The sequence below is a fragment of the Primulina tabacum genome, chromosome 17 (genome assembly GCF_025594145.1).
Source record: "Primulina tabacum isolate GXHZ01 chromosome 17, ASM2559414v2, whole genome shotgun sequence".
NCBI lineage: Eukaryota > Viridiplantae > Streptophyta > Magnoliopsida > Lamiales > Gesneriaceae > Primulina > Primulina tabacum.
The window spans coordinates 26,564,317-26,635,739 of record NC_134566.1 but is presented as its reverse complement, the minus strand read 5'-3'; the positions used below and the strand labels follow the sequence as shown (position 1 = coordinate 26,635,739).

The 71,423-nt window shown below is 35.4% G+C and overlaps 6 protein-coding genes and 1 long non-coding RNA gene across 15 annotated transcripts in view; 3 read left to right on the top strand and 4 right to left on the bottom strand.

Moving 5' to 3' along the window:
• LOC142531198 (signal peptide peptidase-like 4) overlaps window positions 1-3,948 on the bottom strand; it is a 5,923-nt gene extending 1,975 nt beyond the window's left edge. Inside the window, exons 1-9 of one of the 2 annotated variants that reach the window (XM_075637272.1) lie at window positions 3,633-3,948; window positions 2,595-2,753; window positions 2,418-2,529; window positions 1,994-2,113; window positions 1,736-1,887; window positions 1,444-1,626; window positions 572-606; window positions 307-463; window positions 50-103 (exon numbers count right to left, since the gene is read on the bottom strand). In XM_075637272.1, coding sequence (XP_075493387.1) covers window positions 50-103; window positions 307-463; window positions 572-606; window positions 1,444-1,626; window positions 1,736-1,887; window positions 1,994-2,113; window positions 2,418-2,529; window positions 2,595-2,753; window positions 3,633-3,767 — 1,107 coding nt within the window. In that variant the 5' untranslated portion in view covers window positions 3,768-3,948. Of the gene's footprint in view, window positions 1-49; window positions 104-306; window positions 470-571; window positions 607-1,443; window positions 1,627-1,735; window positions 1,888-1,993; window positions 2,114-2,417; window positions 2,530-2,594; window positions 2,754-3,632 lie in introns of both variants that reach the window. The other variant, XM_075637271.1, reaches the window with a different exon arrangement.
• Window positions 3,949-13,551: 9,603 nt separating this feature from the next.
• On the top strand, window positions 13,552-17,866 carry LOC142531690 (uncharacterized). Of its 3 annotated transcripts, none has more exons than XM_075637919.1 (8): window positions 13,552-13,967; window positions 14,750-14,814; window positions 14,940-15,007; window positions 15,575-15,681; window positions 15,908-15,957; window positions 16,099-16,181; window positions 16,254-16,405; window positions 17,847-17,866. In XM_075637919.1, exons 1-7 carry the CDS (start codon window positions 13,910-13,912, stop codon window positions 16,366-16,368), a joined length of 546 nt encoding a protein of 181 aa, XP_075494034.1. In that variant the 5' UTR covers window positions 13,552-13,909; the 3' UTR covers window positions 16,369-16,405; window positions 17,847-17,866. The 3 variants fall into 3 exon arrangements, with proteins under 3 accessions (XP_075494034.1, XP_075494033.1, XP_075494032.1); XM_075637918.1 differs by lacking the exon at window positions 17,847-17,866 and adding an exon at window positions 16,870-17,124; XM_075637917.1 differs by lacking the exon at window positions 17,847-17,866 and having other exon boundaries at window positions 16,254-16,509.
• A 15,425-nt stretch (window positions 17,867-33,291) lies between these two features.
• LOC142530907 (uncharacterized) lies at window positions 33,292-38,514 on the top strand. 5 transcript variants are annotated; one of them, XM_075636823.1, is made up of 8 exons: window positions 33,292-33,536; window positions 34,096-34,201; window positions 34,782-34,998; window positions 35,098-35,159; window positions 35,234-36,839; window positions 36,924-37,126; window positions 37,232-37,415; window positions 37,495-38,514. In XM_075636823.1, exons 3-8 carry the CDS (start codon window positions 34,848-34,850, stop codon window positions 38,094-38,096), a joined length of 2,808 nt encoding a protein of 935 aa, XP_075492938.1. In that variant the 5' UTR covers window positions 33,292-33,536; window positions 34,096-34,201; window positions 34,782-34,847; the 3' UTR covers window positions 38,097-38,514. The 5 variants fall into 5 exon arrangements, with proteins under 5 accessions (XP_075492938.1, XP_075492936.1, XP_075492937.1 ...); XM_075636822.1 differs by having other exon boundaries at window positions 33,293-33,536; window positions 34,775-34,998; XM_075636821.1 differs by having other exon boundaries at window positions 33,292-34,201.
• Window positions 38,515-38,688: 174 nt separating this feature from the next.
• LOC142530908 (rop guanine nucleotide exchange factor 3-like) lies at window positions 38,689-41,544 on the bottom strand. Its single transcript, XM_075636825.1, has 7 exons — window positions 40,917-41,544; window positions 40,601-40,717; window positions 40,339-40,493; window positions 40,104-40,178; window positions 39,569-39,877; window positions 39,136-39,480; window positions 38,689-39,051 (listed from the first exon to the last, which is right to left on the bottom strand). The coding sequence occupies exons 1-7, from the start codon at window positions 41,221-41,223 to the stop codon at window positions 38,932-38,934; spliced, it is 1,428 nt and encodes a 475-aa protein (XP_075492940.1). The 5' UTR covers window positions 41,224-41,544; the 3' UTR covers window positions 38,689-38,931.
• A 5,100-nt stretch (window positions 41,545-46,644) lies between these two features.
• Window positions 46,645-51,080, top strand: LOC142531985 (serine/threonine-protein kinase 12-like). The gene is made up of 13 exons (XM_075638280.1): window positions 46,645-46,905; window positions 46,999-47,072; window positions 47,453-47,686; window positions 47,930-48,004; window positions 48,351-48,431; window positions 48,626-48,720; window positions 48,946-49,066; window positions 49,139-49,218; window positions 49,596-49,658; window positions 49,767-49,876; window positions 49,962-50,047; window positions 50,244-50,362; window positions 50,826-51,080. Exons 2-13 carry the CDS (start codon window positions 47,037-47,039, stop codon window positions 50,959-50,961), a joined length of 1,236 nt encoding a protein of 411 aa, XP_075494395.1. The 5' UTR covers window positions 46,645-46,905; window positions 46,999-47,036; the 3' UTR covers window positions 50,962-51,080.
• A 65-nt stretch (window positions 51,081-51,145) lies between these two features.
• LOC142531986 (uncharacterized) lies at window positions 51,146-52,847 on the bottom strand. 2 transcript variants are annotated; one of them, XR_012816438.1, is made up of 2 exons: window positions 52,571-52,847; window positions 51,146-51,582 (listed from the first exon to the last, which is right to left on the bottom strand). It is a non-coding gene; the product is annotated as an uncharacterized LOC142531986 (long non-coding RNA). The 2 variants fall into 2 exon arrangements; XR_012816437.1 differs by having other exon boundaries at window positions 51,246-51,562.
• Window positions 52,848-69,342: 16,495 nt separating this feature from the next.
• On the bottom strand, window positions 69,343-70,373 carry LOC142530620 (uncharacterized). Its single transcript, XM_075636443.1, has 2 exons — window positions 69,825-70,373; window positions 69,343-69,651 (listed from the first exon to the last, which is right to left on the bottom strand). Exons 1-2 carry the CDS (start codon window positions 70,371-70,373, stop codon window positions 69,343-69,345), a joined length of 858 nt encoding a protein of 285 aa, XP_075492558.1.
• Window positions 70,374-71,423: the final 1,050 nt, after the last annotated feature.

Here is a 71,423-nt window from a genome sequence, read left to right as displayed (position 1 = left end):
AGTGTGAACTACTTCATTGATCTAAAAGAATTTGAATCTTGGTTATTACCTTGAGATTTGGAACTCGTATTACTTGGAGAACAGTTATAATCAACGCAATTCCCTGTTCCAGAGAAAACAAGTAATTAGGCCTCATTCCATTCCGAAGAAGAAGTTACATCAATAAGGAAGATGGGCAGACTATGGAATTTAGAGTTATCGGCGTCTATGAAAACAAACTGAAACACATGTTGTTCTTATAAATCCATGGGAAAATGCAATGAAAATGGAAAGCAAACTAAAAAGAAACAGAAACTGCACTCATACAAGTATATCTTGACCAATCCAAGCAAAGGAGACACGTCGGAAAACTGCCCATAAAACAGCAAATGCTATGCACGAAGGAGAAACAGCAAGTGTAAGATAAGCTATGGCTCCCAGAAAAGGTACTTTTATATACGATCCGGCAGCACGTTCAAACCATCTGAAACTATACTGAATTGTTTTAAGTCCAGTGTTTCAAAATCCAAAGCATCAACTCAAATCCCATGAAGCACAATACGCATAATTTGAGGAAAAACACAGTACATACCTTGATAACAGAGCCACTAGACAAGTTTGCAAACCCTGTAAGCCCAGCAAGACAACGAACCAGCATTCAGTAAAAGAGAAAATATTTATGTATGCAAATGAATGTACCCTTCATTTAACTGACACTAGTGAACATATTCAATACATAAAACATGATGAATATACTTCTTAGAAACAAATCCATCATAATCAAAACTCATACATTTTTTTTTTATAGGAAACATTATTTTATTAATTATATGATAATAAGGATTACATCAGTGGACTAGAAGTTCACTGTCCTAAATCAACATATTAAAGCGTGAATATTTCAATGATACACATAATCCCATTGTCTTATCAAATCAAAAACTGAAACATTATCGAATTCTTTATGGTTTCCAATCCACATGGCCACGTTAATCTTTATCTTCTCCCAGCAATTATCAATAGTTGTCTCTTTTCCTTCGAATATTCTCTTGTTTCTTTCCAACCAAATCGTCCAGCACAGGCAATGAACCACGACTTTCCAAAATATTCGTCCTCTTGTTCCGGTTGGTTGTCCCAAATCCATGCCGAATAATTCTTTTAATCAAAACTCATACATAGCATATGTAGTTAAAAGGATTCCTCACTATTATCATACTGCATTACAAGTTTTGGTGAAAACATCCTATACTAAAATTCCCAAAATCTTTGTATTAACTTGTGAATCCTGTAAAGAACTCGAATGTCTGATTATGTCCTACAATCTACAGAACTTTACCATTTTTTACCAAGTTTTGTTGAAAATATGCCCATAACTTTAAATCACAATCCTCAATAAATGCAAATACCTATCTGTTGACACATGAATCCTGAAAAGAACTAGTGTGTTGCAAAAGATTATAATACCTCCATGCCACCGATGCAAAACACAACCACCAGAATCTCAATAAACACATGGGACATCAACTTGTAGAGCATAATTAAGAACATAGAAGCAATCACAACAAACAAAATTGCTGATGCAATGTTGATTTCCATGACACCGGTGGAACTATATGTCTCCTTGCTGAGGTATTCATCAGACCCATCCTGCCAGATCAGCATAAAATGTAAATTGTGTGACAATGTATATATATATATATATATATATATATATTACCACAAAGTAGAGTGCTAACTTCAAATCAGAATGCGCTACCTTCAAGAGCTTCTCCTGCTCAATAGCTGCTTCTTTTGCAGTCCATGTAGACCAATAAGATGCACATAATATTGTACCAACAGCCATTAGCCAGAGGAACACCTCAGCAACATCAACCGCTGGTCGTTTTGGAGAGTACAACTGAATGGAAACTGAGACAAATGCAAATCTATAAAGGAAATATTATGAAATACCTCATATGTATACACAAACCCGAAAACGATAAAAGTTAAACTGTTCGAAGGAAAGCCTAATTACCATTTGAGTTATCCCTCGTACTCTGTATCAAGGTTGCATCAACATCCAATGAGAGCATAACAACCGGAATGTGAACATTTACATCGGTTTCGTTTGCCTTACAAACCATCTTGAAGAGTTCTGGAGAATTTGTTAGTTAGATCATAATGGAGCATAATAACATTGATGTAGGGTGGTATTCAGCACGAAACATACATCGTTTTTTTACTGGGACATTAGGTTCAAAAATAAGAAGAGTAGTCACCACTTCTAAAAAGTTACCTACAAGAAGCTGTTGCTGCCTAATCACAAGAAGACAAAAAAACTACATCTATACATGAGTCAAATTGGAAGTTTAATATTAAATATGCTCTATTACAGGAACACAGCTATTAGTTTCCAATTTAGAAAACCGCAATTCATGAGGCTGATAAAGAAAATAAACCTGTCCGGTTGTTTATTATAAGTAAAGCTGAAGCTCCAGCAGCTTCTGCCATGTCTGCTTTGGTGACAAAACTGCAATTTCCCCGATGCGCCAACATTACCTCACCTGTAATCTACACAATAGCAAAGGGCTGTAATATGAGGAAGATTCCTAAACACTCAATTTAAAAGAACGAACCTTGTTCTTAGGTTTACTACAACAATCAGGAGGGTCTGCAAGAGCAACTCTAGTAAGGTTTGCACGCTTCTCTTTCGATTCCAAGGTGGGGCCAAATCGAGCTCCTACACCCACAAACTCTGCCACTTCTTTACCATTAATCCACACTGGTACTTTAACCTATTTAAGTGACAAGCATAAATGGAAGTTAGAAAAGGTTAATAACTTAACTCGATTACATTGTTTGTAAGAATCTACCAATGAATGGAGCAAAAGTTATGAAATATGGAGGCGTCTCCAGTCAAAACTTCAGCATCGTAACAAGAGAATGCTACATCATATTTAACATAGTACATAAAAACATCAATTAAACATGTGGCATGATAGAAATTTAGTAATGCTGCTCCACTTATGACCCACTTTACAGCACAATTTATGTCTTTTTGGAAATTGCATCCTCATATTTGTTACATAAGGTGTAAAAGACACAAAATGGAACCATGAATTAATCAGGGACTTTAGCGGAGAAGAAGTAAACGCCCAGTAAAATGTCAAAGTGCCGGATAAGTGCCAACATCCCACCGCATTTACTTTTAGCTTCTTTCCCTCTATAATTGCAGTTTCCTTTCCTAACTATGTCCAAGATCCAGGTGCAAACAAAAAAGTGAGACATCTATGTATCGATGTGAAATCTATCAAATTCAACAGACAACTCTCACATGGCACCAGATGAATAAGCAGACAAAAATATAAGACAGAAGCAAAAAAGCAACAAAAGGCTAGCATAATATTCCAAGTATCAGCTTTACTAAATACAAAGACACTAACATATGACCCAAAACTCTAAAGGCTAATTATTCAATAGATACAAATGTAACAGATTATAAATGGGTGAACAAAAGACTTTCAAGTCTACACCCCCGTTCTATCGGTGCCGAGACCTGGACTCGGTCAAAAACCAAGAAAGCGCACAAAAAAAACCAGCTAATATGCCAGGAAATGCAAAAAAGATCGATCTTTAACATCAAGAATCGATGAAAAAACAAGAAGAATTTTTACCAGTACAAAGTTGTTATTGCAACCAGGCCTCGCCGGAGCGAAATCATCTTGATGAATTATGTCGCCTGCAAACACTAGACAACCACTCAACAACGCAAAAATTGCACAGTAGAAAGCTCTGTTCTTCATCTCCATCAACCCAGTAAACAAAGTTCAAAAGTCAGAAAGAAGAAAATTTTCCGTATTTGAAAAGGAATGGTTCAAAGGGTCAGCTGGCATTTATTCAAATTTTAATTGCACTTGGAATATTTTTTCCCAGAGATGTGAAACCGGAGACAAAGTGATTAGAGATATACACGAGTGATTCATGGGAAATGTAAGAAGGGGCTGTTTGGCTGCCGAAATTGCTTTCATTACCTGTGGGATTTTTCCACGCTGTGCGGACTTTTGTCTACATCGTCGAAATGGTACTTGGAACTTTCCCACTCGATGATCCTTCGGCCACTCGCAACGGCGGCGCGTGTAAGCACGCGATCTCGAGGCCTCTGCATTAAGTACGCCGCACGTTTTGTATTTGGCTTGATGTGAGATATCAAGTACTTTGTATACTTGGCTCACTTTCATATATATTTTTAAATTTTATTGATATATATATATATATATTTATAGTTTAAGATTTTTCTTATTTTTAAAAAACATTTCTGTTAAATTAGTTTGGCAGTAAAAGATTATAAAGATCGTTTTAAATATAAAAAATAAGCATTATCTATATAAATTAACAAAAACAAACTTTTTTTTTTATAATTTGGAACTTGTCTCGAAGCACTACGTAGTTTCATTAAAACAAAAACTTTCGTGAGAGAGTTCTATAGATCAATTTTGTAAGGTTTATGTCTGACACGATTCAATTCATGAAAAACTATTAGTTATGCTAAAAATATTAATTTTCACTTTAAGTATGGCTCCGTTTAATTCATCTCACGTAAAAAAATCTTAAAAATATCTCACAAAAGACTTACTATAATACCAATTACCACCATGGTGTATTTTGATCATATATATTCTTCATATGATTTTGTTTATGGTTAGATATTGAAATAATATCAGAGTTTATATTTCTTAAACTATTATTTCAGCATTATAATTCAAAGGGAATATAAATGTTATTTCTTCTCAAGATTATATATAATTCACACCACTTTACACTATGGGTTTATTCACTTTTAATTTTGTTGGCTCATGCATTAAATTTTTTAGATTATTGTGAACATTTATGAACAATACTTTCTTATTACACATTCCGATTTATATATTATAAAAAAGATTGTAATGTTGACAATAAATACAACGTTGGATAAGGATATAATTATTTTAATAGTAATAAAAAATATTATCACTTTGGTGCATTAAAATATGGTCACTCAAATTTCGTAAAAAAACAAAATTGAATTCATTTGGCAATTATTTGCCAATATGAAAATATTTTTTTATATTTATATTATATTCTAATTGGACATACCATATTTATTCTTTTTTAAAAAAATTCCTTCGGGAATATGTATGAGATTAAAATATTATATTAATTCTCGTTAATTGTTTATAATATTTAGCATTATCCTTACATAATAATTGGTCATTTATCTATCTCGTTTGATCGTTCTCTATCCCTTAATAATTATAAATTTGGGTGGTTAATTGTTGCTAAAAAGTCATGCAAAATCTCCTTCATAAATAAATATCATGCAAGAGTTGTGTTTCTAAATCATAAATATTGATTACAGCCATGTGGCTTATGACACAATAGATTGAAGATTAAGTCTGGTGTGAGACGATTTTATAGATCTATATTCGTAAGACGGATCTAACTTGTTCATATATAAATAAAAAATTTAATATTTTTTATATAAAAAATAATATTTTTAACTGAGTTAGATATATGTTTAGTAAATAATTCATCTCACAATAACTCATGAAATAATCTTATAATAATTTTTGTGAAGATTGAAAGTACGGTGTAAATTTATAGTTATTTTTTTAAAATCAATAATCTGTCCTTCAGCTTTTATTTCTTAGATTAATGTTTAACTTTGTGATTTTGAGTATTATTGCCAAACAAAGCCTAGCAGATGAAGTTAGACAAACAAGGAAGAGCGTGAGAGTACCCATCCGTGTGAGGCCGTACGGTGGGTTGCAGAGGTAGGATCCCCTGCTTCCGTTGCACATGAGCCCCTGTAAGTGACCGGAGTGGAGACAGTCAGCTCACCTCTTTAGTCTTTGCTAACTAATATATAATTTTGAGGAACGCACTGAAAGATCGTGAAAATTAAACGCATGAAAGATCGTTTCACAGAGTAAAATTCATGAGATAAATCTCTTATGCAACTCGATTTATTAAAAAATATTATTTTTTTATATCAAAAGTATTACCTTTCACTTCATATATGAAACGGTTAACCGTCTCACGAATATAGATACGTGAAATTATTTCACAAGAAACGTATTCTTGGAGTAAACACTAAATATAATAAAGTTGCAACGAGTTAGATATTAGGGTCGTCCATTGATTATGATGAAAATTTCTCAATTATGAGACAATATTAAGAAATTAACCATTAATTTATTTACGATTTTTTTATTAGTTCGGTTCATTCCAAAGTGTTGGTAGTCATATCTAAAAACTATCATTAATTTGCCAGATTATTATAATCTAGTTTTATTGTCAAATTAGTTGAGATTAAATATCAAATGCTAGAATATAATGAGTACTATTTTACTTGATAATTCAAACTAAGTTCATTTTTACTTGAAAGCTCGTGTTTATAAAAATCAAGCGTAAAACCCTTACAAATGGGCCAATGTGTATGACTTAAAAAACAACTGGTTTTGAAAAAACTATTAATTTTACAGAGAGATTTTATATTTTTTTTCGAAAATACAATTTGTTCAATGAAAAATATCTGATAATGTTTTTTTATTTTAAAATTTTATAGTGTTTGTGTTGGGTGCAATAATTGTCTCTGCTTGGTAGAGCGATCAAATCGTGGTGTTTGAGCTGCTGTGCGGTTTAAAAGATTTGAGTTGCATCATTACTACTAGCTATAACTTTTGGTAAAATGGCAAGCGCTTGGGTCATACAATTGGTATTAGAGCCAAGGTCACAGGTTCGATTCTCATTTATTGCAAAGAGTGCAATTACTGGGAGGGAGATTGTTGGGTGCAATAAATGTCCCTGCTTAGTAGAGCGATCGAATCGTGGTGCTTGAGTTGCTGTGCGGTTTAAAAGATTTGAGTTGCACCATTACTACTAGCTATAGCTTTTGGTAAAGCGACTAAGCGCTCGGTCCTACAGTTTGATTTATTTTGTCGTGCTCATACTCACACAAGTATGACTATACGATAAAATCCACAAGCACTTAGAACATATGTGTCATCTGTTGAAAATATGAAAAATATTTTTGTTGAAAATTATAATGTTGAATATTGAAAATTAGGTAAAATTAGGTGTTGAATATTGAAAATTAGTGTGTGATGATGTATGTAATGATGAAATTGTTTTTGGATTGTTTTCCAAAGAAATCCTATAAATAGGTCTCCATTTGTAAATATTTGATACAATTGAGTAAAGAGAAAAATATTATAAAGTGTGTTGTTTGGTAAATTTTGAGAGTTTGAGATTTTTACTTTTTACCATAAATTTTTACTTTTCACAACACGTTATCAGCACGAAGCTCTAAAAGTCCTCCATACTTTTCCAAACTCCAAACAGAAGAAAAAAGTAACCAAAGTAATAATATTTATTTTACTGTTATTTATTTATTGTGTATGTATTTAATATATAATATAATGTTATTATTAGAAATAATAAAAATAAATTTTTCAAAAACTTGTTATAAATCTTGGGAGGACTGTTGAGACGATATCCCACACTCCCGGTAAGGGATACGACAAGTATAAAAGCTTATAAGATTTTTAAACAAGATAACTTATGACACATCATTATAATAATGTGATATGATATACATAATTACTTAAACATGACTAATATTATATACACCATATTATTACCATAAAATTATACAAATACATACATTTATTTTTTTGTACACCAACGGTCATAAACGGTAACAAAACGGCTAGTTTTTGCCCTATAAATATGATCTCACAAACTCTTTCAATCACTCCAACTTTCTCCTATTCTCTAAAAATTATTCTTCATCAAATTTTCGAAGAAAAAAGAAGATGGTTTTCTCAAGGTTATTTTTAATTATTTTGGTTATCATACTCACGAGTCTTTTATTTATCGGAGAATATCATTCCTCGTGTGTTTTCTTTATTTTTACAAATGCTTGTAATTGTTGTTTATCCATTACTTTGTATTGCAATATTCATTAACTAATAAAATGCATCGTAATTTTTTTAGTATCACCATGTCAAATTTGACAAAGCTCGAATATGTTGCGCTCGACATCACGGGAAAAAAAATTATATGCCATGGACTCTCGATGTAGAAATGCATCTTGAGTCATTGGGTCTAAGCGAGACCATTAAAGAAAATGGTATATCTTCATCACAAGAAAAAACAAAAGCTATAATATTTTTGCGTCGACATCTCGATGAAGGTTTAAAATGTGAATCTCTCATCGAAAAAGATCTCATGGCTCTGTGGAAAGGATTGAAAGAAAGATTTGAACATATAAGGGAAGTTATACTTCCGACCGTCCGTGATGAATGGAATATGTTAAGATTCCAAGATTTTAAGAAAGTCAGTGATTATAATTCAGCGATGTATCGAATAATCTCGTAGCTAAAATTTTGTGGACATGAGGTTATAGAATCGGAAATGCTTGAAAAAACATTTTCCACGTTTCACGCATCAAATATAACTTTACAGCAACAATATAGAGTGCGTGGATTTGCGAGATATTCTGAACTCATCGCCTGTCTTCTTGTGGCGGAAAAGAACAATGAGCTATTAATGAGAATCATCAGTCCCGACCCACTGGATCAACAGCATTTCCAGAAGTAAATGCTGTGAGTAAAAATGAATTTAAACCTGGAAACCAAAATCAAATTCAAAGACAAGTTTTTGGTCGAGGTCGTGGTCGTGGACGTGGACGTGGAATTGGTCGTGGTCGTGGTCGAGGCCGTGGTTTTGAAACCAATAGAGAGAGTTATTTTTATAACTCATCTCAAAAGGACGTCACGAACTATCCACAGAAAAGGCATCATGAGAACATGAGTGTTAATGAAAATCACTCGAAAAGATTTGAAAGTTCTTGTTTCAGATGCGGCACTCCAGGACATTGGTCTCGTATTTGTCGAGCCCCTGAGCACCTTTGCAAGCTCTATAAAGAATCGATAAAGGGGAAAGAAAAAGATACCAACTTCACTGAACGCAGTGACCGTTTGAGTGATTCAACTCATTTTGATGCTGCTGATTTTATGAATGATTTCTCTGGAAATGATCAATATGTTGGTGGGATAGAAATGAACAATATTGATACTACTGATTTTCTCAATGATTTCTCTGAGAATGAACAATATAATGGTAGAATATAAATATACAATGATTTATTTTTCATGTATTCATATAATAATGTTTTATTGTACAATTATGATATGTGTTATATTTACATATGTATTGTCAGTAATCTTATTTCATTGCATATTTTTTTTGAAGTTCAAATATGAAAAATGCTATGAGCAAAGCTGAAGTTTGCATACCCGATAGTGGTACAACGCACACTATCCTCCAAGATAAAAAATATTTCTTGGAACTAAAACCAACAAAAACAACGGTGAATACAATATCAGGTCCTGTAGACTTGATTGAAGGATGTGGTAAAGCACAATTTTTGTTACCTAATGGTACAAAATTTTTGATCAATGATGCTTTATATTAACCACAATCGAAAAGAAATTTGTTGAGTTTTAATGATATATATTCTCATGGGTATGATACTCAAACAATGAATGAAGGGAATGAGAAGTATATGTGTCTTCACATATAAATCAGGAAAGAAATATGTGATTGAAAAACTATCAATGCTCCCTACTGAATTGCATTATACACATATATGTCCCATTGAATCAAACATGGTAGTAGATAATTCTTCAATATTAACCACTTGGCATGATCGATTAGGACATCCTGGTTCAACAATGATGCGAAGAATTATAGAAAATACACATGGTCATCCACTGAAAGACCAGAAGATCTTTCAGAATAATAAGTTTCAATGTAAAGCATGTTCTCTTGGAAAACTTATTATAAGACCATCACCAGCCAAAATCCAAACTGAATCACCAATGTTTCTTGAACGTATTCAGGGTGATATTTGTGGACCAATCCATCCACCATGTGGACCATTCAGATACTTTATGGTATTGATTGATGCCTCCAGTAGATGGTCACATGTATATTTATTGTCAACTCGAAATGTTGCATTTGCAAGATTACTTGCTCAAATAATAAAATTGAGGAATCAATTTCTCGATTATACAATCAAGAAAATTAGACTTGATAATGCTGGTGAATTTACTTCCCAAACTTTCAATGAATATTGTATGTCTATGGGAATCATTGTTGAGCATCCTGTTGCTCATGTACACAGAATGGATTGGCTGAATCATTGATTAAACGTCTGCAAATGATTGCTAGACCAATGATTATGAAAACAAAGCTCCCTATTTCTATATGGGGACATGCAATTTTACATGGTGCTTCATTAATTCGCATCAGACCAAGTGCATATCATAAATACTCCCCATTGCAGCTTGCATTTGGTAAAGAACTAGACATTTCTCATCTGAGAATTTTTGGATGTATGGTGTATGTGCCTATTGCACCACCGCAACGAAAAAAAATGGGACCTCAAAGAAAGGTTGGAATTTATATCGGTTATGATAGTCCATCAATCATTCGATATCTTGAACCTCAGACAGGCGACGTGTTCACAGCACGTTTTGCTGATTGTCATTTTAATGAGGAAATCTTCCCAATGTTAGGGGGAGAACAAAAACATACCGAAAAAAAAAATTACATGGTATGTATCATCATTGTTATATCTGGATCCAAGAACAAAACAATGTGAAAAAGATGTACAGCAAATTGTGCAATTGCAAAGAATAGCAAATCAAATACCAGATGCATTTGTAAACACAAAAGGGGTAACTAAATCATATATACATGCTGCAAATGCCCCTGCTCGAATTGAAATTCCGAAGAAACAAATTGAAAATACTCATGATGTCATTAAACGCCTGAAGCGTGGAAGGCCAGTCGGTTCCAAGGATAAAAATCCTCGAAAAAGAAAATTCATAGAGAAACACGATGATCACAAAATAAAGAATGATGTTCCTAAAGAAACACATGATGATCACAAAATAGAGAATGCTGTTCCTGAAGAAACACATGATGATGAAAATGTTCTGTCAGAACCACAAACTGACGAGAATCATGAAATCTCTATCAATTATATTAATACTGGAAAAATATGGAACCGAAAATATATAGAAGAAATTGATGATATATTTTCTTATAATGTGGCAATTGACATCATAAATAATAATGAAGATCACAAACCAAAATCTTTTGGTGAATGTAAAAATCGGCAGGATTGGATAAAATGGAAATAAGCCATCCAGGTTGAATTGGATTCGTTAAATAAACGTAATGTTTTTGGACCTATAGTCCTTACACCTGAAGGTGTAAAACCTGTTGGATACAGATGGGTTTTTATTCGAAAACGAAATGAGAAAAATGAAATAGTAAGATATAAAGCTCGACTTGTTGCGCAAGGTTTTTCTCAAAGACCTGGAATTGATTATGAAGAAACGTATTCTCCCGTGATGGATGCAATTACGTTTCGGTATTTGATTAGCTTGGCGGTATCTGAAAATTTAGAAATGTGTCTTATGGATGTTGTTACAGCTTACTTATATGGATCACTTGATAGTAATATATATATGAAAATCCCTGAAGGATTTAAGATGCCTGAAGCACAAAGTTCAAAACCCAGAGAATGTTATTCTGTGAAATTACAAAGATCATTATATGGGTTAAAGCAATCCGGCCGAATGTGGTATAATCGGCTAAGTGATCACTTGATGAAAAAGGGATATGTAAATAATTCAATATGCCCTTGTGTTTTCATTAAGAAAACAACATCCGGATGCGTAATTATTGCTGTATATGTTGATGATTTAAACATCATTGGAACAAATAAGGAAATTCAAGAAGTTGTGTCATACTTGAAGGAAGAATTTGAAATGAAGGATCTTGGAAAAACCAAGTATTGTCTGGGTTTACAAATTGAACAAAAAGAATGTGGAATGTTTGTTCACCAGACAAATTATACATAAAAGATCCTTAAACGTTTTAATATGGATAAATCAAATCCTTTAGTACTCCAATGGTTGTTAGATCATTAAACATAGAAAAGGATCCATTCTGTCCATGTGAAGATGATGAAGATATTCTTGGTCCAGAAGTACCATATCTAAGTGCTATCGGTGCCCTTATGTATCTTACAAATTGTACAAGGCCTGATATATCTTTTGCCGTAAATTTGTTGGCAAGATTTAGCACATATTCAACAAAGAGACACTGGAACGGAATTAAACATATATTCCGTTATCTACGAGGAACGACAGACTTGGGACTTTTGTATTCAAAAGATGCTAATCCAAGTATAATTGGTTATGTCGATGCTGGATACTTATCTGATCCACACAAGGCACGTTCCCAAACCGATATGTATTTACTCGTGGAGGCACTGCAATTTCTTGGCGTTCACAGAAACAAACGCTTGTAACAACTTCATCAAATCATACCGAGATTATTGCACTACATAAAGCAAGCCGTGAATGTGTGTGGTTAAAATCAATGAGCAAACATATCCAAATCTCATGTGGATTATCATTCGACGAGAAGCCTGTGATACTATATGAAGATAATGCTGCATGTGTAGCTCAAATGAAAGAATGATACATGAAAAGCGATAGAACTAAACATATTCTTCATAAGTTCTTCGCATTCACCAAAGAGCTAGAGAAGAATAAATGTATTGATGTTCGTCACATTCAATCAAGTGAAAACTCATCAGATCTCTTCACAAAGGCACTTCCTACGTCAATATTCAGAAAGCACATATATAATATTGGGATGCGTAATCTACGAAATTTGTGAAGAATTGTTCGTGTCAACATGAGGGGGAGTTTACGTGACTGCACTCTTTTTCCCTTACTATGGTTTTTATCCCAATGGGTTTTTCCTAGTAAGGTTTTTAACGAGGCAGTACAAAATCACGTAATGAAGACATCATCGTATCATGATCATCATCACAAGGGGGAGTGTTGAAAATATGAAAAATATTTGTGTTGAAAATTATAATGTTGAATGTTGAAAATTAGGTAAAATTAGGTGTTTAATATTGAAAATTAGTGTGTGATGATGTATGTAATGATGAAATTGTTTTTGGATTGTTTTCCAAAGAAATCCTATAAATAGGTCTCCATTTGTAAAGATTTGATACAATTGAGTAAAGAGAAAAATATTATAAAGTGTGTTGTTTGGTAAATTTTGAGAGTTTGAGATTTTTACTTTTTACCATAAATTTTTACTTTTCACAACATCATCGTCTTACAGAAATTGTAATCTCAAATTGTTTTAAAAACCCCTTACAAAATATTATCAGTTATTTAAAAAGTTCATTATATTAATATTGGATATGAATATACACATTTTATTTTCCAAAAATTAGAGAATATATACATATCCATCATTATATCCAAATAATAATTTATTCTTCTATTTTTTTTAATAAATAATAAAAACATCTAAAAATGTCTAATGAAGTACTAACTTTTGTTGTGTGGACATGGGCTCAACTAACAAACTAAATACAAGCTGGCCCCTTTCCATTTAAAGGCCCAACAACCAAACTAAAAATAGGATGGCCCAATTTGTTTGGGTATCAATGTGACGTCGTCGCCTTTCCACGCGAACTCATCCACTCGATTGTTTGTGGATTTCCCCAAAAATCATCTCTGCTATTTTGGTTTCAATTCCTGAGTTGATCTGTTGTTTCTGGTGCAGAGTTAGGAAATTGCGATTACTACAGATCATATTTGGGCTTCTCCCTTTTTCTTTTTTTTTTTTCATGAATAGATTGGATGAGAATCGGTGTTTAACTTGGATAGTATTGGAACTGTTTTGAAAATGTTTGCTTTGAAGAATTTGAACGGCTTAAGCTAAAACATAATCGTCGCGGGTCGTTGTGTATATTATTGATCAGTCTTTCTTTGACATTGGATAGTTCACTGGTTGGAGGATTATGTTCATTTCTAAGTTTCATCAGCTGGGCGCTCATGCTGCCAAAAGGATAGTGGAAGGTTTGTTCTTGCCATTTTGAGTTGTTGCTTCATTGACAAATGAAAATTTATATTAGGGATTGCATTTGTGAAGAACAGAGACGAAAAAGTGAGTGTTGGCAGGATGTAATGAATAAGGGTGTTAGGAAATAAGTAACGAGTTTTGAACTTTGGATTAGCTTTTTACGTAGGAGGCATTCAAGGTTATTAATCTCACCTTATTTCATTATGTAATTCATGTAATATTGCCAACCCCTCGACAATGCCCTCAGCGTCTCAATCCGGATGGCTGTTGCTTACCTATAAGAATATGGTGCATACATTTTAAGTTCCATGTCAAGTGACATATTGCCTCAGTAGTAGCCTTTTCATGGGTCGCCTTATCCTAAGTCGATTCTCAACTAGAACAAATGAGTCTAATGGATTTCTATCGGGCACAACTAGCTTGCTCGAGGTCTAGAAATTGAAAAAAAAAATGGAAGGTCAAGAAAAGAGCGAGGAATGGACAGGTTTGGGGGATATCATCGGATGCTTCATATCCAAAACCATAACCTTACCCTATAATTTATATGATTATAGTTATCATAGGCTACAGCACCAAGGGCCTAGTTGTGTTCATGTCAAGTGATGCAATTAACATGACATAAATTTATTATGCATGACTTAGGTGATTGGGATAAGTAAGGGTATATTAGATACATATCAATGAATTAGAGATATCCACATAGTGGAACCTAATTATTGATTGAACTTTGTTCTATTACTTTTTTCTTCCTAACTAATTGCCTTTTGTTTCGTTGTAGCTCCAAATTTTACATGGAGGATACCATACTTACCCACTGTTCATAATCACTATGTAGAAACACTGGTTAGTATAGTAACACCTTCGATATAAGTTTGTGCCTTGTGGCATCACTTATTTGTTTATAGCACTCAAATATCAAAAGGTTTGGAATGATGTTGTTGATTCTCTCTCTCTCTCCATGAATCCAGAGACGTGAATCATTTTGCACGGAAGCAGCTAAACTTGATTCAGAGGAAGGAAATATAGCAAAACAAAAGTATGTTGTTTCAATACCATGATCCATGCTCTTTAGTTCCTCTTTATTTTTTCTTTTCTTCAAATTCAGAGGCCTGGGCCTGATTGTTTGAGAGAGGTAGAAGTTCAATCTGTATTGGATAAAAATATAGTTCTGAGAATAAGAGTAAGTACAGTTCTTTAAGGCTACACAGAACTAGATACTATGTTATTACCCAAATATACATTGGTTTCACAGTTTCTCAGGGCAGCAAAATGCATTCAAATAGTTTATTCAACTCCTGACAAGTGTAACTTAAGTGTTCCTTTGCACGGTTTTCACTGGTTGAGCTGATCATCTATGTCAAACCAACTGATTATTCATGCCAAACCAACGCTCTAAGTTTCCAAAGATGATGCATGAAATCAGCCACTATCTTTTTCACTTCCGTGAATAGGTATGCAATAAATGTTTAGTGTGAGTGCAAAATTAAGCACAGAGTAGTTGCCCATCTGTGTATAAGGCCTAAAGCATATGAGGTTAAAGGCAGTCTTTTATGTGGAGCTGTGCTATTCACTGATTTACCATGCTTTTGTGTGGACTCTGCAGAATAAATGTAACGTTTGTGGATAAGGATGGAGAAGAGACAAATATTAAGGTCCCAGTAGGAATGTCAATGTTAGAAGCTGCACATGAGAATGATATAGAACTTGAAGGTGAACTTATCAGGGCTATGCTTTCATTTTGCAGCGCATGTTAAATATCTTCAAGGTTTTCAACAAGTTATCATTTTTAGTTCAGTTTATTGTTTAATTGAATCTGTCTAGTGCTAATACCATCTGATTTTAATTTATTTTTATGTACTATTAAAATTCTTTTGGAGATTTCAACAATTATATTCATGCATGATGTTATTCTTATTGAACCATCTAAATATTTCAGGGGCATGTGAAGGTTCGCTTGCTTGCTCCACTTGTCATGTTATAGTGATGGTGAGTTATTTCGTTCTGTTATTTCAAAATTTTCACAATGTTTGTTCCCAATATTCAAAATTTTGGATGCTGATATTACTGGGAAATGAATCTAAGATAGTTTCACCATTCATCTACATTCATAACAATAGCTTTTGACAGGATGTGGACCAGTACAACAAGTTATCAGATCCTACTGACGAGGAAAATGACATGTTAGATCTCGCTTTCGGCCTCACTGAAATGTAGGTTCCTTGGCTCGCGTGATCTTTATGTTGCATGTTCCCAGCAATTTAATTATGGATGATCTGCTACAGGTCTCGTCTGGGTTGTCAAATAATTGCGAAACCAGAACTTGATGGGATTCGTCTGGCGATTCCTGCTGCCACGAGAAACTTTGCTGTTGATGGGTATAAGCCGAAACCTCACTGAGTTTATTGCGGAAAGGAGGAGAAAAGTTTTTCCAAATGTAAGCTGAAGATCCTCTTTAACACTTTTGTAGCTTCTATTAGTTCTGTATGGTAATTAGTTCTCACTTTTTTTTATAAATCAACATGGCTTCGTTCTTGATCATCACAAGACCAGGGTAGTACCTCCACTTTTTACTGTTATTTTTCTAGAGAACAGCCAAGAAAGCGGAGATTTATTACTGAACCTGAAAAGACATAGATTAGACAAGAACCTAAAAAAATTCAAGATGAACCAAGAACATATAACTACTCGAAATTTGATTTTCCGCCAATCAAATTTTACCTTTTTTGATGCTCCACAAGTGAAATTTACGCCATTGTGCCCCTATAAATTTGTCTACCTTGATCAAACAAGACATTTTGTATACGTAGACAACCATTTATTTAGATCTTTTGCGTAAAAGATAAAAGTCATTATTGTGTTTTGTGCTGATTTCTCTATCATATGGAACATTTTCTTTAGAAACGATGACAGCAAATGCTTATGAACGAAATCGAAGGTCATCCTTTGAAAACAATCATTATTCAATTCACATGGGATTATTTCACTTTTGTGGAAATGCCTGGGATCTGTATGTATAAAGGCAAGCAAGTTAATAAACCGTCACTTCTAAATCTCTCCAATATTATCTATGATTGTTGATGATTTATAGTCCATCTGATACCAAATTTTCAAGTTTGGAACGATATTCGAAGAATGCTTATCTTGATGTTAATATTTCACATCACTTATCTCAATGACTTATAAATTAGGGATGTGATCGAGTCGAGCCGAGCCGAGCCGAGCCGAACTCTTGAATGTTTGAGCTTGGTTCGTTTATAATCGAGCCGAGCTCGAGCTTTATTTAATGAATATATGTATGGCTCACGAGCTTATTCAAGACTTTATCGAGCCTAAACAAGCTTAATCAATATGAATTATAATTTAAATTTTCATTAAATTAATTAAAAAGTAAATTATATATTTAAAGACAAATATATTATTCTTATTAAAATTTGTAAATTTATTATAATAAATAAATTTAATAGATTTTTCTATATATTTCATAAATAATATGCAAAATCAATAAATCAAATATCAAAACTATTATTTTTTCATCTAAAAGATTACTCATTAACTTACCAACGAACATGTTCACGAGCTAACGAGCCGAATACTGTAAAGTTTGAGTTTGGTTTGTTTATCTTAACGAGCCTCATTAAACGAGCTCAAACGAGCTTTTATCGAATCGAGCTTTGAATATATCACAAACGGTTTGGTTCGTTTATATAATTATAATACATTTGTCTATTATTCCACTTTTGTGGAAATGCTCATCTCTGATTTTGATTTAATAATGTAAACTATATCAGTAAAAAAATGTTGTATGTTAGGGAAGAGATTAGTTTTGATATTTTGATGAAACTTATTAAAAAAAAACATCAAATTTTCCCAGTCAGGCCTCAGCAATGGTTGCAACATAATAAAATTACTTCTTCCCAATCAAGTTTCTTTTTCCCGACGACCACAATCAATAAAATCTGAAAGGTGGGCATAGCAATGAATCGACTTTATGCGATATTTTCTGCTACACAGTATATTTGCTTTAGCCTTAAATAAAAGTTGTTAGTAATAATTCAAGTTCGAGTCTTCTCTTCGTCTCGAAAATAAAAGTAGATCTTTTGTGAGATGGTCACACAAATTTTTATCTGTGAACGAGTTAAATCTACCGATATTCACAATAAAAAATAATAATCTTAACATAAAAAGTAATATCTTTCATGGATTACCCAAAAAAGATATTTGTCTCACAAAATACGACCAATGAGATCATCTTACACAATTTTTGCCCGAAAATAAATAAATAAATGATCATAGATATGGGTGAAGGGAAACAAAATTGATGAGTGCTTTCTTGTCGTCCCATAGAATTTTCTATTCATCTATATATCTCTTAAACAGTATACAAATAGCGTTGTAATGAAAAACTTATAGAAATGATTATTTTTTTTAAATCATTTATTATAACATAAATAAAGAAATTGATACCGTGATAAAATAATAATATTATTATATATATTATATTATATAAATAATCTGTCACTTAGAGTACTCCATTTTTTGTTCTCAAATTTGTCTTTACGCAACCATTTTTTCTCGATATATTCATCGCAACTTATTTTAATATTATCACTTGAAATTGAACTATGACCTGTCACTAGTTTCTGTCAATTATTATTAAATTAACGTCAAAATTAAGCATTTAATAAAATTAAAAAAATCTTATATAAATTATTATTATAATTTTACACAAACAATATATGTGCATAATTTACTAGTTATTATTATTTTCACCGGAGTGAGAATGTGGATCACGTATAACACTTGCAATTACAACTGTCAAACCGGTCAACCTATGGCGAGATAGGCCAATCCGCCAATCCGGTGGGATGGAATCCCCAATCTAAGGCAGGTTGCGGGTTAGATGGGCCAGTATGCGGATTGATCCACAAAATTAAAAATCAAAATAAAAATAAATAAAATACAAAATCATTATAATTAATTAAAAATTTCATTTCATTTCATAATTATATATATATATAATATCAATAAAATTTCTAATTATTAATTTCACAATTTTATATTTTATATAAAATAATTAATTAAAAAAATCACAATTTTCATATAAAAATATATATATCACAATAAATTCATAACTGTTGTGAAAAAGTAAAAATTTATGGTAAAAAGTAAAAATCTCAAACTCTCAAAATTTACCAAATTACACACTTTATAATATTTTTCTCTCTACTCAATTGTATCAAATCTTTACAAATGGAGACCTATTTATAGGATTTCTTTGGAAAACAATCCAAAAACAATTTCATCATTACATACATCATCACACACTAATTTTTGAGAATATTCAACACCTAATTTTACCTAATTTTCAACATTCAACATTATAATTTTCAACACAAATATTTTTCATATTTTCAACACTCCCCCTTGTGATGATGATCATGATACAATGATGTCTTCATTACGTGATTTTGTACTACCTCGTTAAAAACCTTACTAGGAAAAACCCATTGGTATAAAAACCATAGTAAGGGAAAAAGAGTGCAGTCACGTAAGCTCCCCCTCATGTTGACACGAACAATTCTTCACAAATTTCGTAGATTGCGCATCCCAATATTATATATGTGCTTTATGAATATTGACGTAGGAAGTGCCTTTGTGAAGAGATCTGATGAGTTTTCACTTGATTGAATGTGACGAACATCAATACATTTATTCTTCTCTAGCTCTTTGGTGAATGCGAAGAACTTAGGAGGAATATGTTTAGTTCTATCGCTTTTCATGTATCCTTCTTTCATTTGAGCTACACATGCATCATTATCTTCATATAGTATCACAGGCTTCTCGTCGAATGATAATCCACATGAGATTTGGATATGTTGGCTCATTGATTTTAACCACACACATTCACGGCTTGCTTCATGTAGTGCAATAATCTCGGCATGATTTGATGAAGTTGTTACAAGCGTTTGTTTCTGTGAACGCCAAGAAATTGCAGTGCCTCCACGAGTAAATACATATCCAGTTTGGGAACGTGTCTTGTGTGGATCAGATAAGTATCCAGCATCGGCATAACCAATTATACTTGGATTAGCATCTTTTGAATACAAAAGTCCCAAGTCTGTCGTTCCTCGTAGATAACGGAATATATGTTTAATTCCGTTCCAGTGTCTCTTTGTTGAATATGTGCTAAATCTTGCCAACAAATTTACGGCAAAAGATATATCAGGCCTTGTACAATTTGTAAGATACATAAGGGCACCGATAGTACTTAGATATGGTACTTCTGGACCAAGAATATCTTCATCATCTTCACATGGACGGAATGGATCCTTTTCTATGTTTAATGATGTAACAACCATTGGAGTACTTAAAGGATTTGATTTATCCATATTAAAACGTTCAAGGATCTTTTATGTATAATTTGTCTGCTGAACAAACATTCCACATTCTTTTTGTTCAATTTGTAAACCCAGACAATACTTGGTTTTTCCAAGATCCTTCATTTCAAATTCTTCCTTCAAGTATGACAGAACTTCTTGAATTTCCTTATTTGTTCCAATGATGTTTAAATCATCAACATATACAGCAATAATTACGCATCCGGATGTTGTTTTCGTAATGAAAACACAAGGACATATTGAATTATTTACATATCCCTTTTTCATCAAGTAATCACTTAGCCGATTATACCACATTCGGCCGGATTGCTTTAACCCATATAATGATCTTTGTAATTTCACAGAATAACATTCTCTGGGTTTTGAACTTTGTGCTTCACGCATCTTAAATCCTTCAGGGATTTTCATATATATATTACTATCAAGTGATCCATATAAGTAAGCTGTAACAACATCCATAAGACGCATTTCTAAATTTTCAGATACCGCCAAGCTAATCAAATACCGAAACGTAATTGCATCCATCACGGAGAATACGTTTCTTCATAATCAATTCTAGGTATAACGTCTACTCGTTTTAAAATGCGGAACTATTTTTTTTTTTTGAGCTCTCATTTTAAAAATTAACATTTAAAATGATCATATTTATTTATCAATGAAAATATCACAGTTAAAAATAACCAACATCGACGTAAACGTAATCATGAAAATCCTCTACGTAAATAAAATGTTTAACTCCTCTCCAAAAACCATCACTCAAAATGCGGAAAAACGCGCGGTCCTCGGGTTATGTCACCTCACCAAGACTGCCTACTCAGAGTTCAGCACCTCCTGTCTCCTGCTCAAAATGCTCACCTGCATCACACACGTCTAGTGAATCTAAAGACTCAACACACATATACCAGTAATAACAAGTACATATACGTAGCACAAAGCAGTGAAAAATAGCATAATCAACATACATTTCACGAGCTTAAAAACATGAACATAAGCGTGTCGTGTAAAATGGTAACGTGTCAAAACATGTCTCATCATGTTATCATATCATATGCATAACTGTAACCTGTCCAAAACATGGTAATAGCATGTATCATCGTATCAGCATATACATGTTAAAATCTTAATTTGAATTCCGTTCATTAGCTGTGACTTTCGTATCATCATGTCATCATGTCAGTCGATGGATCCATCTACGTGTAACCGCGGTACCCGGCGGCGAGGGTCATCAGCGACGGCATTACCCGCCCACTGAGCCCGAGCCTATCATGTCATCAGATCATGTCAATGGAAATACGATCGTCGGGCTCCCTCTGGGGCCTTCTCCCGTAAACGGGCTCCCTCTGGGGCCTTTTCCCTCACGATATCTCCAATCATATCATCGTGTCATCGTGTCAGTCACAACTAAATCACTTCCTTCAAAATGTGTCATCATATTCATCACTTAATAAAATCATGCATATACATAATTTTTCCTTTAAACCAAGCATGCATCATAATTATCATAATAGCATAAAAATCGTAAACATGATGCATAATCATTTAAAATATTATAATTTGTGCTCAGGGCGCTGCCAGGACTAAAATCTCACCCCGGGTGCAAAATGACCATTTTACCTCTGGAAACCCAAAAATTATCATTTCACTCCTGGACCTCTAAAATTGACCCAAAGCATACCAAATTCCTTAAAACATCCCAAAACATTTTTAAAAGCATTCCTAGACGTAAACTCGAGCTCATAATACAACTTAACCGATTCGTTTCAAAGCTTGGACCGGGGTCCCGGTTTTAACCCGAATTGAACCGAAACTAAACCAAATTTTCCCAAACTTAACCCATCCTTAAAACACACTCTAACAGCCCCTAATCTTCCCAAAATCAGCCCCTTAACCCACGGCTAAACCTGCTGTATTAAATGGTTTTCTCGGCCACCCTTCCTTTGAGCAATCACCAACCTACTCATGGCCCAACCCCTCACACATCGGTCCTCCCCTACAGCACCACCTGTCCAGCCCTCAAGACACACTATTAGAACCTTAGTGACTCATCTAAACTAAACCAAACTCAAAGAAAATAAAACGGCTGCACACTAAACGTAGGACCCGATCGCCCCTCTTGCTCCAAACTCTCGGCTCTCCACTCGTACACGTCCAGCCGATTTCTAAACCCCATGCCAGCGACTTGACACCACCGGCAACCTCTAGATACTCAAGAACCGCGGCCCCTCGCACCAGGAAATCATTAGAAAGAAAGAAAACGTGAGAAAGAAAATGAAACATGCAAGTTTTCATGTAAAGTTCCTTCAAAGATATTAGCATGACATAGATCATAAGCTTTTCATAAAATACTGAAATTGACAGTGAATATATGGCGTGTATGAAGCAGAAATAAATGATACATGCGTGCCTTATGATGTGTGGAAGAACAAGAATGACTCGAGGGAGCCGTAGATTTTTTTCTTTGCAACAAGAAGCCAAAAACGTGGCCTTCAGCTGGTGCTTTCTCTGAAACCGAGGGGGAGGAAATTTTGAGTGGGGGTGTCGGCTGCTGAGAGGTGCAAAATGGCTAGGTTTAGGGTTAAGGGTGCATTATATAACAATTAAATGACTAATTAACCTATTAATGGGCCCTAATATTATTTTAAAGATTTAAAACCGATATTTAAGCTCAACAAACCTAAAAGTAGGCCCATTAAATCCCAACGCACTCCTGAAAAATATTTCGTGTTGAAAAGATTTTGAAAATATTAACCGAACTATTAAAAAGTCCCTCGATTCGATAAATTTTGCGTACTGTAAAAACTAAAACACTGCGGTTAAAAATACCCAAATAAAATCCCATTTTTGAAAAATACATTTAAAATGTTTTAAAATTAATATATAAAACAAATCGTGTAATAAAATAATTTTCCTGAGAAATCTCCGGACTCTGATCCTCGATCGAACGTGAAATGCACCTATAAACCCTAATGCATGAACTTTTAAAATTTCATGAATTAAATCCTATCATGCATGAATTATGCATAAAATAATTAAGTACATTTAGAATCCAAAATCAACATAAACGTAAACGTATAAAAATTCTTAAAATCATCAACGTATAAAAATGTTCATATCATCTCATATCTCATAAATCATAAAGCGGAAAACATGTGGTCCTCGGGTCGTGTCACTGCACCAGGTTTGCCTACTCAGAGTTCAGCACCTCCTGTCTCCTACCCAAAATGCTCACCTGCATCACACACGCCTAGTGAGTCTAATGACTCAACACACCTGTACCAGTAATAACAAGTACATATACGTAGCACACAGCAGTGAAAAATAGCATAATCAAAATACGTTTCATGAGCTTAAAAACATGACCATAAGTGTGTCGTGTAAAATCGTAACGTGTCAAAACATGTCTCATCATGTTATCATATCATATGCGTAACTGTGACCTGTCAAAACATGGTAATAGCATGTATCATCGTATCAGCATATACGTGTTAAAATCTTAATTTGAATTCCGTTCATTAGCTGTGACTTTCGTATCATCATGTCATCATGTCAGTCGATGGATCCATCTACGTGTAACCGCGGTACCCGGCGGCGAGGGTCATCAGCGACGGCATTACCCGCCCACTGAGCCCGAGCCTATCATGTCATCATATCATGTCAATGGAAATACGATCGTCGGGCTCCCTCTGGGGCCTTCTCCCGTAAACGGGCTCCCTCTGGGGCCTTTTCCCTCACGATATCTCCAATCATATCATCGTGTCATCGTGTCAGTCACAACTAAATCACTTCCTTCAAAATGTGTCATCATATTCATCACTTAATAAAATCATGCATATACATAATTTTTCCTTTAAACCAAGCATGCATCATAATTATCATAATAGCATAAAAATCGTAAACATGATGCATAATCATTTAAAATATTATAATTTGTGCTCAGGGCGCTGCCAGGACCAAAATCTCACCCCGGGTGCAAAATGATCATTTTGCCTCTGGAAACCCAAAAATTATCATTTCACTCCTGGACCTCTAAAATTGACCCAAAGCATACCAAATTCCATAAAACATCCCAAAACATTTTTAAAAGCATTCCTAGACGTAAACTCAAGCCCATAATACGCTTAACCAATTCGTTTTAAAACTTGGACCGGAGTCCCGGTTTTAACCCGAATCGACTCGAAACTCAATCAATTTTTTCCTTAACCTGTTGTCATACCTTAAAAACACTAAAATGGTCCTAGCATCTGAAAATCGGCCTAAAATCTTACGGCTAAAAATTCCAGGAAAGCTCCCCAAGTTCGGCCCTATCATATTATACAACCTCATGCTCTTCCCTTTCCAAACTCACGCCTCTAGCCTTCTCCCACGTAACCAGCCTTTAACCACTCACATATAGACTACCCTAGGCATCCCCTGGACACAAAGAACTCACGGCCCTAACCCCATGCAGCCCCCACTAACAACCCGATCGCTAGAGACCCACAAACGCCTAAACTGCACTTCCTTGCACTCGGTTCATTTGTGCTACTCAAGGTTCAGTCCAGCAGTGCAAGGGCCCTCCCAGGACAGGGTTCGGACCCATCAGAAGTAGATCTAATGCCTGGACTCACCCTGGCACCAACAGATCCCCCTTACCCTCCATATAAGCAAAACCCGAGCCCCACCACGATTTCATCCCCTCGCCTCTACCACTCACAGCAACAACGACAAGTGTTGCTTTCAGAACCACACCCCGACATCTTAACAATCTTTTAACAACCCTGAGCCGCAGCCCCTTGCACAAAATCAGAGAAGAACGTGAGTAACATTTAAAAGAAATGCATGACATGGGTAAAAACCGAAGGAATCCTTCCTGTTCATGGACAGATCGAATAAATTCATGCATCATACAAACACATCAGATATATATATATATATATATATATATATATACGTGAATGATGCAGAAGTACACAGCGTGCCTTATGATGCTTGGTGCAGAAACGCTCGGAGGAACACGGAACGTGGAAGGAAATTGAGCTTGGAGGAAAAAGAAGCACCGAAATCTTTGCTGCTGCACTCACGAAGAGGTTGGCCAATTGGAGGGGGTGGGCGGCTGAGTGGAGGGTTATTAGGTTAAGTGGCGAGCTTAGGGAATAATTAGTGTTAAATATATAGATAATAATTTAGTTAATGGGCCCTTAATTCATGTAATTAAAAGGTTAAAAAGGTGTTTAAGCCCAAAAGTTTAAAAGTAGGCCCATTAAATCCAAACGCACTCTCGAAAAATATTTCGTGTTGAAAAGATTTTGAAAACATTAGCCGAAACCTCAAAATGTCCCCCGATTCAATAGAATTTGCGTACCGTTAAAAATAAAATCTTGCGGGTAAAAATACCCAATAAAATCCCATTTTTTTAAAAATACACTTAAAAACACCTCAACTTAATTTATAAAATAAATCGTATATTTAAAATAATTTTCCTGAAAATTCTCCGGTCCTCGTTCGAGCGTGAAATGCATCTAGAAACTCTAATGCGTGAACTTTAAAATTTTCATGAATTAAATCATATCATGTATGAATTATGCATAAAATGCATAAAAATAATTAAAAACAATTTAATAAAATGAACAAGCATTTAATGTTTTAAAACAATTTAATAAAATACCAAATAAATTTAATAATTTGCATGCATGTGGTTCACATGGACCTTCAGATTTTCGGGACGTTACACCAGGCCTTTGAGAAAAACCTTGCGCAACAAGTCGAGGTTTATATCTTACTATTTCATTTTCTCATTTCGCTTTCGAATAAAAACTCATTTGTATCCAACAGGTTTTACACCTTCAGGTATAAGGACTATAGGTCCAAAAACATTACGTTTATTTAGCGAATCCAATTCAACCTGGATGGCTTCTTTCCATTTTATCCAATGCTGCCGATTTTTACATTCACCAAAAGATTTTGGTTCATGATCTTCATTATTATTTATGATGTCGATTGCCACATTATAAGAAAATATATCATCAATTTCTTTTATATCTTTTCGGTTCCATATTTTTCCAATATTAATATAATTGATAGAGATTTCATGATTCTCGTCAGTTTGTGGTTCTGACAGAACATTTTCATCTTCATGTATTTCTTCAGGCACACCATTCTCTATTTTGTGATCATCATGTGTTTCTTCAGGAACATCATTCTTAGTTTGTGATCATCGTGTTTCTCTATGAATTTTCTTTTTCGAGGATTTTTATCCTTGGAACCGACTGACCTTCCAAGCTTCAGGCGTTTAATGACATCATGAGTATCTTCAATTTGTTTCTTCGGAATTTCAATTCGAGCAGGGGCATTTGCAGCATGCATATATGATTTAGTTACCCCTTTTGTGTCTGCAAATGCATCTGGTATTTGATTTGCTATTTTTTTGCAAGTGCACAAATTGATGTACATCTTTTTCACATTGTTTTGTTCTTGGATCCAGATGTAACAATGATGATACATACCATGTAATTTCTTTTTCGGTATGTTTCTGTTCTCCCCCTAACATTGGGAAGATTTCCTCATTAAAATGACAATCAGCAAAACGTGCTGTGAACACGTCGCCTGTCTGATGTTCAAGATATCGAATGATTGATGGACTATCATAACCAATATAAATTCCAACATTTCTTTGAGGTCCCATTTTCTTTCGTTGCGGTGGTGCAATAGGCACATACACCATACATCCAAAAATTCTCAGATGAGAAATGTCTGGTTCTTTACCAAATGCAAGCTGTAATGGGGAGTATTTATGATATGCACTTGGTCTGATGCGAATTAATGAAGCAGCATGTAAAATTGCATGTCCCCATATAGAAATAGGGAGCTTTGTTTTCATAATCATTGGTCTAGCAATCATTTGCAGACGTTTAATCAATGATTCAGCCAATCCATTCTGTGTATGTACATGAGCAACAGGATGCTCAATAATGATTCCCATAGACATACAATAATCATTGAAAGTTTGGGAAGTAAATTCACCAGCATTGTCAAGTCTAATTTTCTTGATTGTATAATCGGGAAATTGATTCCTCAATTTTATTATTTGAGCAAGTAATCTTGCAAATGCAACATTTCGAGTTGACAATAAACATACATGTGACCATCTGCTGGAGGCATCAATCAATACCATAAAGTATCTGAATGGTCCACATGGTGGATGGATTGGTCCACAAATATCACCCTGAATACGTTCAAGAAACATTGGTGATTCAGTTTGGATTTTGGCTGTTGATGGTCTTATAATAAGTTTTCCAATAGAACATGCTTTACATTGAAACTTATTATTCTGAAAGATCTTCTGGTCTTTCAGCGGATGACCATGTGTATTTTCTATAATTCTTCGCATCATTGTTGAACAAGGATGTTCTAATCGATCATGCCAATTGTTTAATATTGAAGAATTATCAACTACCATGTTTGATTCAATGTGACTTATATGTGTATAATGCAATCCAGTAGGGAGCATTGGTAGTTTTTCAATCACATATTTCTTTCCTGATTTATATGTGTAAGACACATATACTTCTCATTCCCTTCATTCATTGTTTGAGTATAATACCATGAGAATATATATCATTAAAACTCAACAAATTTCTTTTCGATTGTGGTGAATATAAAGCATCATTAATCAAAAATTTTGTACCATTAGGTAACAAAAATTGTGCTTTACCACATCCTTTAATCAAGTATACAAGACCTGATATTGTATTCACCGTTGTTTTTGTTGGTTTTAGTTCGAAGAAATATTTTTTATCTCGGAGGATAGTATGCGTTGTACCACTATCGGGTAAGCAAACTTCAGCTTTGCTCATAGCATTTTCCATATTTAAACTTCAAAAAAAATATGAAATGAAATAAAATTACTGACAATACATATGTAAATATAACACATATCATAATTGTACAATAAAACATTATTATATGAATACATTAAAAATAAATTATTGTACATTTATATTCTATCATTATATTGTTCATTTTCAGAGAAATCATTGAGAAAATCAGTAGCATCAATATTGTTCATTTCTATCCCACCAACATATTGATCATTTCCAGAGAAATCATTCATAAAATCAGCAGCATCAAAATGAGTTGAATCACTCAAACGGTCACTTCGTTCAGTGAAGTTGGTCTCTTTTTCTTTCCCCTTTATCGATTCTTTATAGAGCTTGCAAAGGTGCTCAGGGGCTCGACAAATACGAGACCAATGTCCTGGAGTGCCGCATCTGAAACAAGAACTTTCAAATCTTTTCGAGTGATTTTCATTAACACTCATGTTCTCATGATGCTTTTTCTGTGGATGGTTCGTGACGCCTTTTTGAGATGAGTTATAAAAATAACTATCTCTATTATTTTCAAAACCACGGCCTCGACCACGACCACGACCAATTCCACGTCCACGACCACGACCTCGACCTCGACCAAAACCTTGTCTCTGGATTTGATTTTGGTTTTCAGGTTTAAATTCATTTTTACTCACAGCATTTATTTCTGGAAATGCTGTTGATCCAGTGGGTCGGGACTGATGATTTCTCATTAATAGCTCATTGTTCTTTTCCGCCACAAGAAGACAGGCGATGAGTTCAGAATATCTCGCAAATACACGCACTCTATATTGTTGCTGTAAAGTTATATTTGATGCGTGAAACGTGGAAAATGTTTTTTCAAGCATTTCCGATTCTGTAACCTCATGTCCACAAAATTTTAGCTGCGAGATTATTCGATACATCGCTGAATTATAATCACTGACTTTCTTAAAATATTGGAATCTTAACATATTCCATTCATCACGGGCGGTCGGAAGTATAACTTCCCTTATATGTTCAAATCTTTCTTTCAATCCTTTTCACAGAGCCATGTGATCTTTTTCGATGAGATATTCACATTTTAAACCTTCATCGAGATTTCGACGCAAAAATATTATAGCTTTTGCTTTTTCTTGTGATGAAGATATATCATTTTCTTTAATGGTCTCGCTTAGACCCAATGACTCAAGATGCATTTCTACATCGAGAGTCCATGACATATAATTTTTTCCCGTGATGTCGAGCGCAACAAATTCGAGCTTTGTCAAATTTGATATGGTGGTACTAAAAAAAATTACGATGCATTTTATTAGTTAATGAATATTGCAATACAAAGTAATGGATAAACAACAAGTACAAGCATTTGTAAAAATAAAGAAAACACACGAGGATGATATTCTCCGATAAATAAAAAACTCGTGAGTATGATAACAAAAATAATTAAAAATAATCTTGAGAAAGCCATCTTCTTTTTTCTTCGAAAATTTGATGAAGAATAATTTTTAGAGAATATGAGAAAGTTGGAGTGATTGAAAGAGTTTGTGAGATTATATTTATAGGGCAAAAACTAGCCGTTTTGTTACCGTTTATGACCGTTGGTGTACAAAAAAATAAATGTATGTATTTGTATAATTTTATAGTAATAATATGGTGTATATAATATTAGTCATGTTTAAATAATTATGTATATCATATCACATTATTATAATGAAGTGTCATAAGTTATTTTGTTTAAAAACCTTATAGGCTTTTATACTTGTCGTATCTCTTACCGGGAGTGTGGGATGTCGTCTTAACATCCTCCCAGGATTTATAACAAGTTTTTGAAAAATTTATTTTTATTATTTCTAATAATAACATTATATTATATATTAAATATATACACAATAAATAAATAACAGTACAATAAATATTATTACTTTTGTTACCTTTTTCTTCTGTTTGGAGCTCGGAAAATTATGGAGGACTTTTAGAGCTTCGTGCTGATAACATGTTGTGAAAAAGTAAAACTTTATGGTAAAAAGTAAAAATCTAAAACTCTCAAAATTTACCAAACTACACACTTTATAATATTTTTCACTCTACTCAATTGTATCAAATCTTTACAAATGGAGACCTATTTATAGGATTTCTTTGGAAAACAATCCAAAAACAATTTCATCATTACATACATCATCACACACTAATTTTCAATATTCAACACCTAATTTTACCTAATTTTCAACATTCAACATTATAATTTTCAACACAAATATTTTTCATATTTTCAACAATAACGTAAAAAAATTATTATTTTTTATTTTTCTTCGAGGCATGCGGCCAACCCAAACCTTCCTTGGGTTGGCCCGCCTAGTCCCGCAAAAGTTGGCCCATTTAGGCCTGTTTTTAAAAGAGCTGAAAATTTTCAAATCAACCCTACTTAAATTGTGTGGCAGGACGAGCTAACCCAACGAACTCAATCCAAGTAAAAGACGTTTTTGATGGGCAAAACAATGTCGCAATCACTCGTGTGCGTTTTAAACAATGAAATATCAAATTTTGCATGATGTTATATTTTCTACAAATCAAATAAATGGTTGAGAGCTAGGATATCGTATGTAGGAAGTATTTAAAAACAATAATAAAATGCACCAAATATATCAAAATATTTGAGTGGCTAACAGTTTTGTGCAAACGATAAAAAAATTCTGCATTTTTATTACATCCAGTGTTCGGCTGGAGATAAAAATAATCATGTTATTCATATTTTTCAATTTTTTTATTCTCATATTAAATATAATTTATTATTTAAAAAAAAAACTATTCATTCCAAGAGAATAAAACGACGATATATATGCGTCTCTTGGCACATGATACGTGTTTGTAGAAAAAATTATGGTGTTAGAATGAATAATTGTTACTTTAAAATTTATGATTTGTTATAATATTTTTTTATAAGAAGATTTATATGATCATCAAAAAAATCGAAAATTTAGATAAATATGAAGAAATATTTTAATAGGTCTAAATTATCGAAAAGTGGATAAGATATACAAATTATAGATGAAATACAAATTTAATAAATATATTTCTATGATTTTTTTATTAGGTATAAATGAGAGAATTTTTGTAATTTGGGATGAATTTGGTATTGAAAAGAAACACACAATGAATGACGTAAAAAGTTAATTGTTTTAGTTTTTGCCTTGTTACGCAAAATTATAATTGGTGTTAATAATGCACCATAATATTCTAATCTGCATAGCATCTCAAATATCATGTTTTGATTGCTATACTGAGCGGAGACAATTATTATGTTCTAACAATCTCTCTTCCAATAATTTCACTCTTTACAATCAGAATCGAACTCATGATCTCGGCTCTGATACTGATTGTAGAACCGTCACTTTAACAAATGTTATAGATAATGGTAACAGTGACACTCTAATATTTTAAATCGCACAGCAGCTTAAACACTACGTGTTGATTGATCTATCAAGCAGAGATAATTATTTTACCATAACAATCTCTCTCCCAAAAATTTCACTTCTTGCAATTGTTGAAAATCGAACTCATGACTTTGGATTTGATCCCACAATTGTATGACCGAATGCTTGTCTCTTTGTCAAAAGATATAACTGATGGTAATTGTACAAATCAAATATTTTAAACCGTACAACAACTCAAACGCCATATTTTGATTGCTTTCTCAATAGATATAATTATTACACCCAATAATCACTTTATATTATTAATGCAAACTTTTGACCAACTAAATGACCATATTATATATATACCAACTTATAAGATATAACCCTTTAATTAATTTTTTTTAAAAAAATTAATGATCTTTTTCAAGGTAATTTATATGTAGAATTATTTCTAGAATACCATATAAAAATATTCGTAGAAGCATAATTCTCTAAGTTTTTAAATTGGTAAAATGGGTGTGTAATTGTTTTATGAGTGAATTTGCTTTAAAATCTCCAAAATCAAAGTTAATTTTGCATTCAATTTCTGTCAAAAATGTTTGTACTGATTGAAAATATAATACTAATATATAATATTTGAGCATCAACATTTTTATACCTGATACAAAAGATATGATTTTGATTATAAAATTGGAGCAACTTTATTAATATTAATATTTGTTGCAAATGTTTGAGTACTCAAAAATAATATATTAGTAACATATGTGAAATAATTTGTAGTCAAATATCATATATTAGTATCATATTTTAAATATTTTTTTATCGATTTTCATTCGAGAAAAAAAACATATGAGTCCAAAGAGTGCATAAACATATTTTTGCGGATCAGAGAGTATAAACATATAATTATTCTGATAAAAACTGAATACAAACTTATATTTGAATGTAGAGATTTAAAATTTATTATTAAGAAAACTGTTTATTAAGAAATATGGAGGAAGATGACATCTAATAAATTGGACAAAATATCGGTTGTGAAGTTTAATACAACCGATATTTTGTCCAATTTATTGGAAGTTATAAAACCCAAAAAAAATATTAAGGCAAAAATTTGTATGAAACGGTCTCACATGTCGTATTTTGTGAGACATATCTCTTATTTGGGCCATCCATAAAAAAACATTACTTTTTATGCTAAAGATATTACTTTTTATTGTGAATATCGATAGGATTGACTCGTCTCATAGATAAAGATTCGTTAGACCGTCTCACAAGAGATCTAATATGTTTTAAATAACACAAATCTATTCAATCAAATTGAAAAAAACAAAAACCAAAATAAGCTACTCAAAAGTATATATATTTTCCATGAATCTATATATTTAACATAAAATATTAAAATAAATTTTAATAAAAAACATATTATAAAATTATATATATATAATAAAAGATATTATGCACATGCAGAGCTTGTGCTCCGCATTTTACCCTTTTTTGTACAAACTTCCAAAACATTATACCTTCGCTGCTTGGCATGATGACATCAAACTATCCTCCAAATTTGTAAAATTTCATGGCAATAACAAGAAAACATTCGACTCAGAATGTCGTAATTTATAAAAAAAAAATTGAAGAAAACAATAAAAATATACACTCCCAAGAAATCTGTTCAAGAAAGAGACCCTTTCTCCATCGTTTTCTGACGGTCCCACCACCCTTCAATCCCACCTGTGCACACGCAGGTGGCAAATGGCATATGTAATACAAGGAAGATAATGCCTCCCCTCTTCCTTCCATTTACAAAAGCTAGAGAGATATGTCTTCTCTCTCACACAGACAAGCACTGTTACTTTCACTTTTCCAACCTTTGCTTATTTTCTCCCGGCTTTCGGACTTTAATGGCTATTTTGCTCCATTTCTAATGAGTGTTGGTGGGTTTCCTATTTGGGCCACTCTCTTTTTGGTCGGTTTGGAATTAGATACGCTCCCACCTAAGCAATAAAGTTCCATCTTTCTGCATTTTTCTTGGTTAGCGTTTGTGGGTATGCTTGTAAATGCTGCCAAGATTTAATCTTTTTTCCCTTTAGCTCTTTGTTCTTGTTCTAAAGGTTTAGTGTAAAATGTGGGGAATCCAATCGTTGTGACAAAATAGCGATTTCTCAGAGAAAGATTTTATATCTTGATCCGGAGTTTTCATTTCCCAAATGGGCTTCAAATTTTATGTTTGAAGGAATCTGATGTTGTTGAATGTTAATTAAAGGGATTAAAGATTGATCGTCGCTATAGCCTTTGAAGCATGCATACACATAGCTCAATGCTTGATTGTTTGATGTGATCATATATTCTATAAGATTTACTTGAAGGCAAGTTTGGATGACTTACATATTCTAATCAAATCTTGAATTTCTCAAATGGATGGAAAGATTGCAAGAAATTTCTGGTAAAATAGTTCTAATTGCAGTATGCATTTTGAATCTTGGGTCGAAACAGAAGATCCATGAAGGCAAAATGCTGTTTTCTTGACAGAAACAGAAAGCTAAATTAATTTGAGCTATACTCTTTTGTACATATGTCTGCATGTTGGATCCATTTTCAGGTAACTATCCTATTTTGAAAATTTGCATTTTAATTTACTTCTCAAGTACGTCTATATATACATAGAAATTATAATCTTCGTTTTTCTCGCTGATTTAGTTCTTTTATGTCTTTTCTGTAAGTTGAAGAGTTTTTAGATGTAAAACATAAGTATGTGTTACATTTTTAAAGTAACTGCGTATGAAATTTTTGTATGACAAGAAATTTTGTTGACAAGAAATTTTGTTGCTCGGTCTTGAATTTCGACCGCCATGGTTAGAACATTGTCTTTAAGTATATGCCTTTGCTTCCAAACACGAGTCTTTTTCACGAAAATGTGATGTCATGGAATGGAAGTTCATTGCGTTGGATAAGACGAAGAGAGCATTTTTTGATGGCTGACATAATAGAATCAATTGCAAGCATATCTACCGAATTATCCGTTTGTTTGTGGATACCAGCATAGTTGTTTCGAAAATATTAGTTGGAGCTTGTGTTTATCTGGATTATTGATATTGCTTCTAAGTACCTTTTTTCTTCTTTTCTTTTTATTTTTCAACTTAATTCATCAATTGGCAATTAATTTTTTATTTAGCTTGCAGGTTGCAGCAGACAGATAACTAAATGATTGCATGACACTGAAGTGAAAACATCACACATCACTTGTTATGGCTAAGAGATCGAAAAGACGCCCTTCACGGGGTGAAAGGAATCAAGCAAGTTGTATATGGGGTTTGATTAACGTATTTAGATTTGGTCATGGTCGTTCCACCCATAGATTGCTTGGAAATAGAATGCGAGCAAGCAAGCAATGTGTTGGTAAGATTGATGCCTGCAAGTCTCACTCTTTTTCAAGAATCAAGGTTATTTTTAATCCGATACCTGTTTTATTTTAACTCAATTCCTGTGATTCTGCAGTTGCTCCTTCGAATGCCAAAATAATTCTATCTGGCCATACTGAAAAATCTGAAGTAGTTTCTGTAAGTTTAGGTATCTTTTCCTAGTTGCCATATTATTTATCTGTCTGCTTTATTGATTTCATCCAGAATGTCAGGATGTTGAAGAAAAGAAGATGGCAAGGGCTGTTGTTGTCAAGACTAGAGTGAAGGCACTTATGGAAGAGGAAATGTTGAACGAGCGAGGTCCAACAAAGCAGTCAAATGTCTCCGATACGGGTTTCGGGAAAAACGATTTGCAAAAAGGATCTCGAGTAAAAAAGAATCACAGGCGAAAAAACAAAGCTTACAGTAGTTACTCAGGCAATATGGAAGTTTCCAAGTTCGATGCTGAAATTTGCTTAATGCCTGAAGAATCTCGTGAACCCCAATTGCAAAACTCGTCGGACATTCTTGATCTTGAAATGACTATGGAAGAGTTAGCATCCTGGATTAATGAGAGAAACACAAAGTGCACGAACCGTGATTTATGTAGTGAACCTCATAATCCAGCTGGTCAGACTGTCGTGGTTGGAGAGAATATAGTTGCAGCAATAAAGGCACTTGTAGAACAGAGACTAAATGACTGTATAAATTTAGGGGAAGAAGGGAAATGTTGTTCAAAAGAATTGATGGATACCTTCGGTTCAAATGAGGGATTGTTCTTAAAACTGCTACATGATCCAAACTCTGCTCTGGTTCAGCACATACAGAGTTTAAAAGTTGCTCGGTTCGAAAAAGACCAAAAGCTTGGTTCGGTGACTGAATCCCATGTGTCTGAAGAGAAGCCAACAAACTTAAAAGATGATGGATTTAGTAGCCGTAAACAGCACCACTTCTTCCGCCGAAGGAGCAAATCTCTTGATAGCTTCACTTCTGAAAGAGATGAGGAAATTGTAATCTCAAGGCCTGGATCTAAAGGGTTACAGAGCCCTGATACTGCTGCCAGATATTCACCACATTCACCATGTAATTTTGTTAATAATCCACACAACGAGAGAAATAGGTCCCAGTTTTCTTTCAGTGAAATTAAAAGAAAGCTCAAGAATGCAATGGGAAAAGAGAGACATGGAATTTCTTATGATGGTATTATCCACGGATCTTGTTCTAAGCAACAAAATAGGAACAATATTGAGGATAAAGGTCAAATGGTAGAAAATTTTGGCTGGAAGTCTCCTAACAGGAACCATTTCTACTCTGAAAGATTTGAGAATCCATCTACCATTCTTAAGAGGGGTGAACAAGCCAGCAAATCAAGAGATAAAGGTTTGAAAGCTGTGAAGGAAATATTCCAATATCCGAATTTTCTGGAATCTAACATCTATATTGAAGCTAAGAAGCATCTCTGTGAGATGCAGAATAATGTAGATGTAAATGCAGATTCAACGAGTCAGCAGCTGCCCAAATCCTTAGGTGGGACACTTTGTCTACCTGAATATAATAGTTCCCCTTTCTGCATCCCGAGAAAACATGTAGATGACATCTTCATAACTGCCCTGATTAGATTATCTCCGCATGGCATAGTTAAAAACAATGTTAGTACGTTAGCGCAAGAAAATCATATCACTCGAGCAAGTCTGGATAGGCAAAACTATGAGAATATGTCATATCTCCTCTATGACAAAGTACTATCTTCCAATACCAATATCATTGTTCCCTGCCGAGAGGATCATGAAAATTCCTCAGAAATTCAATCCTGTACAGAGCATAACACTATTCTCGAAGGTGAATATTGTTTATACAATAAAAATTGTTGTAAAGTCAAGTAACTCCACTGGTTGGTGCTGAAATTTTTTCTTTGAGCTACAGTTCCTAGTTATTCTTCAAAACTTTTGGGGATTGAAGAAATGAATGAATCAAGGCCTGATGAAGCGGGTGAAATTATTAGTGTTTCTAGCGAGTTACCCAGCAATGCAAACCAAATTGATAATCAGAATGGAGACATCCAGGAAATCGACAGTGAAGAAAGTTCTTCCCAATGCCTGAAAGATTCTAGCCTAGGATCCAAATCGGTGAAAATTCCTATTTGTTGATTCTATGCTCCCATAAAATTTCATTAGTGTCTTGTTCTCCTTATCGTTTTCTTAGAATGACCTGCATTTTCTTGTATTTTCAAGGATTTATTTAGAGAGGATCAATTATTGTCTTCTCCAGCATTACCCCCTGTGCATTCTCCAGGAGCCATGGAAACCAAAGATTCTGAGGATGCAATTAACAATACAGATCGAACCAGTCCCATGTCTGTTCTCGAGCCATTATTCACAGATGATGATATCAGTCCTGCAAGCACATCTCAACCAGGTTAGATTGCTCATAAATAATTTGGGATCTCTTCTCTTTTTATCTTTCATCTTGATATTAAACTAACTGTGGCATTCAGTTGGAAAAGGCATTGAACCTCGACAACTCCATTTCGAAGAGCAATCTCGTGCAAGTGAACAAGAAGGAACTTGTATGAAAATTTCGCTTGAGGATGAAGAATCAGCATTTGAATATGTGGAAGCTGTGTTGCTTGGTTCTGGATTGAACTGGGATGAATTTCTTTTAAGATGGTTCTCTCTCATTGAAGTTCTCGATCCTTCATTGTTTGATGAAGTTGAGTTATTTTCTAGCCGACCACGGCACGATCAAAAACTTCTTTTTGATTGTTCTAATGTAGTTCTAAAGGAAGTGTGTGAGGCACATTTCGAGTGCTTGACTGGAATATCAAGTGTTTCACATAATATTCTGCCAGTTCCAACAGGGATGGATCTAATTAACGAGGTATGGAAACGAGTCGAATGGCATCTCTTATGGTCTCCTGTGCCTCATTCTCTGGATCAGCTTGTCAAAACTGACATGGAAAACTTTGGAAAACAGCTAAGCATCCGGTCGGATATTGAGCTAACAGGTTATGATATGGGGGAAACCATTTTTGATGAACTGGTGGAAGATACTGTTCTGACCTTCGTAAATGATACTATCATAGACGATGATTCATGATACTTGGATGAAAATGTAACAATACTTTTTATTCCTCATTTGGAGAGAGCAGCATGATGCCGGAAGCTTGTGGACATACCTTGATGCTGACTAATGTGAGACTTTTTCTTGATTTTACGAGTCTGCGAATAAATTATCATTTTCTTTCCAGTTTTTCCCATGAAATAGGTGGATACCGCGAGTGATCAGAAGCTTGAAATACGGCTTCATTATGTGTTGAGTAGATCTAACCCGTTATTAGGAAACAAGGTGTTGGTGTGGGGTGCTATATATAGTTTTCTGGATTTTGTGATTGTTTTAGCGAGTGTCTGCATCTATATGTTTATAGTTTTGAGTATATGTTTAGTTTTGTGATGACAGAATGAACAAGATGAGTTGTAAATTGAAAATTATAGCTAAGGGATGCCAAGTAAAATATGTCAGAATGGAAGAAACGGGTATTGATATTGCTGATCATAAGAATCAGATTCAACGAAATAGTTATTGTATGACTAATCATCTCAGATGAGTATTACGAATGACTATTGTAATCATAGATTAGTATCCTCTTTTAATTAAGTACATGTGTTGAGATGAGAACCCATTTGAACTTCCTTTGTTTAATCATTGCATAATTTTAGTAAACATAAGCGTCAATTTCCTCCTATACATGTCAACAATTGTATAGTCATGGCATTTGAATGAAGGAGCTAATTACGTCAAAATTTCTCATTTCCGTTCTGAAAACTCGTGTCTATCAAGAGGGCTCGTAGACTCGTAAACTCGTGCGCCTACTGGCTTGTAGTCGTGTCTATTTTCATTGTCTGTTCCATGTTCGTAGTAGTTCTTGAAAAACCTACTCTTGTTTCTTCATGGTCTTATCTACAAAAAGAACATCATCAATCCAGGCAACAATGTTGAATGCCAAGCTTTCCAACACTCTGGAGTAGCTCTCTAGAATTGCTTGTCCTACATCCTGCATGCACGAACCGAATCATTCATTTCCGTGTTGAAATTAATATCAAGATATTCGATTAACGAATTTGGACAGGAGACTTACCATGTTGTACTGGATTTTACACATATCAAGTGTCGTTTGAGAAAGTTTTGGGTATCTGAGTTTCAAACATAACAATAAGGTATCGGCTCTGTTTGCTAAGAGATGATTCTTGTCACTTCGATCTATGTCAGACACAAGGTCCTTAACCATGCCCCATGATGATTTTGAGTGAGCCGTGAACATTTTACGACGCCAAGTGTACATGGACGCCTCGACTTTGTCCGCCAGTTCGAGGGCTTCGTGTTCCGAACATATGTTGAGCGAGTCAAGAAGATGATCAGCTGAGAATTTCTCAGCATTGTACATGTATTTGTAGATTGCATCTCCTACACTTGCTTTTCCACTCTACAATAACATAAAACCAGATCATATGGTAAGATTTAGGACATTATAGGTGATACTAACATTTAGCATTCAGAATTGAGTTTATTACCTTAGGAAGAGAGGCCATGAACGATTCTGGAATCTGCATTTCAGCAAGAATGCCACTGTTTATAGCCATAGCAGCCTTGTGGATTTGGTTGGCAATGTCGCGCTTTTTTCGTAAATGCTTCTTTGATTCCTCAGAGAGCCCATCTGTGGGTATGCATGGAACAGGCAACCACCACTTCTCTTCTTCTTTGTGTACAGGTTTCTGAGGTTGAATTATCCTCCTAAACGACCCAGAATGTGTCGAATTCCCTGATATGCTACCTTGTTCTGCATACCAAAACTCAGTCTCCTTAAAGCTCTCCAATATGTCCTGTTCAGTACATCGGTTTTATCCTCAGTTTCACCTCCAAACATTCTTGCTTGAATTGATAGAAAGTTCAAGACGGATAGCGAGAACAGTAAAAAATTTCTTCATGTTTGACTTCAAAATTCGCAGTAAGCGATTTTTTCTTGCTATTTTTGGATATGAAACGGCGTTTTAACACATCCCCGAAGGGAAATGACATAGCGTATTGTTTCGAATTTCAAATATTTACCAGTAGCATTGCATCAAGTTTCTTCAAGGCAGGAAGGTTGATGCAAATGTCAGGTCTTGGTCTACTTGTCATCACCTGCAAATGAATTCTTCCTCGTCATTAAGACGCAGTCGTCCCTCGGAAAAAATAATATGACGTGCCGAAAAAAGCAACTAAATTCTTGGATCCAATGCTGTTAAATATGGCCTAAAAACTTAGTTGTTGAGTGTGCGTAATTGTGTATGTATAGACGCACCTCTAAAGTAGTCCCATCTTTCAAACTATGCAAAGTTGGACTCAATTCCACCATGTAATCACATACAGATAACAGACAATTCATTTCTCTTTTCCACATCATCTTCCTATCAAGATTCAAAGGCTCTAATCTCTGATGCTGACCAAATATTGAAGCTGCATCACATAAAACTACAATTAGATGCAGCCTATAAATAAAAACAAAATTTCAAAAATACAAAACCCGCGTTCGATTAAACTTCCCGTGGAGTTTCAAATCTTACCATAGAGATTTGTGATGGCATTTGAGATTGTGATAGCAGTGGGCACCCCTGTACCACTTCCAGACATATCCTCTCCCAATAATAGCTTTGAAAATCTCTCCTTCATCAATTCCAACTCTGTAAATTATACCCAAAGCCACAAACCATTGACACTAAACTCATCATATGAAACGAAAAATGTGCAAAAATTATACTCATATATTTGTATGTACTATATACACATGAATTTGCATGACCGCAACCACAAATAGATTCTGGTCACCAGTTCTTGATGACTTCATGCATTACTTGATCAAAAACAGAGAAAAAATCTCACCTAAATCGAGTATCTCCTCATCCATTCCTAGCTTGTGCTGCTTCATGCATAATCTCGCAAGTGCAACTCTGGCTGGAGACTTGAGGCCCTGCCAGCTGAGTGGAGAGGCTGCCTCAGAACAGGTGATGTCGTCCGCTTGCCCCGAAAACGCCGAGATCTCGGAATTAGTCCTGCAGTAGGCGAAAGAATCGCCACTCGAAGCCGAGTAACTCATGGTTTCTGTGTTTAATGATGGACCAGTAGAAAGTGAAGGGCGATATCCCAAATCATTGTTCTCATCATGAGAATTTGACGTGCTTCTGTCCATTTTCTTGATTTTTCACTATGTAGGCTTCTGGTTTAATGTGTTAGGAACCAAAATCCGCAATGGAAAACTGTCTACTTCTGTCAAGAAATCACTTAAATATTATCATGCCATAAAAGAGACAATATTCTTGAAACGAAGAACGCAGAATCCGCAGAGAAAACTTGTATATTTTTGTCAAGAAATCACTTGAATAAGTTATAACAGAAAAAGGGGTTTGAATATGAAAATCTTATATTCTAATTTTGAATGCGAGAAACTAGCCGGGAACTGCAAAAAGTTATTGAAATAGAAAAGGCAAATATTCGATAATTGAAGATCTTTATCAAGAAAAAGAGCAACTGTCATTGTTTATATCAGAACTTTGGATTTTTTTTAAGAAAATCTTGATATATTATCTTTTATACCTTTTGATTAGAGCAAGTAGAGTTTGAAATTCAAAGAGTTAGAAGTTAATTTGAAATTGAAACAGTTCCCTCTACATATCTGCAATAACTTTACCTTAAAGAAAGCAAAATTTGTTCATGCGAATACCATGTGGTCGGAATCTTAAACTACAAGCCATAGTTGCTAAAGATGTTGAAGTTTCATTCTGAGAGGAAAATAAAGCCAAACATCAACTTTAAGTTGATCAAAATATGCAAAAGTTTGATATTTGTGTGTAGAATGAATGGATTACATGATGAGTGTACTTATATTAAACATTTTTTATACAGAAATATTTATTTAATTAAGTATATTTTAAATAATTTCTTTTATTTAGATTGAATGGCCTTTTGCAATAAACTTATTTTATTTATTTTTTGTTTTTAATATTTATCTATTTTTATTTTAGGGGTTATGTGATTTTTTTTTTATGAGGAATAAAAAAATATCAAGCTCAATTATCATGATATAACGATAAAATATTTGGAGGATAACGTGATAATATGATAATTCAGACATTAATAAGGGACAAAAACTATATGAGAATCAACTCAAAATATTTGGATTTATATGTAAGACAAATTATGATAGAAGGCAAAAACTTGTGTGAGAAGGTCTCACGGTCGTATTTTGTGAGACAGATCTCTTATTTGGGTCATCCATGAAAAAATATTACTTTTTATTGTGAATATTGGTAGGGTTGACTATTCTCATAGATAAAGATTCGTGAGATCTCACAAGAAAGCTATTATGATAGAAAGACTTTGTATTATAGAAAAGATACCATTTATGGAAACTTTGCTCAAGTTGTAAGAATAGGTCAAAAAATGGATAATGGGGTAGTTGTGTTAGTAAATAATTACGAAATAGTTATTCATTTTATTAGGTTGTCATATAAAATTTTAATTAGCATATGGTACGGAGTTGGCCATTAATAGTTTCTATTAAAATTGTTGTTTCGTTTCAAATTTATTAAATTCATTGTTTTCTATTTAAAATTTCGTCACAAAATATTATCTTATCAATAATCGATGATAATACGATCACAATAATAAAGTTATGTATAGATACCCGTCACTATATAATTTTGATTCTAGAACATATACTAATTTCAAATATTTCATTTTTAAGAAAAATTATTTAAATTTTAGTGGATTTTTATTATGTATAAAAAAAATTTATGTCGATAAAACCCGCAATTGCTACTCGTTGATGTACGTTGGATAATTATTATGTATAATTTCCATGGTCTCGAAGGTGTGAAACTATATTAAAAAAAATGCATTATGTCATGAATGAACTATTCTAGGTGAATTGAAATTTAGTATAAATAAACTTTGTAGAAATTATTTATAGTATTTTAATAAATGATTATGTTAGACTTTGGTCCATTTGATGGACGTGCATACCATTATGTGTTCCAAGTGAATATTAGAACGTGTGATGGAGTGGGAATTTTTAAATTTTAGGTCAATGGGAAAAATGTGCACGACTCATTATTTATAAATTATCATTTTCTAAATAATTTTTTTATTTATTAATTTTTCAATATTGATGTGTAATAAGTATAAAATTTGTTTTTATTATTGCTTAGGACATGCTTGGGATCAATTTTTTTTCACTCTTTCTGCTGACGAAGAAGGCCAAAAATCAATAAATAAAAACATATAAATGGCATGGACTTTTGTATATTTCACTAAAATATTTATCTATTCAACTTGGACCAAATTTGACATTCCTGGAAAAAAGAGTATCCTCCTTTTTTTTAATTTATCATTGATGCTGCTGAAAATGTGCATTTGCCCGTCAAGATATTGTTTGGAGTTCTTAAGTGAGAATAATCTTGAAAATCATGAAATTAAAATATTTTCGAAACTCAGTTCTAATATTTCTCTAAGAAAAATAGAAAAGAAGATGCTGACAATTTCCTCCAAATCCTATGGAGAATCGAATGGAGGAAGGTATAGAGAGTATTTTTTATCCGATTAAATAAATGAGTAATCAGATACGAGAATTTTCGGGTATGTGGATGAAGGCGGGTCTTTGAGAATACTACTTATATCTGACCCGAATATCCTATTAAATTAAATACATATATATATATATATATACATATATATATATATATATATACATATATATATATATATATATATATATATATAATTTTTCGACTATAATGTTAATTATATTATGTTTTTGTTGAATTGTAGTAGTTGAATAAAATGAAGAAAACTATTAGCATAAAATTGATGCTATTTTTGTAGGATAATGATGTTAGAATAAATTGTTCTAATATGTTGTTATTTCTTTTACAATGTTTAATTTGCTAAATTTTTTATATATTTTTTCTCATGTTGTTTTCAATAATTTTGTTAATATTCATGTTTATTCGAAATAATTCAAATTTGAAAAAAAACAATAATATGTGATAATAAGATATTTGGGTAAAATATGGATATTCAATCATTGGGCCAATATGATGATGAAAATGAAATTGAATACTCGATGATGATGAATATGATGATGATGCTAAATATAATAAATGAAAAAGATGATGTATCATACAGAATCCTAATAAATCTGAATTATGTTCATTCCTATATATAACTTTAATAAATGATAAGCTTCCACCATTGTGATGTCCTAATAGTTATTGTGAGAACCTGAAATTCCAGTAGTAGCAGCAGCTAGCAAATTTCAGCAGAAGCTAACAATTCCAGCAGCAACTTAGATTTCAGAAGATGGTATTTTTCCAGCAGACAAAAATCCAGCAGACAGAATCCAGCATCAGAAGAGTTCAGTAGCGAGATTCTAGCAGATAGCTACTGGTTCTGCTCAGGACTTGTAACTGAAGCATTTAACATGGAATAAAGGCTGTTAATGGCAGATTATGATCATTAATTGGAAGGCTAACAATCAGATTTTGGCCTATAAATATCACCCTAAATCTCTGAATTGATGTTACCAAAATCTCGAGTTATCACTTGAAATTAGAGCTAAGAGAGTGCATTTTTCGAAGCTGTAAAATCCAGTAGCGAGGCAAGCAGATTTCCAGACTTCAACCGAAAAACTCTAGCAAATTACAGTAAGTGGGCTTATATATAAATATCTTGAAATCCGTTTGATAATTCTGTTTTAAAGTTCAGTTTCTGTATGTTTGATTTTTGATTTTAAAGCACTGAAACTCCCTAGTGAACTAATGGTAGGAATATATATTCTGAACATTTCTGAATTCTGATTCTGATTCTGGCCTCACCCCTTAGAGGAGAGAACATATAGGGGACTGATATCGTTTTAGCCATGAAATTCACTAACGTGCTCAGTGCTTACTAATTCTGATTTCTGTTCTGAAACCTGTGATTTCTGAATTCTGATTTCTGTTCTGAAAATAAGAGTTTTCTGCATATTACTGTTTTACTGTCCTGTTGAAAACGATTTCGAAAATTGGGAGTTATTCTCGCCCCTGCTTACTGAGTGACAATCATATCACTCACCCACCAAACACATCTCAGATAAGAACGAGAAAGAAAAGTTAGAAGAAGAAGAGCAGATCCAGTTCTGGGGCTGGTGAAGAAGACTATTGTTCTCAGTTTATGTTTATGTTAATTCCGCTGCATCTGTTAAGACACTGTTATGTCTGGTTTTACATTTCCGCTGTAAAGCATTAGTATTCGAGTTGTAACAGACAATTGATTTATTCCGTATTATGAATAAAAAGACTGGTTTCTGAATTTTATACTTCTGAGGCTTGTTGTTTTCGAATGTAAATTTGAGAGCAACGCCGGTGTCAACCAACCGCCGTCCCCGGGCGTGACACTTATAATTGTCCTACATACTGATTTCCCAACATCGTTGTCCTCTAGCATGATTTCTGGTCTTTTCATTTGAAAAGCGGTCTGCAAAAAAATAATATAAAACTAATAAAAGTGAATGGAAATATCATAATCATGTATGTAAAATTATCACCCATCGATATTTAAATTGCTATAAAAGTTTATTGTAACATTTTATAGAACAAATGTTTTTGTCTTATGAACGGAATATGAGATGGTCCTTCCACAAATACTCCTTTAAGGAAAATTCTAAAAATAGTTAATGGATAAAACCCAAAAATCGATTAGAAATATATACGAGAAATTAAAAGAGTGCCGATTATTATTGTATTTTCGAGATTTTTAATAAATAAATACATGAAAATACGACACATATTACTCTGGTGAAATTCTTACATCGTTTGACCAACAAATACACCTTTGGTAAAATAATCCTCGTCCACAATTTTGAGGCTTTTGCAATAAGAAATTTAATTTCATTAATTGAATGAATTTAATATATCCATTAAATTAAGGATTTAAAATATCATATATTTTTAATCAATTTTTTTTTTCATTTTTAAAACTTTCCTTCTTATGTAACGATTTGTTTGAGAAATAAATAGTATTGTAGTGTCATTAATTTTCAATATATTGGACATGTTTCACCAAATTAGTTAATATATATCGGATTTCTAAAATTGGAGGCATTCAAGGTCTCCTAATTCATGATTAATTTTTTTTTTCTGGTTTGTAATTATTTTTTGAATTTAGCATAATTTTTAAAAGAAATATAATGATATAATTATGTTAAATACATTTTCAATTTATCTATATTATATATAGCAAAAACTTGTGTGAGACGGTCTCACGGGTCGTATTTTGTGATACCGATATCTTATTTAGGTCATCCATGAAAAAATATTATTTTTTATGTTAAGAGTATTATTTTTTATTGTGAATATTGGTAGGGTTGATCCGTCTCACACATAAATATTCGTGAGACCGTCTCACAAGAAACCTACTCGTTATATATTTTTTCAAATATGTTTTTTAGTATTAAATTAAAACGTTGGCAAGTGGGATGGTCTTTTTACCATTCCCCCCATATATTTGGTTGGTCTTTGATAGTTCAGCAAGCTACTGCTCGGAAACGAAAATGCAAAAACGATCATGTAACCATCCGGCGATATCACGCCATAGTCAAAGAAAATTTGGTAATACAAAGTATTCTAAACTAAGAAAAACCCAAAATCCAAACTACGTAAACGGATTTTTTTTCCTCTTTTTTTAATCCAGTCAATCAGCTTGGACGAATTGTCCCAAGTTTTCGATTTTTCAGTTGTAATTTAACCAAAAGACAATGCTACGAGTTATGGGATTGTCCGATGATGATCAGGACTCTTTTGGACTGTCCACCATCAGCAGTTTCAACTGTAACACGGTTGGTTGACCATGATTGAAGTTATCCATGTTAAGCTTTGTGGTTATTCTTGAACTTTTCATTTCCTTTAATAACGCCAGTTAGTGTTTGCAGAAGTGTCTCTGGGAACAGGGTTCGTTCTTTTCTCTCTCATGGAAGATCAGAGGCATCGCTCTTCGCCTGCTAAGGTAAAAAAACCAGTTTTGTACAACATATACAAAGCATAAACTTTTCGGTTACTGAATATGCAAACTTGTGATGTTGTTTCGGACCATAGTGTGTTCTGTTTATCTACTGCTAAGAATTTCGATAATGCATTTCCTAATGAAAATAATCCGTACCAAAAGGGTGTATTCAAAATTTTCATGTTTGTGGCAGTCTTTTAAGATTACTTTTGTGAAATATTCAAGCTTTTAATTTGGTTGGTGTCTGAGACACTAGTGCAATTTTGTGTTCTTGTGACTATTGTGTTTTTTGCTTCTTCATATTTCTAGTTTTAGTTGCGGGCCATGATGCCTTGTTTTCCTTTATTGACTTGGGATTAACCATCTTGTTCTTTCTATAACAGATCCCATCTCATGGGGGGGAGTGGGACGGTCCATACCGGCTCCTGTTTTGTTCGAGCAAGGGCGATAAAGCCGGTGTTATCCAAGAACTCAAGAAAGGTGTGGATGCCAACCTAGCCGACTATGACAAGAGAACAGCTCTTCACTTGGCATCATGTGAGGGTTGCACAGAGATAGTTGATCTACTTCTTGATAAAGGAGCTGATGTGAACTCCATGGATCGTTGGGGTCGCACTGTGAGTACTTCTTAACATCTCTCAACTCTAAGGTCACATGATTTACAAACCAGTGTAGCTATTAGTTGTGGTTCAAGACTTGAGCAAGTTATCTCTTACTGCATCAATGAGCAAAGTTAATAGCATTAGAAGATTCTGTGGGGCTATACCATGTGCTGCTGCGCAACCATGCTACTATTTAATATGCCATATAAGTTTTTTCCAAAATATGTTTAACGGGTTATATATTGAAATACATTGCAGGCATTGTCTGATGCTCGTACCTTTGGCCATGGAGACATATGCAAAATTCTGGAAGCTCATGGTGGAACTGACCCGGTATCTTATGCTTCAGCAATATATTTACCAGCTAAAGTAGTCATTGTTTTAGAACCATATTTTCTAACATTTTTGTTTTAGTTATGCCAATGTGAAATGCAAGCTGCACTTGTTTGATCTTCTTTACATACCAAATATGTTTCACTTAATTGTTGAGGGCTAATGGAGGGCTGGAAAAGCGTATGTTTTGCTAGTTCAGTTATATTTCCAAGCACGCAGGTGGTCTTTACAAACAGCTTTAGGATTGTCGCTTTGTAGTTTCCAGCATGGCCACTCTAACTAGAATTTAAAGCCATCTTTTGGCTTTTATAATAGTAAACATGTCATGTCAATTTGCTGGCAACAGATGGGAGTTAATTCTCAAGCTCCATATTGTGAAATTGACAGCAGTGAAGTGAACATGGGTGAAGGCACACTTATAGGAGAAGTAATTTCTCTTTCCTGATACCAAGGCAATCATCTCCTATAAAACCAACTGTATTTTTTCTTCATTTTTTTCATCTTTGAAATTCTCTAGTCCGAAGACATCCATCCCACACATTTTGATATAGAATCTTTATTGTATGTTTTACTAGAAATGGATCGTTTTACGTGATACTGAATATTACGAATAAATGACAGGGTGCCTATGGTGAAGTGTACTTAGTCAAATGGCGTGGTACAGAAGTTGCTGCAAAAACAATTCGTTCTTCCATTGCATCAAACAAGACAGTAAAGTGAGTTTATCTTATGGGGGAAGAACACTGTTCAAATCTTAACGAGGCAAATAGACATTTCTAAGTTTTATTTTGGTAATCATCTATATTATATGGTTGAATCCATACGAAAAGAGAAGCATTAATTAAGGGTGCAACATTACCTAGAAGGATACTTCCTAAAGGAACTGGCCTTGAGTATCTCTCATCCATTTCATTTCATTTCGATTGGCCGATATATTACAGGGATAACTTCCTAAAGGAACTGGCCTTGTGGCAAAAATTGCGACACCCTAACATTGTGCAGTTCCTTGGTGTTCTGAAGTATCCTGATCACTTGGTCTTCCTCACTGAGTATCTACAAAATGTATGTATCACTCGGAAATCAATAATTAGTTTTTAATGCATGAAATAATGCTTCTGTAAATGGAAATTCTAGGGAAGTTTGTATGACATATTGAGAAGGAAGGGAAGACTTGATATGCCGACTGCAGTTGCATATTCTCTTGACATAGCTAGGTATATATACATACTCTGAATTTGTGGTCGCTCTTCCAACTCATACAGAATAGTTCAAAATTTTATGTGATTTTCTAAACAATCAAGTTTCTGGAATCACCCCACCCTGACCACGCCCCCCCTCCTTGAATTCCAAGGTCTCTCACCCTAGATGCAATGTGATGCAAGACTGTGTTATTTTGGCATGCAGTGACAAAAATGTCGAGGAGGACATACTTATACTTGTCCATTTTCATCATAAGTAGTATTATTGCTCACATCTTTTCTTCGGATTCAGGGAAAATTATTGTAAATTTTACTGATACTAAGTTCATTTGTAGAGGTCATTATTCGCAAGTATCAATGTAACAAAATCAAGCTTTTGTTTATTCCTGCAGAGGCATGAATTATCTGCATCAACATACTCCGCATGCTATAATCCACCGCGATTTGACACCCAGGTCTGAATTGTAGTTTCACAGTATTGTTCTGCTAACATGCATTTTATCATTCTTGAAATTACATACTATAATTCTTCTAGACATTACAACATCGAAGATTCCTTGCAGGAACGTTTTGCAGAACGACGCAGGGCACCTTAAGGTCACAGATTTCGGGCTTAGCAAAATCACACAAGGAAAGGATGTCGGTTATAAAATGACCGGTGGAACTGGAACATGTACTAGTGGATACTTCTTGTAAACCTTTAACGGTTTTGAATAATGATAAAAACTCTCACAAGATGCTTTTGTGACTTTTGTCAGATCGCTACATGGCTCCAGAAGTCTATCGTCGAGAATCATATGGAAAAAGTGTCGATGTCTTCTCTTTTGCTTTGATTGTCCACGAGGTAAATTGACTTGTTATGTTTTGTTATATGCAATTGGAAACTTCCTTGTGTTCTTACACTACCATTCATATTTTTTTAAAGTTCAGTTACATGCAAGACGGTCAAGTATAAGGTTTTCTTGTATAGTATATAAAAGAATATAGTCATTTGCTGCCAACCTGCGACCAAATACTGCTCATATATAGTTTGTACGTAGATGTTTCAAGGAGGACCATCAAATAGGGGAGAGGATGCAGAAAAGTTGGCAGATAAACGAGCTTACGAAGATTCAAGGCCATATCTCTCATCAATTTTGTACCCTGAACCGATCAAGAAGTGAGTTTATCGGTTTCTCTACAGTTCCTATCCTTAGTTTATTACCATTTGACTTTATGAAAACTTTGTGGTGCCTAGCTATATCCTAATGCCATGTAACTGTTTCACAAGAAGTTAATGGCCAGTTTAAACGTCGGGTTTGCAAGCAAAACAATTGCCTCATTGCAAAAGTATAGGTTTGATAAAATTAACACTTTTCAAACACCAAAATCGCGACCTTGTCCATTTGAAAGCGTAAGAGTAAATATCAGCAATAGATGGCTTCGTAAAGAATGCAGGACTTCGTAAAGAATGGGCATGCGTTGTGATTGTCTTATGCCATTGTTTCATTTGGTTTACTCAAGCATAGAGCCATTGTTATGCTCATGCAATTTCCTTTCTTTCATCTTCTATGTATCATACATATACTACTTGGTTCGAATAAAGTTCACTGCAGAATGAAAAAAGGTTACTTTGGTGGCAGACTCCTACAAGATTGCTGGCATAAGAATCCTGATCGAAGGCCTACATTCGAAGAGATCATCTTGCACTTGGAGACCATTCAAGAGAAGCTCGAAAGTAAAACCATTGGAGCCTGCTGTAGCTGTGTTGTCTTGTAAATGGAGCTCATAGCATTAATGTGCATATTATATATCTGTGTTTTTGGCCAAAAAGGCTTCTCGATTTCGAAATGTATCGAAGCCTTGGGTAGTAAAACAAACAGGATGCTGTAAAATCAATAAAGATTTCTTTTTCGATTTTACCATGGCTTAACATCTTTCAGCTTGTAATAACTCAAATTCATATTCGTAAAAACTTTCAGGTTTACGGGGAAATATTTAAAATACACACGCAAACAATACTCGATGAACGTGAGAAAGAACCCTAGTTGAAGATGTACCCTAACTCGATTTCAATCTTGCTTAATAAACTCGAGTTGCTTAGCAAGTTGCATTCTGCACAAAATATCTACAGGCTTACAATGCTACTTTTATATTCACCACTATTGAACTGTACAAAAGCTTTGAACGCTGAAAGGAGATCCAAGCAACAACATATACAAACTTTGACCAAGAAATCTTACAACAGATTTTAACGGCCTACGGGTGTTTCCCTACAGCAGGAGAAGGTAGCTTGCTAGTCCCATTTTGAACTTTCTTATCCCGTCCAAAGATAAACTCTTTCACAGATCGTTCAGCCGATAGTATCAGCATTTTTTATCTGTAATTTCAAAAGGAATACTGACAACATTAGACTGAGAGCCACACCTCATTTGGATTAGGCATTAACGAAACAAATTCAAGATTAGCCGAGTATGGACTGCACTGCATTAGCAGAAATATTTATTATTCCAAGTCAAACAATTCAAATAGTCACCGCACAACTAAACTATCTACCAGATATAAAGACACGAGAACTAGATGAAATTGTAAGAATAGAATTGCAATGGAAATGCTATGCAAAGTTTTTCCTCCAACAGGTTGTTCCTTATTCCTACTGGACCCCCTACACCTGCCTCATGTTCCCTTGCTTCCCATTGCTCCTCTATATTTCACTCATAGTTGGAGTCGTAGCTCGTAACAGCTACCGTTTTTCCTTCATGAGAAACCAATGTTAATCGAACATCAAATAATTGCTTCCGCTGAAATGACTTTGCACAGAAGTTCCTTTGGTTGGTTTTTCATTTAAAAAGTTTCTGTTACCAATCACAAATATTCTCCCCGGAGAGAAGGCACACTAGACTGGCATTCAGCTGAGCTCCTATTGTCATCTCGTTGGCTAAATGCCGTAACAATACCAATAAAAATTAATTCAATCACAGTCTTGCTTAAGATAAAACTTAACCAGGGCCAACCCAATGAGAGGCGATCCTCACCGCCAAAAATTGCATTAAATCTCCTAAAACATATTCATGGTTCCGCCAAGAAATTAAACAAGTATCAACAATATTCACACAAGAATTCAACCTCAAGTTTCTTCATCTCAATCACCCATGGTTCATAATCTTAATAATCTTCACAATAAATTTATGCAAACTATTACGCTTACAGTATGAAATGCACACAAACAACCAGCTAAAATAAAAAATTATTAACATAATCTACGACAAAACACGCACAACACCCCCAGCTCGAACAGAACACGTTATCTTTAAACATCAGAAATCAAACAAAAACCCACAAAATGTCACAAAAATCGATGCAACACGATGCCACCGAAAACACTCACGGGGTCAAGAAGATTGGGTTGATGGCCATAGTCCGCAGTGAGGAGGAAATAAGCAGCAGTGACAGTGGCCACCATTGCTGTGCGCCGCACCAGTTTATCAGTTCTTGGGTCCATTTTCTCCCAATTTCCCGCTCAAAATTTGGGCATAGAAACTCAGACGATGGAGGGTTTCTGCTCTGTTCAAGATTCTGTTGACAAGCGATGAGTTCGGATTTCAACTGCGAGATTTCTAGAAGTTTCAATGGGCTTCCGTGTTCTTATTATGATCGGTATTATTATCGTTTTAGTCCTTCAAGTTTCAAAAATTATTTTCCCCTCCTAATTTGGAATTTTTAAAATTTTAGATTTTTTAGTTTTAATTTTCAATTTTTAATGGAAAAATTACATTTTGGATATCATAGTTGCATGTTTCGGATTTCAAAATTTTAAATGTAATTATAAATTTATAATTTTAGTTTTAAATTTGATCTTAAATTTATTAAATTCAAATTTTAGTTTTATATATGTATTTCAATAGATAAATTATTTCGGGGAAAATTGTAGTTAAAAAAATACCTTTAAATTCGACGGTATGTGAGTATACATTAATATAATTAAATATGATTGTTTATTTTTTTTATTACTTTGTTCAATGCACCAATAGACTTTTAATTTGAATATTTAGTTTGGAGATCAATGAATGAAGTCATTGACCTAATTGAGGTGTAAACGATATGAATCAAGTTAAAATATCATTCTATTATAGATCGATTCTATTTGATTTTGTAAGATTGAGCTCGACTTGAACTTATCGAATATTCAATTTTCAAGTTCGAGCTCGACTCGTGAAGATATAGAATTACTCAAGCTCAAAAAACCGTAGAATAATTTTAGAATTTAAATTTTGTATTTATACGGACAATAATACCCTTAAATTAAAATAATATATATAGCCATTTGAGATTTTCTCGAGCTACTAGAGTGGTAATAATTAAAAGTCGAACTCAACTCGTGCGAAGGAACAAGCTACTCGAATTCGAATCGAGTTCAACCAAATCAAGCTCGTGTCGAATTTGATCGAACTGCTCACGAATAACTTGGCTCGCTTGTACCCTAGACCTAATCCATTGTTTCCAATAAACATATATAGTTAATATATATCTATACATTCATTGATATTAGCACACGTATATGTTATGATATTTTCTTGCATTGATTATTCAAGTTTTCAACTTATTTATTTTAACATTTTTTTATATTACTGTACATCATAATATTTTACCATTTTTGGGTCAGCAAGAAAATATACTCATGATATTTACAATCGTTTTTTTTTTTTTTTATATTTTAATGACCTAAATCGGCATTGTGATGAAAAGTGTCGAAACTTGAACATGATTCCCTATAAAAAAAATAAAAAAAAAGTATATACTGAAAATCTAAATAATCAATATAAGAAATTTTAATACGATAGCATAAATTTTGTTATTAATTAACTATGTTTAACATGATTTTAGTTAAATGTATAAAATTAGTTTTTTAAGGGGAAAAGCCATACATGTCGATAGATTACGTTTACTCTATAAACCAAGTGATGCAGTTAAAATAAATGAGTCGCGTAGACTGCGCAAGCGAGATCCGACTAGTTAGTAACTGGTCCACTTGGCCCGTAAATGAGCTCACCTGGCTGGTAAACGGATCCACGTAGACAATATACAGTTAATTGGCGAGGCGTCACCTGTGTCACGAACACTTGTTAGGTCGGCGTCGGGAAACACTCCGACGCTCAAGTCAGTAAACCGTTCAAAGAAAATCAGAGAATTAAAGAACTTTTATAAAAATGAGAGCATAACCCGAATTGTGTGGGAGTTCATCTATTTATAGATTTTTAGGAATGCTTAATGGGATTGGGCTTTCGCAAGCACAATCCAAATTTTGGGCCTCAATAATGTTAAAACTAAACAAATAACTAATCAAATTAGGCTTATTAAATTAGGCTTATCCTTATTAATCAAACAAATAATTAATCGAGTTGAATTAAATAATTATATTGAGCTAGTATCCATCATAGGCCCCTCACTCTCGAGCAGCTGAAAGTAAATGGAGGCGATCGAGAGTATAAATTATGTGCAGAAATTAATCAGGCAAAGATCAAAATTTTTATGCAGATTTTAGGGAATGATTTTATTTCCCTTTTTGCAGTAAAGGCGATTCTTATTTGCAATATATATATACACACACACACACATACATACGTGTATATTTTTATATTTTTGGAATGATTTTATTTTCTTTGAATTTTTAGGAAAAAATTAAATCTCCAACCACTATAAATATGAGTACTGCGTGAAATAAATTAAAAGAAGACAAAACAATTGCAAGAAGAAGTGAGTGAACCAAAATTGCAGACATGAGTACTCATTATCTTTTCCATCTCTTTATTGCTTTTGTACTGGTTTTGACTTTTCATGATTGCATTGTCGTTTTCACATCTTTGTATTGTGTCGTGGAATAAGATTTTTCAAACGTGTCCCACTATACTTTGATAATCATCTTTCCATTCTTTCATACTTGAACGAAATGAGATGGCTTTCTCCTCTGTGCTTTATTTTTATTTCTTTGTTTGGGTTTTGAATTAGTGTATGGCGGAATGAGGGAGCAGGGATAATTGCTCTATTTCATCTGATGATGTGGTGTATTTCTGGCGACTTGGCGGATATGGAGATGAGTCGTTCACTGCTGGAAAGAGGGATGATTGTTTGCGTTCAGTCGAAAGGGCGGTGGATCATCGACGCTTGATATGGTTGGGTATGGAGGCAGCACTGTGGATAATCTTATTGTTCATGGAAGCGGAGATGGTGGTGATGGTCATTCTATATTATACGGTGACTCTAGCTGTGGTTGTGGAGTGGTGTGCTTTGACATGAATTTAATCGGCAATGTTGGTGGCATGTTGCGCCAGTGGCACTGATGATCGTATGGCTGCTACTTGAGGCGGAGAGCATACCATATGAAGATGGTCGTGCCTGCGGTGAGTTTCTTCTCCAAGCACAGGTTCTCGGGCGGTGACGGCAGCGGCGAGACCTTTAATCAAAGGTGGTGTTGCTATTAAATTTTAGGAGAAAAGGACATTCTGTGTGCGATCCAGGAGGCGGAGATGGTCTTGCGATGACGTTCGTGGATCGGAGTCGTGGTGAACGAATTGCTCGTTGGGAGAGACCAGTGGCATGTTGATATATTTTAAGGGTCGGGAAAATTTAACGTTTTTCAGTTTTTAAGAGATCTGTCGATTTTATACATGTTCCTCCATTGTTTGAGAAATGACCCCGCAATTAAATGATGATGACTATAAGTTTTTTAGTTGCATGACATGTATTGTTTGTAGGCATTTTGATAAATAAGAAGAAGAAAAAAAATTTGAAAATTTCGTGCAGGTTACGTTCCTCGAGGGAAGGAGTATTCCTTGCTAATGGCCAATCGTCGGCTTAACCAAATCTCCATAAGTGGCTCTAGCGCCAGTGATGATTCTGATAGTTACTCTTCAAATTCGGATGCGTCCGACTTCTCGGGTGGTTCGGCCTCTTCTGGTGACTCATAGACTCAATCTCTAGCCTCTCGTGGGTTTCTTAGGGGACATATGCATTAGAGACTCCCTTGTTGGATGATAACCCTCAATCTAGCGAACATTTATGTTGTGAGGATAGAGATGCTCTGACTATCCAAGATGTGGGGGGTTTGAGAAAAGTACTTGGAATACCACCTGAGTGTGACATTAAGGTTTCGGGGCCTCAAGATGACTGCCATAACCCACCGTTGAGTCATTTCATCCTTTTCCTTGAATACTTTACTGGTGGACTATCGTTTCCTCCGCAACCTCTTTTAGTGGAATTGGTCGAAAGCCTTGGTATAAGCTTTAGTCAATTGACCCCAAATGTCGTTATAGTTTATTTAGCGTTTTGTCATAAGATGAGGCAAATTCGCATGTCTTTGTCTGTAGAATTATTCCATTCACTTTTCTCGACGCGTAGTAGAAAACCGGACTCGTTTTTTTTACTTTCAACCTCGAGCCAAATGTAAATTTTTGTCCCGAATTCCGTCTCCTAGAAGTTTTTGAAATCTTAATTTTTTTAAGGATTGCGGGTGGGGGATACCCGTGGCTTGGAGTTCGGGAGTTTGGGTGATTGCGACGAGAGGGACTCACCGTGCACTTCAACTTCAATGTCGTGACTTAGGTCTTCTTGAAGAACTTTTTAATCCTAGGAATTTAATGACTGCTGGTATAAATTTAATTATGATTTTTTTGTACTCTGTGTTGGTTATTCCTTTAGTATCCATATTATTTCGCACTAGAATTTGCTAATTCTATCTTTTTTATATAAATTTTTCGGCCAACTGTATATGTGCAGGTGATAGATTTGTTTTGGCAACGATCTGAGCTCGCAAGGACACTGTGGGGAGGCGTTCCCCACTTGCTGGGGATAGTAGAGCGCCTGCAAACCGGGATGTTCACGACTTTTGTGACCCTATCCGTAGGGGGATCCCACTAGCACATTCTGGGCATGTCCGTGGGTCGGGTTCTAACTCACAAAACAAAACTTTGGAGATTAGGCCTGCGAATGGGGGAGGAGGAGAGGCAAAAAGGCGAGGTCATGAAGGGGTGAAAAAGAAGAATGACGAGGAAGCGCAAAAGAATCCTAAGAGGATCCGTGCGGATGATCAAGGAGCACCTTCCAAGACTCCTCGTGTTAAACATATATTTGTCGATGGGGTGAACCATAGCGAGAAGGCTGACTCTTTCTGGGATTTAGATGATCCGGATATTTGATGGAAGAAAGGACAGAGCATTGTTGGAGATTATGACATGGTCCATCTAATGTCGTTGTCCACGGATTCATTTGCCCATTCCCTTGCCTGAAATTCATGTCAGGTATTGTGCTTATTATATTAGAATATTGCATGTTTTGTCCGCCTTAAAATTTTTTGTTATGCTATTTGTAGGGTTTGTCGTTAGCTAGTGCTGTGCAAGTTCGGGAGGAGAAGCTGCGCAGTTGTCAAGATAAGCTGCACGAGGAGGTTGCTTGATTGAAAGAAGAAAATTTTCGTCTTACTGAAGAGAAAGAAAATATCAACTTGGAGTTTCTGCAAGTACAGGGAAAGCTTGCGGACACGTTAAAAGATTTTACAATCCTCGAAGAGAAGTATGCTATTGAGGTCAAGACTGGTGGTCAATTCCTTGACTTCGAGGCGGGCAATAATCTTTTGAAAAGGACTCAGGAGAAAGGCGCTCAGAATTTCAAAGCATCCTCTGCATTTAGAGATGAGGTACTTGATCGTGCCATGATCATTCATGATGAGGTAGTTCTAGATTGTCGAAACCAACTGAAGAAGAAACTTGTGCCTGAAGAGATATTGATGATGATTGAGCCAAGTGTCTCGGAGGTGGGTGGAGGCTCCATGGTTGATGTCCCTTCGGACAATGCTGAGATGATTGAAGCCTTGAATCTCCTCCCTATTGAGGGAGAAGCATAACGTTACCTTAGATGTGTTTATTTTAATTTGTTACTTATCGCAATGTTGTTTATTGTGTTTTCGCATGGATTGGATAGTCGTTTCATTTGAGCAATGAGGTTGCTCAATTTTCATATTCGATGACTTCATTTATAAATTTGCTTCATACCGTGCGATGTGTTGTAGCTTTGTTTGTGATGAAGTACTGCTTGTTTTCAAGTGTACTTGGGAGGGGATCAATCTCCCAAGATTATGTCTCAAGGGGAAGTCCTAAACCCCCATTAATGGTGATGAGGTAACCCGGGACTTGTTTCATCACGTACCTTCTCCAGAGCCATCATGTCGGCAATCCCACGAGGTTGGCCAAACCTCTCTTTTTTTTTGGGAGCCTTCGACGACTACATGGGTAGGTGGCGATATAAGCATACGTATTTGGAGTATTTCACATGAAAAAAGTCCTTGCTAACAATGGAGAATAACTAACAATCTTATTCAATATTGTAACGGTGGAGATACATGGACAAAATGATGACACAAGAAACAACAAAACGCAACCTATTATTTTCTTTTTACCTACGTCCCTTCGTGCATAAAACTTCTTCAGGTTTGCTACATTTCGTGGCCGAGGTAGTACTTTCCCATTTTGGTGTTGGAGGCGATAAGTTCCCATCTTGATTATCTCTACTACTTTATAAGGGCCTTCTCACTTTGGGTCAAGTTTTCCGACGGGGCGCAAGACATCAGCTTTTCTCATCACAAAGTCTCCTACTTGGAAGGATCTGGGATTTACTCGATCATTATAAACCTTAGCCATGCGTGCCCTATACCTTTCTGCCCGAACGGATGTTTTCTATCGCAGTTTGTCGATTAAATCCAAGGAGGCTCGGAGGGCCTGATCGTTCTCAAACTGCTTGTACTGTTTCACCCTCAATGAAGTTTCTCCTATCTCAGCGGGGGCTATTCCTTCAACACCATAAGCTAAATTGAAAGGTGATTCCCCTATTGATGTGCGCGGTGTAGTTCGGTATGCCCAGAAAGCGCTCGACAATTCTTCCACCCAGTTTCTTTTAGCATTGCGAGACGGGTCTTCATATGCTGCAAGATAGTTCGGTTAGTTACCTCTGTTTGCCCATTGGCATGTGAGTTGCCGACCGACGTAAATAGTTGTTTGATAGAGAGACCCTGATACCACTCCTTTAGTTTTACTCCAGAGAACTGGGCGCCGTTGTCTAAGATCGGTGCTCGGGGAATCCCAAACCTTCACACTACGTTTTTCCACAGGAAACCTATGACGTCTTTGTCCGAAATTTTTGCCAATGGCTCCGCCTCGACCCACTTCGTGAAATAATCTAAGGCAACTATGAGAAATTTTCTTTGTCCTGTAGCTGGGGGAAAGGTCCCACCAGGTCTATTTCCCACTGGGAAAAAGGTAGGGGGCTTTCAAGTGGTTGTAAAAAGTCGCGAGTTGGTGATAAAGATTGGTGTACTCTTGGCACAATCGACATTGTCTAACCATGTAGAGGCCCGTGTTTTGTATTTGAAAATTTGCGGAATAATTTAAAATTTTCTCTTTAAATAAATAAAATGTCTTATTCATAAAATATACTGATAAAAAGATTCAATGTTTAAAGTAGCAGCAGAAGTAAATATCTGTTTCAAAACAACAACTTAAAATAGTTCATCGTGAATAAAATGAGTTTGCATAAAAATTATAAATAAACTGATAAATGAGGTCCTCGGGTTCCTACTACTGCTGACCCAAGCTAGCTCACTAGTCCCCGCCCTCGGTCCCGACCTCATCAGTACCTACAACAATCAAGTCTAGTGAGTCTAAAGACTAAGCATGCATATATCGTGAATAACAAATAAAATATATCATAAAGTTTCATGCCATTTAAAGATATCATATCGTAAATTGTAACGTGGAAATCGTGTCATGAATAATTATAAGTACGTGCATAGCTGAACTGAAAATCGTAAGTGAAATGTTTGCTCGATAGAGCCCTGTCATGAAATAGCATATAATAATTTTCTGTTGAGAATATGTTCTACGCAAGTGGCCCATAACGTAAAATGAATCGTCTGATCAGACTAAACCACAGTATACTGGGCGGTAGAGATCATCACAGCCCTTGGACTGGATATCCGTACCAATACATGAACATGAACCGGTCAGTGACCACCAGATGAAGTAATAATCCCATGATAAGCTGCAATTCCATGAACGTGAGGTGGCCACAAGCAATATCGCATATATCTCAAAATGAACATTTTATATTTTTATGCACGTAATATAATTAAATATCCTATTTTATTTAACGAATGGGTTGGATCGTTCCCAGGCTCGCTGCGACCTAATTTTTACATGAAAAATATGCAAATGATTTTTTCTTGAAAATAACTTAGTCATTGAACCCAAAAACAGGGCCAACTAGACCAACAACTAAATTTCTAACCATGACTCCGTACCAACCCGAACCGACATCGAACCATCATTTAGTCATGATTAAAATACACCTAAAATGATGAAATAAAGCTCATAAAATTGTACAAGTCGAAATTTGGTGAATGGAGGCCAAAAACAAGAAACGCTCTTTCGAGAGTCATTTTGGCACATTGCACCGTAAATTCTCGTACGATCTCTAAACTTAACCGAATCACAAACGGACAAAAACATGACCTTCCTAACTCAATGAGGTACTGTCCAGTCCAAGGTCATAGGCTAAAAGCCAACCAAGAACTCAAACGAACCTCTAGACCGAAGCACAAACCTGCTGTCCATTGAATACAGCAACAGCGCTTGCACTTGCATGCGTCGTTTACAAGGCTAATGGCCATTGGGGCTTGAACCACCGACCAGAGCCTCTTCCAAACATCCTAAGTCATGGCTTGGACCATGGCTAATGGCTACAAGCCAACCACAAACCAAGCAATTCCCTAGGACAACTGAAACTGAAGCCGAGACACCAAGAACAAATTCTGTACCATGCGATTGTTTGGATCGCTCGCTGTCATGTGTCATTCCAGTGGCCATATGATCAACCATGGCTCAATCTAGACATCATGAGGTATTGTGTGAACCATGGCTAAGGGCTAAAAAGCCAACCAAGATCAACACCATCCCCAAAAGCCGAGACAACTCACGCAGAAAAAGAAAGAGAGGGCCGAAGGCGGTGCTTGTCTTGTTTGTTTTAAAAACCGATGGGAACGTGAACCAAGCCATGGAAGGGCATCTTGGTCACGTGCTAGACATGTCAAGGAAGGGTTCCAACCATGGTTATAGGCTCAAAAGCCAACCAAGATTCGAACCTCCTTGAACAATCCAAAACCAGAATTTTCGAGACTCATGAATTGCAATGAGGAGAGTTGCTGTCAAAACTCTTTCTCCAGCGTATAGGGGCTGGAACCAATGGACTTACATGACCCTAACATGCCCTAGTACATGTCTAGATGCAGCTTTGAGCCCCTGGAATCGAGCCAACCTTTAAATCAACAAAAACAACAAAAACCGTGAGGCATAGGGTGAAGCCGAAAAATTCTGCACTACCTTTTCGAAAATGGTTTGACAATATTTCGGTTTTTTCCTTTTCAATCATGCACATGAAATGTTTTAAAATATTAATATGACTCGATTGAAGAGTAAAAGAATGATAGAAACATGCCTTGGATTTGTTTGAAACAAAAACAAATCGATTACGACGACGCGGCGCGGAGGAGACGGAGTGTTCTTCTCTTGTTTCTACTTTTCTCTCTTGTTTTTCCCCTAGCTAAATCTCGATTTTTCTCTCTGAAAACCTACTGAATTTCGAGACTAAGAGTGGGAGGGAAAGCTAGGAAAATAAATGGGAGGTTGCAAGATAAAAGGAAGAGAATAATCTTGCTATCTTTCTAGTTTGTGAGATAAGGAATAATTATGATATCATTTGATTGAGGGAGGTTAAATGGGGTGAGATATGACCGATTTTTAGCTATCAAATATGGGTAGGAATATTGCTTAATTAATAATTTGTATTGATTAAAAGGTGATGGATTATCTTATCAAGAATGGATTAAGGAAATGAATCAAGTGGTGAGTTGACTAACTAAATTCAAATCTTCTAAGTAATGGCCGAAAATTGCTTATTAAAATGGGGTGGAATATTGCTTAAATATTGTATTTTAAATCTTTAAAATTTTATCTACCCATTAAGTATTTTAATGAATTAAGTAATTAATTAGTTTAGTGATTATCTTGCATGCATGAAAATTTCCTTAAAGTAAATTACTAACATGTAAATTTATAATTTATTAAATAAAATAAGCCTAGATTAACTTATCTCAATTGATCACATTTTAATTTAGGCTTTTAATTAAATTATTGGGCATAAATGAACTTTTTTTTTACTACTAACTTCAATTAATTAATTAAATCCTTAAACATTCTTTTACATTAAAATAAATTATTCTTTATCTTAAATTAAGTCTAGGAATATTTTCTCATTATTAAAATTTATCTCATTACTCCAACTCCAGTACGGCCTCGCTTATTTAACTAAAAAGACAAAACTAAACTCATGCGATTTAAAATAAATAACTAAGACTAAATAACTTTAAAATGCCAAAAAAATAAAGAAATCATTTTTAATTTAAATACTAGAAATTATGCATGGCTTATACGTAGTTTGATTTAACGGGTTCTACAAACCAATTCCATGGCATCTTTCCTCATGGTTGGCCAAAAGTAACCTTATCATAAGGTTTTGGCAGCCAGTGCTTTTCCTCCCAAGTGATTTCCACATATTCCTTCATGGATATAACGTAGTCTGCCTTGCTCGGGGTGAGACACTTCAAGAAAGGCTGAGAGTAATCTTGTTTATAAAGCTATCCATCTATAATTGTGAATCGTGCAGCTCTTATCCTTAGCTTACGTGCAGCGGCGGGATCTCGATGGAGATCGTCACACATTAAATAGTTAACAATTTCTTCTTTCTAGCTCGGTTCTTCTCCTTATATGCAAAAGATGTTGCAACCGGTCTTCTCTGCCTCCTCCTTACTGATTGTTAGGAAAATTATCGTTCTGTTGTCTATGTTAGTCCAGGAACTGGATATCTTGGCCAGACCGTCTATCACTTCATTTTTTTGCCCTGAGCACTTGTTTTATCTAGTAGCTCTCTAGTAGAGTGAGTAATTCGTTAACTCGGGTCACATACTGGTTCATTTTTTCCTCTTTGGCTTCGTAAGTCTATTGAGTTGGTTAACGACTAGCTAGGAATCACTGTGCACCACCAGACTTCTATCTACTGCCGACAGAGCCAACTTAATTCCTGCTACGAGTGTGATACGAATCCTCGTACGAATTAAAAAGCAAACACGATTAATTGAAATCACGCCCTCAATTCAATAACGAACAAGGATCGATTGTGTTGTCCCGATCTTTTGAAACAAGCAACGATTTGTGATATTCACCTCTAAGCGATTAAAACGTAGCAACAAATATCAACGATAATAACAATCGAATTTCATACGAACCTTCAAAAAACTTGTTTTGACAATCCGTGCGAAAACAATTGACAAACGCCACAAAGATGCAATCTTTGATAAGTTTGATTTTTGTGAAGAACAAAGCTAAAATAGCCTTGAATATTGAGAGAAACCTCAAGAAATTTCTTATATCTAAATTATCTGAATTATTTCGTTCATGGTTTGATACAATCCACATATAATCAATAAAACATGAAAAAGTAGTGTAAAATTTCATAACAAAAGTTGGCTAGCAAGTTTGACACGGCAGTGCGCGCGGTGGCGCGACTTCTCGCGCGATGGCGCTCGACATTCTGCCCTGCACCAGCCCGGAGCGCGCGGTAGCGCCGATTCACGCACGATGGCACGCACGGAGCGCGCGGCCGCGTCGGTTCAGGCGCGCATGCGCGCGCGCGGCTGCGCCGATTCTGGCGCGGGTGTGCGCGTGCTGCTGTCCTCATGGTCATTTAGCAATTGAATTACATTCCAAACACTTCCATCATTGTGTCCATGTTCCTCAAGCTCCTCTAATTTAGACACCCAATTTGGAGGACTTCCTTGGTAGGTCACCATGAGTCCTTGAAGTGCTTCTTTAAACTTCTCGCTACGTTCCCTCGTTAAACTTCTCTCGCGCCATTTTGCATTCATATGCTTGGTTGTTCGGGACTCCTTCATTATATTCTTTGTTGAACTCCACCACTTGCTTGGATATGCTTGATTCATCATTATTGAGATTGAAGGTCCGAAACAACGACGCTCTCTAAATCTCCTTCCAATCATTTGCACGACACGCTCGGTCAGATTTGTATCATACTCCCATTCTTCAAAAATATTTGTCCTCAAATCTTGTCTACCTACGCAAAAACGAAGCAAGTTAGTAATAAAAAGAATTAAATTATCAACATGCTTACCTTTAAATTCATGTTTGTAGGTGCTATTGTTTGCCCGCTCCTTTTGCACCGGAGATCCCAACATCCCCGTTGCCTTATCTATAAACTCATCAACTTTACCACATATCAAATAAAAATTTACACCACATGATAAAATATCACTAAATATCACCAATATCAGATTTCTCCCCTTCTTAGACCTAGTCAACACCAAAATAATATCCATACATGAGTACGGCCATAGTCTACTAGGAATAAGATATAATTGATGCAACATATAAAAATCTTGCTTAGATGCCCTTTCCCTATATCCAATGCACCCTTGACTACACCACTTAACATACTTCTTCATATGCAACCAACACATATAATCATGAATTTTATCAATGATGAAATCACAACAATACGCCGCATTAGCGATTAATTCATAAAATGAACATAATATGAACAATTTAATCTTCTTAAAAATATATTCATCATGAACATAGAAATTCTTATATTCATTCATGCTCCTTTCACCACTATCACCAAAATAATAATAATCATGCCAATATAACATGCCCAATGTACCATTCATGCAATCCTTTAACACGACACATGGATTTAAGTCTAATGCATACAAACCATTGTTAACACGACGTCCCACCAATTTATAAAATCGTGACAAATCAAAAATCTCAATAGGTACATGCAATATCTCACTACTTTGTAAACCATAAGAATTTGAGACAAGAATAAAACTTAAATTAGGCCTCACAACTACCACATTTGTAGCATGTTCCCCAAACTCTGGAAAACAACGAAACAAAGAATTGAGATAGCAAAGAAAGTCATACCTCATAGTCGTTGCGGTGACAACTACGCTTACCTCACGATGATGGCTCTAAACATCACATGGGCCATCCCATCGCATCGTCCCATCATCAACAATTGTTTGCATCCTCATCACGACTTCACCAAAATCCTGCAAAGGAGAAATAATAATGCTCGGGATTGAACCGGCTATATCATCATAATGAGAATAAACCACTTTGTACAAAGGTACATGAAAGGGTTTATGCAAGAATAAACAACTCTCAACCTCACTCTTTTGGGCCTTAGAATTATTTTTCTTTTCTTTTTCTTTGGCCTCTTTTTCTTTGCCTTTTTCTCTGATTTCATCATTCTCTTCTTTTTTCTTTCTATGGTCATCTCACTCTTTTGTTCACTCATTCTTTCGACCATATTACATTTTTTTCCACTCTTTTGATCATCAATAATTTCTTTTCGTTTCAATTGAGCAAAAGAAATATGTTTTTCTTCAAATGTTTTGAGCAACAAAGTTTTTTCTTGCCTACTCTCCTCTTCCTTAATAGACAAATCACACATTTCTTTACCACCCAATGATTCACTTTCCACTGTACACAATTTAACATCATTCGACTCATCAACTAGTGGAATACTATCATCAACAACTTTCTCAACCACAACCTCAAATTCAGGTTCTTCTACAACCTCAACTTCATGTTCAAATTTTCCAACAATCTCAACCTCCACTTGAGATTTAAGTTCAACCGACGACTCTACTATTGTCAGCTCCTTACGTTGACATTGTCTAGTATCATGCCCAAATTTTAAACACCAACAACATATAATATCAAAAGTACTAGAATTTGAGTTTTTACTTGTACCTTGATATTCATATTTGGTAGCTTCACGTCTCGACTCCTTCATTGGCCTAGCAATAATTTCCTCTTCCAAGCTCGTCCGCCAATTGGGTGTCAATGACTCCCTACCCACATCACGTTCACTTCTTCTGCCCACTCTTCTATTCTCCTCACATCGCCTATCATAACCATGATCCACGTGCAAAGCTCTATCCCCACCAAATCTACTACCTCGTCTATTCCCATCATCTTGCCTATCATACATCTCCTCTCCTTCACTCCGCTTATACCTCTCACGTAGAGGCTTAAACTCCTTCTCCTATATTGTATCCAACCCTCTCAACATTGTTTGAAATTGACGATCGTCAACCATTATACCTGTAAGAAAAGGTTAGTAGAAAATAATAAAGAATAAATTTTCTCACCACGAATCCTCACTGGTCACTCCAATGAAAATTCACTCGACTCTTTTTTTTTCTCTTTTTTTTTGTCCTCACTACAAAATACTCACCGGTCACTCCAAAGAAATAACGCTCGCACTCAAGTGTTTTCACTCGAATTTGATAGTTCTCTCTAAGATATGCTCAAGATTTGTACTTGTATATCAAACCAATCAGACTCAACTCGTGGACACTCGCAACTGTCTCACTTGGACTGCGCAAAACCAAGAACGCTAGAATAACGCAGATCTTACAAAATACAAAGGATAACAGGATCTGAAAACAGAAACGAAAATACAACACAGATCTGAAAATAGAACAAAATTTTAAAAAGATCTGAAAATAAAAACGAAAGGATAACATAGATCTGAGAACAGAACGAAATTTTAGACAGATCTGAAAATAGCAACGATAACTTACTTGAATCAAAGAGAACCAAATGCTATGATACCAAATGATACGAATCCTCGTATGAATTAAAAAGCAAACACGATTAATTGAAATCACGCCCTCAATTCAATAACGAATAAGGATCGATTGTGTTGTCCCGATCTTTTGAAACAAGCAACGATTTGTGATATTCACCTCTAAGCGATTAAAACTTAGCAACAAATATCAACGATAATAACAATCTAATTTCATACGAACCTTCAAAGAACTTGTTTTGACAATCCGTGCGTAAACAATTGACAAACGCCACAAAGATGCAATCTTTGATAAGTTTGATTTTTGTGAAGAACAAAGCTAAAATAGCCTTGAATATTGAGAGAAACCTCAAGAAATTTCTTATATCTGAATTATTTCGTTCATGGTCTGATACAATGCATATATAATCAATAAAACATGAAAAAGTAGTGTAAAATTTCATAACAAATGTTGGCTAGCAAGTTTGACACGGCAGTGCGCGCGATGGCGCGACTTCTCGCGCAATGGCGCGCGACATTCTGCCCTGCACCAGCCCGGAGCGCGCGGTAGCGCTGATTCACGCGCGATGGCGAGCGCGGAGCATGCGGCCCCGCCGATTCAGGCGCGCGGCTGTGCCGCTTTTGGCGCGAGTGCGCGCGCGTGCTGCTGTTCTTATGGTCATTTAGCACTTGAATTACATTCCAAACACTTCCATCATTGTGTCCATGTTCCTCAAGCTCCTCTAATTTAGACACCCAATTTGGAGGACTTCCTTGGTAGGTCACCATGAATCCTTGAAGTGCTTCTTTAAACTTATCGCTACGTCCCCTCGTTAAATTTCTCTCGGGCCATTTTGCATTCATATGCTTGGTTGTTCGGGACTCTTTCATTATATTCTTTGTTAAACTCTACCACTTGCTTGGATATGCTTGATTCATCATTATTGAGATTGAAGGTCCGAAACAACGACGCTCTCTAAATCTCCTTCCAATCATTTGCACGCCATGCTCGGTCAGATTCGTATCAGAGTGCTTCATATTCGGCCCCAGTTATTTGACGCGGGGAATTGAAATTTAATGGAATACATCAATTTATCACCTTGAGGGCTTTCTAGCAATACCACGGCTTCGCTCCCATGCGAAGTTGAGGATCCATCTACATGGACCACCCAAGTCAGGATGGAGCCTTCTGCCTCATTAGTGGTCATTTTAACAAGAAAATCTGCAAGAACTTGTGCTTTAAAAGCTGGGCGAGGTTTAAACTCAAGTCCGAATTCGCTCAGCTCAACGGCCCACTTAACCATTCAGCCCAACGCCTCGGGACTAGATAGCACTTGCTTTAGAGGGCGATTGGTAAGCGCCACCACTTGGTGACATAGAAAATATGGGCGTAATTTTCTTGCTGCATTTACTAAGGTAAGCGCTAATTTCTCGATGTTTGTATATCGGAGCTTTGGCTCCATGTAAGGCCCAACTGATGTAATACACAGGTTTATGCTCTCTTTCTTCATTCAGCACGAACACAGCGCTAACCGCTTCAGGTGATACCGCCAAATAAAGCATCAATGTGTCCCCAAATCGGGGTTTTGCTAGGAGTGGCGGTGTGGTCAAATACTTCTGTAAGTCTTCGAATGCTTGCTGACATTCTTCCGTCCACTTGAATCCCTTTCCTTGCCTTAGAGCTTTGAAGAAAGGCAAGCCTTTGTCTGGAGATCTAGAGATGAAACAGTTCAAAGCAATCATCCTTCCAGTTAATTCTTGTACTCCTTTCACACTCCGCAGAGGAGTCATGCTTAAAATTGCCTTTATCTTTTCAAGGTTTACCTCTATTCCTCTTTGCGAAACCATGAATCCAAGGAACTTGCCACCTCGTGCACCAAAAGAACATTTTTCTGGATTTAGCTTCATGCGATACTTTCTTAATATTTCAAAGCATTCTTCCAGGTCCTCCACATGCTTGATCGCTTGGACACTTTTTACAAGAATGTCGTCTATGTACACCTCCATGTTCTTCCCAATCAAGTTCTCAAACATCTTGTTCACCAATCGTTGATATATTGCTCCCTGCGTTCTTGAGTCTGAATGACTTTACCTCATAACAATAGATCCATCGATCAGTGATGAAACTAGCCTTTTCTTGATCCTCTGGGGCTAATCCTATCTAATTGTAACCTTGGTGGGCATCCAGGAAACTGAGCAATTCGCAACCCGCGGTCGAGTCGACCAACAAATCGATCTGAGGCAATGGGAAAAGATCTTCAGGGCATGCTTTGTTTAAATCAGTGAAATCTATTCAAAGACGCCATTTCCCTCCGATCTTTGGAACCAACACAACATTTTCTAACCATTCCGGGTACGAAACAAGCCTGATGTATTTGGCTTTTACGAGCTTTCCCACCTCATCAACTATATGTTTATTTTATCTGGGCAAAAATATCTCCTTTTCTGCTTAATCGGTTTCATTTGTGGATCCACATTAAGATGATGAAGTGCGTATTCCAGAGGTATCCCTGGTAATGGATCGTCATCCCAGGCAAATGTATCGATGTTGCACTGCAGAAAAGTTGTCAAAGTGTTCTCCACTTCTGTCGGCAGATCTGACCCAATCCTGAAGGTTTTTCTTGGATCACCGGGCACTACTTCAACATGTTTGAGAGCTTCTGTTGCGGTCATCCTTTCTCTATCATTTGATTCTCCATCCACGAGATGTATTCCCTTTTCATTTGAAACTTGTTCAAGTTTTCGTTTCTTTCCTTTCAAGGAATCTATGTCGGGTCCCTATCTTCTTCGAGTCTCCACTGCGTTTAGCAAAATGGCGCATGACATTCTCTTGCGAGTCTGCTATCTCTGACCGCCTCTCCTGCCCCTTCTAGAGTCGGGAATTTCACCTTCATGTGGTATGTGGATGCAATGGCGTGAAACAGATTGAGGCTTGGATGGCCAAGGATCACGTTGTAAGCCAAGGGGGCTTTCACCACTAAGAACTTCACCATTTTTGTGCTTCGCCGTGGGTAAGATCCCAAGTATATGGGTAGAGCGATTTCACCTACTGCTTCAACTACTCCGGAAAAACCGACGAGTGGAGCATTCACTCGCGTTAATTGCGCATTATTCATACCCAACTTTTGGAATGCCCCGTGAAAAATGATATCTGCAGAGCTTCCTGAGTCCACCAATATTTTCTTTACCCAAAAGTTAGAAATTGTGGCGGAAATGATTAAGGCATTATTGTGTTCCCCCCGAGAGGTTTTCAAGTCCTCTTCTCCAAAAAACACTTCTTCGTCTTTCGTCGATATCTCGTTAATCGACTGAGTTACGGTTAAACACGAGGAATTTTGATCACGTCTGGCTGCACGCGCAAGATTTTTCCTTGCATTGTTTGAATCACCACAGATTGTCCCCTCGGTTATAACAAATAGTATGCCTCCAGTGGGCATGTTCTCCTCTCTCTACTCGGGTTTTTTGCCCCTCTCAACCCGTTCTCTGCTGCTGCTCGCTTGGGCGGTTGTCATCAGGAAGTTTGTTGCCTCTCTGCCGACTGTGGAATCTATCCACATAGTGCACTTAAATTTCCTTGTTTGATCAATTTTTCTATCTCGGCCCGAAGGCTGAAACAATCCTCAATGGAATGACCTTTATCTTTGTAGAATCGACAGTATTTGTCAGATCTCTGACGCTTAGGATTTTCTTTCATCGGGCGCGGGGGTTGCAAGTAAACCTTGCTACTCTGCTACTACCAGTATGTCTGAAAAGCGTGCCTTTAAGGGAGTGTATTGAAGTCTCGGACTTTTGGCCATTCGTTTTTCCTCCCTCTTTGTCCCTTCTGGTCTCTCTTCTTCCCTTCTTCCTTTCCCTAAGTACCGTGGTTCGATTGCCTCTTCAATGCGTATATGTTTTTCAGCTCTTTCTAACAATTCCTCCAGAGTGTTTGGGGGCTTTCCAGCTATAGATTCTTTGAATTTTTGATGGCAGAGGTTCTGCTGCATTATTCCGACTAACATGTCATGGTTAACATGGGAACTTCATGAACAACTTGCGTTAACCGTTGTACATATTCTCTCAGGCATTCCCCTTCCTTCTGAATTATAGTAAATAAATAAGCCGCTGTTTTTGGGTATTTCTTGTTGACAGAGAACTGATGGAGAAAACGCTGAGTTAAGTTGATCCAAGCTACCTATGGTTCCTGAAGACAGCTTGTTGAACCAACTAAGCGCACGACCAGATAGCATAGTTCGGAATATTTTGCAGTAAGCAGCCTCACTAATATCGTATAAATATGCCTTCACGTAGAATTTATCAAGATGATCTTGTGGGTCGCCCATTCCCTCGTACTCTGGCAAGTTGGGTATTTTCACTCCCATTGTTACCGACTCAGCTAAGATGTCAGTGGTAAAAGGGCTGCGCTGAGCAGGTAAAACGTCCAATCGACTGTACTGTTCATTCAAAGTGTGAGATCCTCATGAGTAAGTGTGGAGCGAGATACTTTC

What these genes read in the sequence shown, in the direction of transcription:
- LOC142531690 (XM_075637919.1), top strand. Translation starts at nt 13,910, where the DNA reads ATGTTCATTTCTAAGTTTCATCAGCTGGGCGCTCATGCTGCCAAAAGG. An exon ending in GAATGATATAGAACTTGAAG is followed by an intron (nt 15,682 to 15,907) that starts GTGAACTTATCA and finishes TAAATATTTCAG; the next exon opens with GGGCATGTGAAGGTTCGCTT. An exon ending in CTTGTCATGTTATAGTGATG is followed by an intron (nt 15,958 to 16,098) that starts GTGAGTTATTTC and finishes AGCTTTTGACAG; the next exon opens with GATGTGGACCAGTACAACAA.
- LOC142530907 (XM_075636823.1), top strand. Translation starts at nt 34,848, where the DNA reads ATGGCTAAGAGATCGAAAAGACGCCCTTCACGGGGTGAAAGGAATCAA. An exon ending in GCATAACACTATTCTCGAAG is followed by an intron (nt 36,840 to 36,923) that starts GTGAATATTGTT and finishes TTTGAGCTACAG; the next exon opens with TTCCTAGTTATTCTTCAAAA. An exon ending in TGCAAGCACATCTCAACCAG is followed by an intron (nt 37,416 to 37,494) that starts GTTAGATTGCTC and finishes TGTGGCATTCAG; the next exon opens with TTGGAAAAGGCATTGAACCT.
- LOC142530908 (XM_075636825.1), bottom strand. Translation starts at nt 41,223, where the DNA reads ATGGACAGAAGCACGTCAAATTCTCATGATGAGAACAATGATTTGGGA. An exon ending in TGCCATCACAAATCTCTATG is followed by an intron (nt 40,494 to 40,600) that starts GTAAGATTTGAA and finishes TATGTGATGCAG; the next exon opens with CTTCAATATTTGGTCAGCAT. An exon ending in AAGATGGGACTACTTTAGAG is followed by an intron (nt 40,179 to 40,338) that starts GTGCGTCTATAC and finishes ATTCATTTGCAG; the next exon opens with GTGATGACAAGTAGACCAAG.
- LOC142531985 (XM_075638280.1), top strand. Translation starts at nt 47,037, where the DNA reads ATGGAAGATCAGAGGCATCGCTCTTCGCCTGCTAAG. An exon ending in AAGGCACACTTATAGGAGAA is followed by an intron (nt 48,432 to 48,625) that starts GTAATTTCTCTT and finishes AATAAATGACAG; the next exon opens with GGTGCCTATGGTGAAGTGTA. An exon ending in TATTCTCTTGACATAGCTAG is followed by an intron (nt 49,219 to 49,595) that starts GTATATATACAT and finishes TTATTCCTGCAG; the next exon opens with AGGCATGAATTATCTGCATC.
- LOC142530620 (XM_075636443.1), bottom strand. Translation starts at nt 70,373, where the DNA reads ATGCCCACTGGAGGCATACTATTTGTTATAACCGAGGGGACAATCTGT. An exon ending in CATCCACATACCACATGAAG is followed by an intron (nt 69,652 to 69,824) that starts GTGAAATTCCCG and finishes TCAAATGAAAAG; the next exon opens with GGAATACATCTCGTGGATGG.